This window comes from Dipodomys ordii, unplaced genomic scaffold (genome assembly GCF_000151885.1).
Source record: "Dipodomys ordii isolate 6190 unplaced genomic scaffold, Dord_2.0 Scaffold4, whole genome shotgun sequence".
In the NCBI taxonomy this organism is placed as follows: domain Eukaryota; kingdom Metazoa; phylum Chordata; class Mammalia; order Rodentia; family Heteromyidae; genus Dipodomys; species Dipodomys ordii.
The window spans coordinates 9,393,681-9,462,447 of NW_012267220.1; the positions used below are offsets into that span (position 1 = coordinate 9,393,681).

The 68,767-nt window shown below is 36.7% G+C and overlaps 2 protein-coding genes across 3 annotated transcripts in view; both read right to left on the reverse strand.

The window, feature by feature from the left end:
• Window positions 1-3,538, reverse strand: part of Spata4 (spermatogenesis associated 4) — an 8,643-nt gene extending 5,105 nt beyond the window's left edge. Inside the window, exons 1-4 of the mRNA XM_013023796.1 lie at window positions 3,336-3,538; window positions 2,284-2,413; window positions 1,765-1,883; window positions 1,445-1,665 (exon numbers count right to left, since the gene is read on the reverse strand). Coding sequence (XP_012879250.1) covers window positions 1,445-1,665; window positions 1,765-1,883; window positions 2,284-2,413; window positions 3,336-3,538 — 673 coding nt within the window. The remainder of the gene's footprint in view (window positions 1-1,444; window positions 1,666-1,764; window positions 1,884-2,283; window positions 2,414-3,335) is intronic.
• Window positions 3,539-4,973: 1,435 nt separating this feature from the next.
• Window positions 4,974-55,943, reverse strand: Asb5 (ankyrin repeat and SOCS box containing 5). Of its 2 annotated transcripts, XM_013025082.1 has the most exons (9): window positions 55,634-55,943; window positions 22,358-22,437; window positions 17,434-17,541; window positions 16,605-16,755; window positions 16,317-16,451; window positions 14,585-14,776; window positions 13,038-13,166; window positions 9,350-9,358; window positions 4,974-4,986 (listed from the first exon to the last, which is right to left on the reverse strand). In XM_013025082.1, the coding sequence occupies exons 1-7, from the start codon at window positions 55,827-55,829 to the stop codon at window positions 13,039-13,041; spliced, it is 990 nt and encodes a 329-aa protein (XP_012880536.1). In that variant the 5' UTR covers window positions 55,830-55,943; the 3' UTR covers window positions 4,974-4,986; window positions 9,350-9,358; window position 13,038. The 2 variants fall into 2 exon arrangements, with proteins under 2 accessions (XP_012880536.1, XP_012880543.1); XM_013025089.1 differs by lacking the exons at window positions 4,974-4,986; window positions 9,350-9,358 and having other exon boundaries at window positions 13,018-13,166.
• Between the last annotated feature and the right edge of the window lie 12,824 nt (window positions 55,944-68,767).

Here is a 68,767-nt window from a genome sequence, read left to right on the forward strand (position 1 = left end):
AAGTCATTTACAATACATCCTTCAAAGAATAAATATGAGGACTATGTGAAGTATAACAATTACAGAGCAACACTAAAAATGCATGGATTTTGAAGCGGAGTTCTTGTGTAGGCAAAGTTGAATAGAGAATTTGGAAAGAGACTCATATATTCAAAGGTACTTGAAACCTGAGCAGGCATACAAATCAGCGGGAAAAAGAACATACCATTCAAAAAGTGGTAATGAAGCAATTTGTCCTCCATGGAAGTTACAGATGAATTTAGATCTTAAAAGGGAAAGGTTCCACTTTATCAATTTCAGTGTAGGTGATTATAATGTCATTGTGGAAACTACGAAGTTTTAATTCTGTTTTCATTTCTAGCATAACAAATTATCATACATCTTATGATTTATGGCAATGGTCATTAAAAATAAATTTCTGTATACAAATCATCAATTTAGGTCCTGCAGTTTATTCTCACAAGACTGAATGAAATCAAAATGTTGGCAGGGCTCTGTTCCTTTCTGAGCACTCTAGACGAATTTTCCTTCAAAAACATAAGAGTTCAAAGGGGAAATAAATCCTAGGGACCTACATCTTTCTCATTTCATGAATAACTTGTATGCTACCCAAGAGTTCCCTAAGTTCCTAAGTGTGAGGTAGAGATTCTGACTCATAAGTGGGGCAGAGTGGCTGGTGGCTCAGGCCTGTAATCCTAGCTACTCAGGAAGCTGAGATCTGAGAATCATGGTTCAAGGCCAGTCCAGGCAGGAAAGTCCTTGAGACTTGTCTCCATTTAAGCACCAGAAAACCAGAAGTGGCTCTATAGCTCAAACTGGTAGAGCACTACCCTTGAACAAAAGAGCTCAGGGACAGCACCCAGGCCCTAAGTTCAAGTCCCACATCCAACCACTAATTAATCAATTAATTAAATGCTAGGAAGGAGTCAGGTAGCCCATCTGCTTGGAATTGTGAATTATGTCATTGTCCCTGTGGAAAGCTGCCATGAGTTTCTCTAATCTGTCCTTCCATCCACACAGCAATAAAGCAGAAAAGAATACTGATCATACTCTAGTACCTAGAGTGAGGCATGATAATCTGCAGGCTTTTTCTAAAAACATAAATCCTGATTGACTCAAACATTTGCATTCTTTTGGATTACTTGAGTTGATATGTAAATGCATTTCCCATAAAAGTTTACCTGAATAAATTGGCAAGCATTTTTTTCTAAAATTCAGTGTTTATGCCAGATGTTATCTTGTGCTACCATAGGAAAGAAAGAATTAAGCACTGCAAGAATAATAAAGGATTCTATTGCCAGCATAAAAATTGTCTTTTCCCATTTTAGCCAGTGACAGAAGTAGACATGGGGTCACGGCGTGGCAAGTTTTTCTTTGCTCTGTGTTAAAAAAAAAATATCACCTTGAGTTTGAAAGAACTCAGCTGCTTCCAGGGAAAACTTACCTGGATTCAACTGTCTGGTTAATTTTCTTTGCAACATTTGTAAAAGGAAGAGGAACTCTACTTTCAGCTCATTGTTGAGCATATTGGGGTGGCTTAATAATTCAGTTAGCCTAATGTTATCCTTAATAGACCGGGAAACTGTAGACCTTGGAACCAGAGGTAGGTTCATCTGGTAGCTGTAGTCTGTGAAATTCACATAGTCTTCCTGTATACTTTTCACTCTGAAAATAAGAAAAGGGTGACAGGTCACATTTCATTCACGAGTGTCATCCAAAGAAAATTCTCTTCAATTGTATTACTAGAAAAATTGAACAACTTACTCTCGATGTGTTAATAAAGTGTAAACCTCTTGTATCAATATTTCAGGTACTCCAGCTTTACAATGAATTGTCCCATGGATTAGTTCTGCAGGTAACTTAAGTTTCTTTTTTGCCATAAACTTTAATAGTAGAAATAAATATTTTCAGCATAAGCAATTATGTCATAAGCACTAATTACTAAAAATTCACTTTAATCCATCTGTTTAACACATTAGTTAATCCATGTGTTTTAACACATTAGTTATTAAAATACATATCTTTCAGTGGAGAAACAATGGTACTATACCACATTAATAGTAACAAATATGTTTGATAACAAACTAATTTCTTGTAGAACCACAGACATCTTGTGGAATGAACAGTTGCATTTTACAAGTTTGCAGTACATGGAAACAAACTGTCAACATCTTAGCATACAAAGCACTCTCTTTCTCTCTCTTCACACACACACACACACACACATACACACACACACACACACACGTGCACATTATGAGTCAATAGCAAAAGATATATTACCTTTTCGATCTGTGCCCAATTATCCAACTTGACTTTTAAAGAGCATCCATTTTCGAAGGATGTTATTTTAAGATCCCAGGGGTAATATATACAGAATATTTCTGCAATCAGGAAGCCATTTGAAAAATCCCTGATCCATAGCAACGAAGAAAGGCAATAGTGAAGTTAAACAATGTAATTTTACAATTGACATCTAGCATCTCCATCCCTATAATAAATATCTTTCAAACAAAACGTTTTCTGTGTGATTGAGAAGGATCCAAGGCATAGCATTTTGTTAGATTTGTATACACACTGAAACCTTTAGTGTACTTTAAAGGAATTCAAATTAGCAATTGTAACAACATCCCCAAGTGATTTACATACACAATGAAAACTTGGGCACATCTCTGTCAGGCATACCAAATCGAGCCCAACTAGACTCCTTCCTGTGTAAAAGACGCATGGTCTTAATTTTCTTTTATGGAATTGTTTGCATTCTCAGAGCAAATATTAACTGATATTACATTCAGGACGACTACAGTTAAGCAGCAACTTAAAAGCAACAACAACAAAATCCCTGATGATAGACGCCAGTTCCATAGGAGCATAACCTGCAAGCATGAGTTCCTATCCTACCTGAGGAAAGAGCCTTGCCCCTCTCAGATGATTTTTTTAGTCTCAAAGAATACTATATTAATTTATATTAATATTAATACTATATTAATTAATCCTATATTAATGTAATCAGTGGTTGAATAAGCAAAGGAAAGGTTTCATATTTTACTTAAGGCGGGTGTGTACTTCTGTATGTATGCCTGTGTGGGGAGTAGGCTGGGGGGGGGGGGTTGGATTGGAATATAAAGTGGGGCGCATGCAGGCGCACAAGCCCTGCAGGCAGGGAGGGGAGGGTGGGCCTTTTCGGTGGGCTAGGCCTCGGGGTGGGCCTTTCCGGGGGGCTAGGCCTCGGGGTGGGCCTTTCCGGGGGGCTAGGCCTCGGGGTGGGCCTTTCCGGGGGGGTAGGCCTCGGGGTGGGCCTTTTCGGTGGGCTAGGCCTTGGCTGGCTCCATCACCTGCTGATGTTCCTGGGAAAGAAACTGAGATCTAGGCTCTGAAGCCAGCGCAGGATGCATCGGGGCAGGCGCGAGCTCTTCGGAGGGTGCGGATACACCAAACACTTCTTTGACTTCCTTCGCAGAGTCGAAAGTGAGATTGACTTTTCTAGGGCTGCCGCCGGCTGTGGCCAACACTCCCCTTCCCGGCCAGCGGCAGCCATGGCGCTTTCTGAGTTTCTATGGTAACAGCCGCGGGGGCGTGGCCTGTGAGGGGCGTGGCCTCCCTTCTGATTGCGGTTGAGCGTTGGGAGTTAGAGGCAGGAATCTCCAGCCTGAACAGTTTCCGGGTCTGAGCAATGTGGGGAGCTTACACCTTGGGCAGAACTTCCGATCCCAGCTGTCGTTGGTCGGACTCACAGCCAATTTGGAATTTTTTCCCTTGTATTTCTTGTTACATACTGTGTTCAGCCATTCGATGAAGCATTTTAAAAGTGGTGTGGTAAAGCTGGCAGGGACAGGACAGTTTTGTTTTGTTTTCTGAAACTTAGAAGGAATAGATGTCTTTTACTATGTTGTAAGGGAAGATTTCTTTAAAATCAAACATACCTATTAGCTTTTAAATCACGTGTATAAAATCTACATTTAACTACAATTCATAGGTTACACTTTCGCTCTTGGAAAAGATGCCCTACTAGTACAGGGGTGGGGAAGGAAAAGGGGTAGACTGAGGCAGGGAAGTCATTTGGTACAGAACTGGATGGATACACTTCTCAAAGGCTCTCCACCAATAGCTGCCTGTATTGGTACTTTCGCAAGGCCCACGACTGACATTGTAAGTATCCACATGACCATTGTCTGGAAAATAAAATTCTTAAACCCTGACAGTCACCTGAAATCAAGGCCAAATCACAAATAATGAGAAAAGGAATAAAGACGTATTAATTTTGCCAGGCAAATGAAGAAATGGCTGTTGAGCTACTCTTTAATCTACTACAGTCCTGCTAGGGAGAGTGAGTCAATGAAAGCCCCACAGGTGTGCTTGGGAATGTATATGCTAACATAAGAGTCTTTGGAAGGGATTGCTTATTTCCAGGTATGCTTCTGTTAGACTCCTGAGTTACACCCCTTGCTGTCTTGGATGTTCCTTTACTGCATAGCCAACAAGATAAGGAAAGTGGCCTGATGATCTTACCTAGGCCTATAAAGGCCTCGTTGAATTCCCTTGCATGAAGAAATGGAGGGAAGGAGGAAAGCACAAGGAAAAAGATAGTAACTGAAAGGTTATTTAGTAAAATGAATTAGTTGTGCTTAGCTTGCAGTTGGGAGCATATTTGTCTATTCCCATTACACTAGTCTGCGTGATTCAACAAAAACTTATTGAGTTCTTACCATAAACCAAGACATTTTGAATTTATCAGTGAATTATAGAGAAATCTGATTACACAGTTGGCACAGAAATTATAAATTAGATATTAATGGAAGGAAAATTATAAAAGTCTTATTTTACAGTAAAAGTACACTTAATGTGGCATGCAGATTACACAAAATAAAGCAGGACAAATCTTAATGGCATGATGAAAATTTTCAAATGTTTACTCATATATGGGTTATTAATAAAGTAAATTAATGTGTATTTGTATAAGGTTAAAAACAAAAAAGAAGTGAAACTCTCCAAGTATTGTTAGTTTGCATGATGAAGCGTCTCAGCAATAATTCATTTACAAGGAGCTGTCATAAACTAGCAATGTACTAGATCAGTATAGCAGCCACTAGCCACACATGGCTGTTTTAGTGCAGTAAACTCACTGACACTATCCATGTATAACCTACTCAAGATCTATTTTGGCAGTGTTGGATAACACCAATACTGAAGTTTTAATCATACAGGAAGTTTTATACAGGGTCTGTACCCTTGAACATTAATAGGCGACAGAGAGATGCAAGTCTCTATGAACATGTCATGAACACTGAAAAATTTGGCCATGGTAAAACCTTAGGACAAGGAATGAGGCATCAATTTGATATGAGGGAGTCTAGAAAGTGTCCTCAGAGGATTTTATGAGGCAGCATTTTTAACTAATTAAAGGACTGGTTCTATTATTTGTAAAATAGGAAAATAAAGAGGATAAACCTAAAAGGGCTGTTTGGAGGTTTAAATAAACTAGTCAAATATATATAGGATCTGTGGCAATATGCAACAGTATTCCTCATTCAGTATAAATTAGATTTTGAGAAATAAGCCTAAGTAGAAAGATCAACCCAAGATTTGGGTGGTAACAAAGAGATTAAGGCTATCAACTGGGGTTTAGTTATGAACAGTTCTGCTGCAGAGTTCCACCTCCTCCATGTAATGAATGGTCCTAATGGTTAAGTGTAAATGCGCTCTTTTATGCTCTGTCATGCTGGATCTGGAACTCTGAAATGTGACTTCTTTGCTAAGGATCTGGTAACCGGTGCCAATAGCAGGAAGGAAGGAGGGATTTGCTGTTTTGCCTTCTGTTTCATGATCATTACTGTTGTCACCACAGCAACAAAGCTTCACCTGACAGTGGCAGCTGGTTCCAGCCTATCTTTTGTTTTTCTTAGCACTTAGGCCTGGTCTCTTCATATTCCTCCAGGGATTTTACCAACTCAGAAGCTGCCCCTCTGAGAAGGCTAGGATTCAGATTTGCTCTAGCATGGCTCCCATGCTTCTAAATTTCAGCACCAACTGACCACCTTCATGGATACCAAGTACTGGGTTGTTAGAAGCTCAAAATCCTCCACAGAGCTGGTAATTGCTTCTGGCAGCCTCTATTTCTGCACTCACTTAATTATTCCATTTGAGTTTTTTAGATCATCAACATCTGTTTAATCAAGTTTCCTACATTAACTTCTTGCCATTAAGTACTTAGAGAGAATGCCATTTGCCCCACAAGATACTGATGCATGTAGGAGAATCAAAGGAATTTTAGCCAGAAATATCATTCTTCCAGTAGATCCAATCTCATGTCTACCTAAATATTTAATATATAACTAAAGATAGGAAAGATTTCACTCCATAGGGAATGGTTGATAAATTTCTCAAAGCATAGAACCACTGGGAGAAATCATAGCAGCAATATAAAACAGAGGTTCAAATATCAATGATTTCTAAAGGAGTAAACAACTTCCATTATTTGTATGGCTGTCCGTGCATCTATGTATATGGATACTAACCTGTAATTGCTTGTGTGTGTGTGTCTTTGTGTATGTGTGCGTGTGTGGGGGGAGGTTATTGGGGCTTAAACTTGGGACCTTGTGCATATCAGGCAAATGCTTTTCTACTTAAGTTATATCCCCAGTCCACTTGTTTCGATGTTATTTTTAAGACAAAAATCACACCATCTCACTAGTTTTTTCTGGGCTGCCCATAAACTCTTGATCTTGCCTTCTTTCCCTCTGGAGTCCCTAGTATTACAGGTATGCAATCTACCACATCTGGCTTGGCTCTCCACACATGGCTTGTAATTTGCTTTTAATACATTAACAAGCTTTGCAACCTAGACATTTACTTAGGGACAGTAGATGATAAATACATCTATTATTTAAAAAGTGAGTGATTCAGATTACAATTTTAGGTAATATGTACAGCATACATTAACAGAGACAGAGAAATCTATCTTTCATCATGACTGTGCACCAGGAAAGGGTTCAAATTTGGATAACTTTCACTGAGAGTCATTTACTTGACTATTAGGTAAAAAGATTAAAATACAAGGTATCACTGCCAAGAAATACAAAAGGTATGAAAGTACTTCCCATGGAGACAGACTGGAAAAAGGTCTGATAGCTTCATGGATACCTGCAGAAGACAAATACTCCCAGGAGAGCCATTGTGAAGCTCCAACCTCATTTCAGGGCATGAGCTCCACCTTCTGGCCAGCTCCTCTTGCATGGCAGGTCCCGAGGGTCTCACAGGATGCTGTCAAGTGGTCCAGAGAGAAAGTTCTGACCCCATGCGTTCACCGCCAAGGATTCTTAAATTTAGGAAACTCCAGACTTTTATTCGAAACTGCCAGAAAACCCGCACAATCTTTGCCTGGGAAGAAGATTTTTACCAGGCAAACCTGTGTTCTGTCAGGAGAAAAAGTGTCTTTCATTTCTGTCTCTATGTAAACCTTCTGAAAAACACTATCAGAACCAGAAGTGTCCGTCTGGGCTCACATATATGTACAGAAACATGAGAAACCTCACATAGATGGTTCTAGAAAAACACTAGTACGTGCATTTCCATTTTCTCCATCATTCGTGTTAGGTCTAGCACTGAACTGTCTTTGTTTATGCATTTAAATTTAAGATCTTAGGGGTTCTAACAATATTAGTTTTGTAATTGTCATAGGACTGCAAATTTTCAGAATTGGTTTCACTGAAATGCTTTGGTATACTTTATAAGGTGATTATAATTTTATTGAAAAGTCACTTTTAACCATAAGACCACCTTCTAATCTTTTCAATGTTGTAAGGCATGAGAATTCAACAAACTACAAACAAATTTCAAGTGTTTATATATAAACAGGACTATAAACATAAGATCTTAATGTATCTACCTATATTACTGAATATTTTATATTCCAATGTTGGAATCAACATCTTAAAAGTAATTATAAGAAGCCAGGTGCTGGTGGCTCACATCCATAATCCTAGCTACTGAGCATGTTGAGATCTGAGAATTAGGGTTTGAAGCCAGCCCAGGCAGGAAAGTCTATGAGACTCTTATCTCCAGTTAACCACCAGAAAATTGGAAGTGGCAGTGTGACTCAAAGTGGTAGAGTACTAGCCTTAGTGAAAAAGTTCAGAGACAGTGCCCAGTTCCAGTCCCATAACAGACCAAAAATTACAAGAGTTAATCATTGACTTGGACGTTTTGATAGTTCATCTGCTAAAATTAGTTTTGACTAATTTTGAAACTAAGTAGTAGGAATATTTTACTTCCAAGTATACTGAATTGTTTCTGTACAACAAAACTCAATAAATTGTGAATTCCTGCTTAAGATAAATGGGCTTTATGAATAAGCTACTCTGTTGAAGTATTAAAGATCAAAAACATTCTTCTTTTTCTTCTTGAGATCTGAAACAAATCTGACAAGACAAAAGATAGAGGCAGTTGGAAGAACCCAAGTAAATTACGGATAAAATTATTATAAGAGAATATGGTTTGTGTTTGTGTGTGCACACCATCACTGCACCTCAGCAGCTGAAGTGTCTCCCATCGTAGGACATATGTCCAAGTGTGCTAGTGGGTCAGGACAGAGAATAGATAGGGACAAAGCCTGGGACTACTCAAAAGTATCACTTCCTCCATGTGGGAGTACAGCTCAACAATAAAAACAAAACAAAACATCCTGTCCACCTTACCATCAATGTGTGAGCAGCCACCACCTTTAGGGAAAGGAATAGATAATCAAGTTTTTCCTTTTAATAAGTAGAGGGGTATGGGGCCCTGGGGGCACAAATATAAAAAGGTTAACTCCTTTCCATAGGTGGAATTGCTAAAGTGTACTCATTCAAGGTGCCTTCTGAACAAGCAACTGAAGTTCCAGGGAGCTAAGAGGTGACAAACCATATCCAAAATGTTAGATTTGTCTATTCTAAGGAATGAACAGGATGCTACCTGGGCAAAAGAATGGGAGACGAAGGGCTGAAATCACTGCCCTCCATAGAACCAAACTGTTGCTTTTTCTCAGTTCTTTTCATAGTATTAGAGTTTGAATTCAGGACAACATATTTGCTAAGCAGAGGTATTCTGCCACTAAAGTCATCCCTCCAGCCCTTTTTACTTCTGTGACTTCTCAGATAGTCTTGAGTTTTTCACCCAGGCTGATCTCAAACCATGATCCTTGTACCTGTGCTTCCATATAGCTAGATTCATGGATGTATAACACAACATCCAGATTGTTGATTGGCATAGAAGTTCACAGGTTTTGACCAGGTTGGCCTCAAAGTGATCCTTTAGATCTCTGCCTCCTTAATGGCTGGGTTTGCAAGCCATGAGTCACTATACCTGGCCAAACATTTTTTTTCTCAAACCTTGATCTAGCTAATTCTAGCTTTTGCATATTGGTAAGAGGAGACCAGCCAACAATGTATTCTCCTTTGTCTTTATTCCTTTGGCCTAATCTAGGCATTGTCACACCATGACAAAAGAAATTAGCCTGTTATACTAAACAACTCACTCCCCAACTACTCTGGCAGAGAAGCCCTGCTTTCTCATTCCTCCTCCTATTTTAGGGCAACATTTTAGTGCCTGTGCTTGCTCTACAATGTGATCTATCTATCCTATATTGACTATTCTGACTGATGACGTTTGTCTTGAATCAATATGCAATCTCTTTACCACTCTATCTTGGTTGATATCATATGTACATTAGGAATCCAATCCTTTTTCTTGAGATTTGGGAAATCATTAGTGATTCAATAGCATGTTTTATTAATTTTCTGGCACAAAACTCTAGTAATGGATGTTTCTGGGAACTTGACCTTATCAGTTTTGCTTGTATGATGCAGAGCAAACAAATTCAGTTATAACAGCCATTTTCTTATATAGTCTCAGTCATTCAGATTCCTTGAAGCATACGGCTTCCATGGTAAAAAGTTCTCTCAGGTGTCACTCTGGGGAAAATGTTTTGTAGTGGTTTCCACTGCTGTGGCTGATATCTGGTATGAACAACTGAAAAGGAGGAAGAGTTAATTTGCCTTTGATACTTGGCTTCAGAATTTTCAGTCCATGGTCTGCTGGTTCCACTGCTCCACTGCTTTGGACCATCCACAAAATGTGGTGGTGGAAGGATGTGGAGGAGGTTACTGATGTCATGGCAGCCAAGAACAAAGAGACACGGAGAGGTGGGAGGTAGAAGCTTGAGATAAGACATAACCCCTCCCCACTAAAGACACATCCCTAGGGATCTACTTTAAATATGCAGCATCTCTGAAGATCTCAACTATCTGTCAGTAGTCCTATCACTTAATTTCATTGGTGGAATTTTTTTCCACTGATTAAGTCACAGCCCTCAAGATCCAATCATCTCTCAATTATTGGATCAGCTCTCAATAACCAGGCCTTCAATACATGAATTTCAGGGAAGCTGGTGTGGTCCCTTCACATGCAAACCATAACAGATGTCAAAAGTAAAAAAAAAAAAGTGAATATGTTGCCTTTAAAGCTATCTAATTATTCTTTCATCGCAAGAATTTTGGAGCTCTACCTTCACCAAAGTCAAAATTACATTTGTCTTGTCTCTGAGCTCATTAGAAATGATTGTAGACAGTAAAATTTGCTGGCTCACCTTAATCCATCCGTGTCAACTGCAGAGCTATTACTACGTTTTGTTCCCTGGCAGGAGCAGACAATTCACATCAAAGTACATTTTGACTGCTTAGATTTATGAATTTGCTTTAAAGATTTAACTGTTTAATTGCTTAATGCAAATTGTTCAATAAAACCTGAGAGAAGGACTGGATACAAGAACTAGCTCAACTAGTTAACTAGACCATATGAACAATGGAACAATGGCTTCCCTTTGAGCTATTCTCTTCCATATTTATGAATTCCTTTTTGCAGTTAGGATAATATGTGATTAGCATATGTAAAAATAGTCTTCCTAAAACAAAAATTTCCATAGTTGTACTTCATTCTCTAATCTTAAGTGTGGGTATTCAAAACATAATGAAGATGACCATTTATCCACTTATATTCTCTGACATTGTTTAGAGTGTACCTTAAAGAGGACTATTGATGACTTAAAGTGAGAAAGGACTTTTATATTTCTTTTTTATTTGCAGACATAATACACTCTGAACTTTTGTGTAAAAAGAATTTGAGACACAGGGTAGTTCTATTTAATTTTGTGAGAAACCACCATACTGTTTGCTAGAGTAGTTGAAAAAGCTTGTATTCCTATCAACAAGATAATAGAGTTTACTTTGGCTATTCTATCTGGTGTGAGGTAGAATCTCAGTGTGTTTTGATTTACATTTTCTTTATAGCCAGAGCATTTCTTTATGTTTCTAATGTCATTTTTACTACTTTTTCTAAGTCTCTCTTTAAGTCATTAGCCCATTTATTAATTGGGTTGTTGTTTCTTTGAGGGTTTAATTTTTGAGGATTTAATTTTTTGAGCTCTGGATATTAGGCTATTGTCTGTTGTATAGCTGGTAAAAATTTTATTCTGTTGATTTTCTATTTAGCATGATTACTCTATGACCCAGCAATTCTACTCCTGGACATTAGTCCAGTAGAACACAAACAAGGTTACAGGCAAGCCATCAAAACAACCATTTTAGCCAAGATATGGAAGCAGCCCTCCAATGCCTCTCAATGAATGGATTATATACATAAATATAGATGTGTGTGTGTATATATATATATACATTGAAATTTCACTCATCTATTAAAAAATGACATTGTACCATTTGTAAGGAGATGTAAAGACTTGGAAAAAATATTATGTGAAGTAAGCCAGACCCAAAGATTGCATTGGTTCCTTCCATTTGTGGTAGATAGAATGTACCTATAAATCTGTTCGTAAACAGGTTGGACAGTATGCAATCAGTTACAATTAAGTATTAATAGATAACAGGGTTGGGTCAAAGAAGGGTATGTATATTGGAGAAAGTGACACTGGTCAGATCAAGACATGTTGTATTCATAAACTTCTTTGTTGTATGGCACCTCCTTTGTACAACTACCTAAAGATATTTAACAAAAAAAATATGAAGCGCTGATATTTAATCTATACATAAGTAATTTTGAATGTCTCTGGTATCCAAAGCAGCACTATTCAAATTCATGACAAGACTTTTCCTTTGGGGCATATCTTTTTATTTTATTTGAAAATTCTATGACTTCAGGAGACTTGTCTTCCATTTTTAAAAGATTTGATTTAGACTGATGGTCCCTGGGCCTCTTTATCAGACATAAAGTCTGTATTCTCTTAGTTGTGATGGACAATTTCCAAAAAGAAGCCAGGAGTAAGTGTAGGAAAGCATTGAAGACAGACCTTAAGAACCTACTCTTGAGGAGAGAGGTTTAAAAATAGCCATATCAGCATATGACAGGAGAGAGGGCAAGCTAACTTTCTACCTTACTAGCTTCTGTCACAGGCCCATTTACTTCAGTGAAATGACTTTTGAGTTTCTTTGCAGGGGGGAAGGGAAATTCTCCTTTCTTTTCTTCATTTATGGATCATTAGAATGTCAAGTGTACATTCAACATAAAGAATGCTTTGAAATAGAATCATCTTTATTCAAAAAGAGCATTAACTGTCATTTCTACATTGTAATCACTTTTGTCAATATTAAAACACAGATAACCAATGACAGGAGTAAAATTTACTCTTAAACTATTACTTGGACATAGAAATCTTTTAAAATATAATACATTTGGAGTTAATAATTAAATAAAAATTTTAATCAGTAGTATTTTTTGACTTTGAATAAACACAAAATGGAGAATTTCCCAATCTTGTTTTTCCTTAATAAGAGGATGTATTAGAACAGTGATAATGTGTAGGTATTTAAACATATTATAATCAAAAAGACAGTAAAAATAAAGCAACAGTACTAACTCCTTAGGTATTTCACTGCTTCTCCATTTCATACTTTGAACTTATTTATGCTCAATTACACCTTATTATGAAGCATTCATTATGCAAATGAAGTAGGAATTCCTGATTTTCACAGAATTTTAAGTTATTTTACCACCTTATCGATACTGTAAGAAATTCTGTAGTAAGGTTGGCAGTTGCAGCTCTGATATCAGGTGCAATCTGGGTCTCCCAATGTAGTTTCGGATACACAGTCGGCAAAGTTGGCAGAGAGAACTCGGGGTAGCTACGAGAGAAGACAGGAAGGTGCTTGTTAATTCTAACCAAAACAAAGTTTTATGTCATAAGATACATGAAATATAACACTAACAACAAAAACAAAACCCTTATAATGTTTTGTTGAAAATTATTTTTATTTATTTTGGTTGGTCATGGGGCTTGAACTCTGAGCCTGGGCGCTGTCCCTCAGCTCTTCAGCTCAAGGCCAGTGATCTACCACTTGAGCTACAGCACTATTTCCACTTTCCTGGTGATTTATTGGAGATAAGAGTTTCATGGACTTTCCTGCCTGGGCTGGTTTTGAACCGAGATCCTCAGCTCTCATATCCTGAGTAGCTAGGATTACAGGTGTGAGCCACTGGTGCTCGGCATGTAGTAAACTATTATAACGAATATACTAAGGAAGTTTACCTACATACATTTGTATTGCTTTGATTTATGAGATCATACAACAAAGATGATTTCCATGCAAAATTGTTGTTGCATTAAAAAAGCCTCAGAAATGCATACTGGCATAAAAAACCACAAGTAATGTGATTCACTGCAAAAAGTAGAAAATTCAAAATTATAGCTTTTCCTCAGATACAGATTTGATATTTAATCTTAAAATTTTTTTTGTTACAGCTGGGAAGGTGGCTCAGTGGTAGAGTGCTGGCCTTGCATGCATGAGGTCCTTGGATCGATTCCTCAGCACCACATAATCAGAAAAAGCTGGAAGTGGCGCTGTGGCTCAAGTGGTAGAGTGCTAGCCTTGAGCTGAAGAGCTGAGGGACAGCACCATGGCCCAGAGTTCAAGCCCCATGACCGACAAAATTGTTATAATCTCAGGACCAAGTTTAACAAATTATACTTAAAATAGATTTTTTTTCTGAAGTGAGACCATCTTTCCTTATTACATGTCTGCAGCATTCTACAGGAAGCATACGCCCTGATAAAATGGAATGTGTTTCCCAAAATAAGTTAACAGGCTTTTATATCAGAACAAGATAACATGCAGTGTCAAAACAAGCTGAATATCCTTCACCAAAGGGATATGAGTGGTTAGATATGGTGAAAATTAAAATTATGAATTTGTCTCTTTGTGGTACTAGGTTTGAATTTATGATCTTTGTACTCTAAGTGTCATCTGCCACGCCATTTAAGCCCCAGCCCAGCCCATTTTTGCTGCTTATTGGATAGGAGAACTCACTAACTTTTTTCTCCAGACTGGATTTGAAACATGATTCTCCTGATTTCTACCACCTGAGCACCTGGATTACAGGATGATGTTATTATAGATGAAGTGCTTAGAGATAAATGTTGAAAAAGCTTCAAAATAAATCTTGCAAGTTGCATGCCATTATTTTACATGTCCAAACACAGCCTTTCACTATGTCAGGCGAATTTACGTTAGTGATTATGAATGTGCCCATCTCTCCCCCTTACCTTCGTGTTGAAGTAGTATCCTTTCCATTGCACTGTTAGCTGTAGCTACATCAATAGGCCGCAGAAGCTCTGTGTTCTTGGCATTGATATCTGCTCCAAATTCCAGCAGTAAGTTTACAACTTCTGTACTAGACTGTTGAGCAGCAGCATGTAATGGAGTGTCCCAATACTTGCCTTTCTGAACATCAGCACCTACATTTCAATAGAGAGTGAAGGAAAGAAAATTACTAGATGAATTGGTTTCCTTTGTGGGGAGGTGATAGGAAAGGCAATGAGGATAGATATGGAGGAACCTCTGTTTATAATGTTATTTGTTTTATATGCATGTGTTATGCACTCCTCACGAATATACAAGATAAATATATATAGATATATGTATAAATATTCAAACCTTATATTCAACTCTAAGGGCCTTATATATGCATATATCTAGATAAGAAAGTACACATATTTGTAATATTCTCAAATATTTCTCTGCATGCTTGAAAGAATTAAAAGGGATTTTTTATGTTAAGTAATCCCAATAGTAATCTTACTGATTGTCTAAACAGTGAATGATTCTGTTCACACACTCGTATATATTTTTCTTCATATGCAGTAGCTTTTAGTATTAATCAACAGCTTATAATTTTTATTCTTTTCATTTAGTTCAAGGAAATAGAGATCTGAAGTTCCATGGAAAACTCAAGTCAAGATATGACATATGTAGACATATATAGACATCTTGCCACCTTTCTACTCACGTAATTGATACAAATACCTGTAGAAAGGTTTGGGTATTCAAGTGGAAAAGCATATCAACAATATTTGCAAGCAAGGTAAAACTAGAAGAAATTCTTACAATTTTATTAACAGGGTCTGAAAATGTCAATCAATGATGTATAAAAGGACTTTTTGATAGTTTTGAACCCATTATAAATATTTTAGTAGAAAAATTAATATAACAGCAAAATAGTACAACAAAAACTATATTTGTTATTCCCAATTTAGAGGAGAAAATAACCTATCAACAATTACTAACCGAACTTGTGTTTAAGGCACTATATAGAACAAACATGAAGTACTCATTCTGCTTAAAAGAACAAGAATTGCGGCTTATCCAAGATAAGAGTTATATATAAAGAGATTACAGTAGAAATGCCAATCTGAATATACCAGCAATCAATTATCATAAACAGTAAATACCATGGATATAATTTGCTTAAAATATGTATATTTTAGCACCTACTACATGAGAGAAAATACTATGCTGCAAAGAAGAGATAATAGGATGAGAACACTGGGTTGAGGACATAGTTCCCACCCTAAAGGAGCAGCAGATCCCAAGACAGGGGAAAGACTGCTATGATCTCAATTAATTTGGAATATTTTTCAGTGGCATTCATCTGAACCTTGAAGAGTGAGTTATTTCATGTAACTGGAAAAAGACTTAAAGTCATTTCAGTAAAATGGAACAAGAAGTCTGGGAAAGAACTTGTATTTTATTATACAAAGCGGGGTTCCACAGTTCATTTTATAACCAAATGTGTGTAAATGTGATGTGTACAAAATATAGATTATGTATCAATGAACTTTGATGTCTTCTAATAAAGAATGAGGTTCTACTTTAGTTAGATACCAATGTGCAAAAATGTAAAACATATTTAGTAATGAGTTATGATTTCCAAAGAAGCTTAAAAAAATAACTGCTAAAATATATGGACAGAGTGAAAGACATTTTAAGGAAATATACCAGCATAAAGAAGCTTCCAGACGCAATGAAATTGCTGTGCCATACAAGCTACATAAAGAGGAGTGCCCAAATGAGGAATTTCTTGGTCAACATCTATGCCCCAGGATATCAGGATGTCTAGACATTCATGGTGACCTGCCAACACAGAGGAAAAGTGAAGTTACTTTTACTTAATATCTACCTCCACATGCATCTCAGCCACTACCATGACCCCAATAGAATGTTATTCATGCAGTGCTGCATTTCCAGGATTTTTTTCCCTTTCTCTCAATCCCACAACCAAGGTACCTTTGTTGGCAGCCTCATGTGTAGGAGATGGAAGGCTGGATTCCAGCTGGGCTTTGGCTCCATATTCCAGAAGAAGTTCTGTGCAACTTGCACTGCCTTGCGAGCACGCATTGAACAACGGAGTCACCCCATCGATGGTAACTGCATTGACCTAAGTCAAACCCAAAATCTAATTATGAGACTCATAAGTCATGAATGAATAACCAGATTTATTCATGCATTTTCAAAAATTATGTGATCCATTCATTGGAAAAAATGTGTGGGATAAATATGACAAAGTCTATTTATCCCCTACACATCCATAAAATGGTTTTAAATTTTTAAGAAAAAAAAACAGAAATATGACATGGCAGATAATTCACAGGAATTGGGTATGCTGCTAGTGAAATTCATGAGTATGAAACAAGAACTTTCAACACTGAGGTACATTTCAGGAAGACAAGAAAATGTAATAATGATGAATTTTGATGAAGCCATTTTGCTGATGGTGAGTACTTACATTGTGAAATCAGTCATTCCGTTTCTGAGAATTTAGCTAAAGAAAAAAATCTTCCCAAAGAGGAGAAAAGATTATAGGGCTAAAGGCCTTCATCTAGTGCTACTTTAGAGTCATGAAAGCAGAAAATAACCTAAATATTCCATATGCTTATGCAGCAGGTTACCAATTCATACCATCGTAGGAAATCCCTTTTAGAGTGCCCTGAGGCAACTCAAGGCTTCATTTTTATTCGAATATTTTGGAAAACAACTGAGAAAGAAAAAGGGAAAATTTTATTTGATCCTCTCAGTCAGTAGATATGAAACTATGAATGCTTGCAAAGGTGCTTACATTAGCTCCAGCTTCTAGAAGAGTTCTGGCACATGCGACATGATCTCCCAGGCAGGCTTCGTGCAATGGGGTAATGTGGTCAATGGTTACTGCATTTACATTATAACCCTAAAAGCAACACAAAGAGTTTTGAAAGGTGAGCACAAAAGTATAGCAATTCATCAGCACCAACATCATTTGGGAGTGCGATATTTTATTGTTTTATCGTAAAAGTGATATACAGAGGAGTTACTGTTGCATAAGTAAGGTTATGAGTACATTTCTTTTTGAAAAGTGTTACCTCCTCCCTCATTTTCTCCTGCTTCCCCCTCAACTTCCCTCCTGCCACAAGTTGGGAAGTTCATTTCCAACATAGTGTCTAGTGAGTATCACCCTTGTCCCACCTTTTCTGTGATTCACCTCCTCTTACACAAATCAGTTGAACAAAGGATACAGAATGGTGCTGGCAAAATTGGTTTAACACCTGTAGAACACTAAAGCTAGATCCTTATATATCACCCTGCACCAGAATCAACTTCAAATGGATAAAAGATTTCAAAGTCAAAGTAGAAACCCTGAAAACATCGCAGGAAGGAATGAGAGAAATTCTAAAACTCCTTTTCACAGGCTGAAATTTTCTTAATAAAGACCCAGCAACACAATAAATCAAAGAATGGTTGGACAAATAGGATTGCATGAAACTGCAGAGCTTCTGCATGGCAAAGGACATGCTAGCAAGATCAATAGAAAGCCCATGGATTGGGAGATCTTCACTACCCATACAATGGACAAGGGTCTCATATCTAAAATATACTTAGAACTTAAAAAATTAAATCCCCAACAACATATCTCAAAGAAACATCTGCCCTATAAATAAGTGGACCAAAGTCTTAAAGAGAAACTTCTCTGAAGAGGCAATAAAAATGGCCAATAGACACATGCTCAACTTCTTTAGCCATAAAGAAATGCATATCAAAACAATATTGAGATTCCACCTCACCCCAGTTACAATGTCTATAATCAAGAAATCTAATAACAGATGCTGGAGGGGATGTGGCCAAAGGGAACCTTACTTCATTGTTGGTAGGAGTGTAAACTTGTTCAACCCCTTTGGAAAGCAGTATGGAGGTTCCTCAAAAGACTCCACATAGAGCTCCCCTATGACCCAGCAATCCCAAATGGGATTGGGCATTTACCCAAATGATCACAAACAAGACCACACTAAAGCTATCAGCACAACTATGTTTATTGCAGCATTATTTACCATAGCTAAGTTATGAAACCAACCCAGATCCCCCTCAGTAGATGAATGGATCAAGAAAATGTTATACACACACACACACACACACACACAATGGAATTCTATGCCTCCATCAGAAAGAATGGCATTGCCCCATTTTTCAGGAAATGGAAAGACTTAGAAAAAAATTATATTAAGTGAAGTAAGCCAGGCCCAAAGAAACATAGGTCCCATGGCTTCCCTTATTTGCAATAACTAGCATATGTCTAGGACAGGCAGAAAAGGTCCAAAAACTATGTATATATGACCGTATAATATTATGTTAATCAAAATGAACCCCAAAATAGGGATACAAATATTTTTTCTTTCTTGCTATTGTTTTTAATGCATCTATAATGTTCTATGTGATTTTTTTGTTTCTTTTGTATGTTCTTCCCCAACGGTATAATCCCTGTTTTCACTGTATTTGATTTCGGTGCCCTGCACTTGTATATACATTTTTCTAATTTAGGGAAGGGGTGGGAAATAACAAAATGCTGAAATAAGGATACAGGTTGACCCATTGTAAGAATGAGATGTACAAGACACTCTGGTGAAAATGAACTTTACAACTTCAGAGGTTGGGGAGAAGAGTTGGGGAGGTGGGGAGGGAAGGGTTGGTAGGATAAAAACAAAGGAGGTAACAATGCTCAATAGGAAATGTACTACCTTACTCATGTAACCCCTCTGTACAGTATTTTTACAATAAAAACATATATAAAAACAAAAGAAATCAAAAACAGTGACAGCAGGCCATAAGCCAAAAGAAAACAGAAAGAAAAAAAGAAAGAATTGCAAATAGTACATTATAAAAACCCTTATTTCCATTTCTTAAAGAACATTTTGATAAACTTCATTTTATATGGTTATATGCACCTAGCTATTGAGCTATTGTAATCCTCTGTTCAGAATACTATAGACATATTCTAGTTATTACAAATAAGGGAAATCATGAAGCCTGTGTTTCTTTGGGTTTGGCTTGCTTTGCTTAAAAACTTTTTTCCAAGTCTTTCCATTTTCTTGCAAATGGGCGATGTCATTTTTTTCTGATGGAAGCATAAAATTCCATTGTGTATATACATCATATTTTCTTCATCCAGTCATCATCCCGGTATTTGGGGGTATATGGGTTGATTCTGTATCTTAGGTATGGTAAATAATACTGCAATGAATATGGTTGTGCTGGTAGCTTTAGTATGGTTTTGTTTGTGTTCATTTGGGTAAATGCCTACATATGGGATTGCTGGGTCATAGGGGAACTCTATGTTTAGTCTGTTGAGGAACCTCCATGCTGCTTTCCACAGTAGTTGAACACGTTTACATTCCCACCAACAGTGTAGCAGTGTTCTCTTTTGGCCATATCCCCATCAGCATTTGTTTTTATTATGGAATGCTATTTTGAAGATCACAAAACCTCATGGAAACCAGTTTCCAGTTTACCAGGAATGACCAATATAAATACTAACAAAATCAGTTGTCAAAACTCCTTTGCCTTTAACAGTTGATCTTAAAAGTCATTTGTGAACTACGATAAACTATGTGAATTGTGCACTAGCCCTTTACGACTTTTGACTGTTTTGGTTTCCATTTAATATTTTCCTTCTTTCTTTTCTTTCTTTTCTTCGAGACTCAAGCAAATGCTATTTTATATTCAGAGCCACTGCTATAAAGCATTAATTTGCATGTGGTATTTGTCTTTCTATGTCTGAATTATTTCACTTAGTATCCTCCAATTCCATACTTTTTATGAAGACTATTCCCTTGTGTTTAGAGACCACATTTTATCCATTCATGGCTAAAGGATACCCAGATTGATTCCATGTTGGTCAGTATGAATAGTGTTGCGATAGTTACAGCAATCTAAGTATTTCTTTGATACACTGATTTCATTTGTTCTGAAACTGGAAGTCTCTAGACTTAGAATAATGTTAAGGACATGAACATATTAAGTATCCTGATTTGGTCATGTCCTAATTGTATATGTATCAGAGTATCAAGAACATTCCATAAATATGTGCATAAATTTTGTTAGTAAACAATTATAAAATGGTTTAAGGAGATAGAAGCATTAACCACCTTGATTTGATCATTATACTTTGTACATATGAATTAAATAATCATGTTCTAACCCATAAATATGTAAATCTCATATAAATAATTCTGTTATTTTTTTATTCAAGTACTGTAATACCTTGGCCTAGAATGTGTTAAATATTTCGTTCAAGTAATAGTTGAGGGCATATGTTCTTTAACTTTTACTTTGTTAATTTTATTTATTGGTGAAACTAAAGACTATGTATGGTCTGAACCAGACTAAAATAAATAAACAATATTAGGATATAAGATCTTTTGCCTTCTTGATATCACTAGTAATTCATTAGTTGACAATCATCTGAAGTACTGTTACTGGAAGAATCTCAAGGCCAAATAGTCTCATGGCCAAATAGTAATCTGAAAGATTACTAATACTGGAACACACATGAAGTATCATAAAAATGAAACTCCCACAATTTTATGACGATTAAGTGGAAAATTTTAAGATCCCTTCAGTGTCTTTCTAAAAGTTTCAAGTTCTTAGTCAGTAGTCCAGTTTGGAGTGCTGCCTCTGACTGCTGCTCACTAGAGAGACCAGATGACAGGGTCAGAAGGCGCTGGGTGAGCCTCTCACTGTTTTTGGCCGGCCAGCTGGTGAAGCATGGATACACATTGAGAAATACCTTGGAACTGCTCTCCTCTCAAAGAACTGCTTGACCCTATCTGAAGGATTACCCCCTCGAAATTACTGACCTTTTTTTTTTTTTATAAGGTTTCATTTTCCCCATCATCAAGTGATGAGCCAAAGAGTCACATGGTTGTCACAGAACCGGACATTCCCATGGAGACATCTCATACCCATCTTCATTTTACAGATGAGAAAATGGAGCTCAGATAGTGCTGTTAGCTCTCTTAAATGCCAGTTCGGGGGTCCAGGTGTCTGGATTCCCAGACAGGACTGTTCAAATGACCACAAGACCATCCCTTTCTCATTCATGGAAAATTTAATTCTCATTGATACTGCAAGGTAAAAACTGTTATAACTTCCTGAACTGGGTGTACATTTGAATCAGGCTGAAACCTCAAAAACAAACTACACAGCCCAGAATATTTACAGTTTCAGGAAGGAATTGCTATATTGTTTTGTTTTTAAATCTTTTCCTCTGCTTTATCTGAAGAGCAAGTAAATTCTATTGCCCGCATTGTTTACAGATTACCATAATTTAAACATTCTTTCACCATGGGTCTGATTACCCTTCCTTTTTTTTTTGGCTATTATATAACTGAACTAAATCTTCAGTTATTTGCACACATTGTACAGAGGTATGCATATTCAAAATGCTTAATAATTAATCCCCAAATCCAATTACTAGTTGCTTAAATATGTGTATCATTGAACAAATATACTGTATGAGAAATTCAAAACACTTAGGCCAAAGATCATAACAAAATAGTCATAAAGGATATTCAAAAGCAAACCAGAAACTACTGACTTGCCTGAACTGTATTAAAATGAGAAGGCTGTAGTAAAATGCAAACAATCTTGCTATCTTTAAAGTGGTTGGTTATGACAGTGCTCCATGCTCACTGAAAAATGGGTGTGTTGTGAGCAATAACATGTAATATTTTTACCTGTGATAATAATGTCCTTAGAGCAAGAAGACGCCCTTGACTTGCAGCTTCGTGTAGTGGTGATCTATCTGCCCAGGAACCTGTCAAAATAAGAAAAAGAAAAATACGAGTCAAAGAAATCCCTCACAGGCTCAATTACTCTGTGACATACATGATTCACATGCAACATTCAATGAGATGACTGAAATACTTGAATTCCACACGCTAGGACATTTTCTTCTTACCTGAAGGCAAGGTAAGAAGGTCTGTAATGCATGTTCTAGAACTCCACTAGACTCAATGTACCCACTAAATTCCTCCAAAGAGGAGAAAGATTATGATGAACACATGGCCCCAAGTGGGGGAAACAAAACAATCATACAATCATATTTATATACAACCAGAAAAAATGTAAATTGTTTTGGCATTGATAGCAACCAAAACAGTCACTTCTCCATCTTACTGGCCTGCTCTGCTGTCTTCTCATCCCATGCCTCCATCCTAGGAGGGCACTGGTATTCAACCCCCGACCAACTGTGTTCTGGTGATTCTGGCCTCTCAGGATCCCCTCCCCCAAGTTTTCCTGCACCTCCCCCATTAGAAGAATCAGTCCTGTAACATGAAGCCCCTTTTCCTTCTCTTCCTCCGTCTTCCTTGGTGCCCAGCTACCACCAGAAGCACACAATCCTCTTCCATCTCTCACTTTACAGCCAACTGGGTGAATACAATTCTAGGTGTACAGTGATTTTTTTTCTTTCAATTCAGTATGATGGATAAAGTGAGATAGTATTCCATGTTTTAAGATGAGTAAGAAAGCAGAGCTAGATGTCTGTGGCTCATAGCTATAATCTTAGCTGCGATCTGAGGTCCTATGGTTTCCCTTATTTGCAATAAGAAACAATAATGGGCAGGAGAGTCTCTGAGACCATTATCTCTAATTAACCACCAGAAGCCAGAAGTGGAGTTGTTGCTCAAGCACTAGCCTGGTGCAAAAAAGATCTCATGGACAGCACATAAGCCCTGAAAGAAAGAGAGAGAGACAGAGGGGGGGGGGAAGGAAGGAAGGAAGGAAGAAAGGAAGGAAAGCAGACAGGCAGGCAGACTATGTTCACCAGAAAAAAATAATGTCACTTCAAGGACACGGTTAAGTAAAAATAGCCCTCACTAGAGAGAAAAATCTTCTCAATGTAATATGATAATGGTTGTCAATATCTATTTTGTCTTTGACTACTTTCTCTCTCTTTAAATAAAATAATAATGTATTTTTAAAAAAGCTGATTCTAACACAATGGAAATGAATCCACTTAGCTATTAATGAGAAACATAAGCTTCGTGAAAAGTCTGTCTCAAACTTGTTTAATAGTTTAGGAAATACAGCTGCATGAATGCTGTGTTTTAGAAACCATCTCATTAGTCCTATCTTTCCAGTCACTGGAAAGACTGTGTGTGATTTTATCTGTGATGCTATAGATGGTCTTACTAGAGTTTTCTATCACACCATGAGTGAACTGCCACTCTTAATTTTTTATGCCTAATTATACAATAGCCCTTGATTGAAAATGCAACACTAAGGGCCAGGAGGCCAGAGAATGTCTTTACCATTGATGTATGAGCAATAATTACAGTAGCTATGCTGGACAGAATTTACTTTATCCATTGTAATAGGTAAGTCCTATGTACAGGTCTATACAATTCTCGTAACAATGATATGAAGGATGTACAAATCTGAAGAAATGAAACTTAGAAAAAAAAGAAGCAACTTAGAGGAATATGTATTCCAAATGCCTAGAGTTTGCTTCTAACCACAATCCAAACAGTACTGCCTTCCTTGATTTGCTTATTGACATACATTGAGTGATATTCGGCAGAGAAGAAATTCTCCTGCCTCCAATATCTTTCTTCAAATGCTGATGGTATGAGTTTTATGGAAAAAAGTATCGGAATGTTCAGCCAATACTATGGGGGTGACAGTTAATTTCTGGGAGTATGGATCAGAAACAGCATTATTCTAAATTCTTGGAGTCTTTCTATGTCAGAAAATTAATAAGGATTACATGTGCTAAATGGATCTCCTGAACACTTCACTGATGTCCTAAACAAAGACAACTTAATAATTTTAACTTTTGCCATCTACATCTTTGGATCTAATAAGTTAGGAAACATTGTTCAGAATTCTACCCCCCTCTCCAGGGTGATTGCTTTACGATGTCTTTTCACAAGACTTTATTCAGTTCTTATTAACTGCAAGTACATTAAAAGTTCTTTCAAAGTTACTTTCTGTTTTCCAGAATTTCTTAAATCAATACAGAAAATTGGTTTCAGCCATTGAAGTTAAGATGGGTTCTATCACAGGGGTCAAATGGGTCAGTCAGAGAGGATCAACTCATAAGCCTCTCCTCCTCCCCTCCCCTCTCCTCCCCTTCCCTTCCCTCCCCTTCCCTCCCCTCCCCTCTTCTCTGCCCCCCCTTACTCTCTTCTTGCCAGAAGTTCAGAGCACTATCACAGCAAGTCTCAGCATTAAGAAAAATGAATTATTGATAAATCCAACTAAATAAAAAATGCCCTTAGTCCTCACCAGACTGGTCATAATGACTAAGTGTAAGTTTTAACCCACCCAGAGATCCTTAGAAGGAGGCACAACTATTACCCCTCAAGAGACTAAGAAATTCACCCAAGATCCAAAGTGTCTTGTTATAGATATAAAATCCAAACTGCACCCTCTTTAAGTTCAGAGACAACACCTTTAACTCTGTAATCCAGCCCCATCCCATAATATGCTGTTTTAGTAAATGTTAATAGTATACGTTTCTGTGGAAACTTTTGTTGTTTTAAGTTATTTCACTGGTCTATTTTTCTTTTAATATCTCTATAAAATAAAACCCTCTAATACAAACAGCTATCTTATTTTATTTTATCCTCAGCAAAATTTGTAGGATGCTGCTTTGATAAGAGGCTTACAGACACAGGAGATGGTAAAAATGTACAGAAAAGTCAAACCAGAGAACAAAAAGTGACAAATTATTCTACATTACTGTTAATTTGAGCTTTTTCTAATACTGGGTCTATTTCTTACATACTCAGGGAACTTTGATTCTATTCTGCCTTCATTAATCAGATCATGCAATTTTAAAATACAGCCTGCTTCATTCAAAGTCCTTTTCATTAGATTGTTTTTTCAATTTTGTAATTTCAGGAAAAAAGGCCAATGAAAATTAAGACTTATCACATCTTTATAGGAAGAAAAATAAAGTACCTCCCTAAGAATAGCCTAGAAATGGTACAATTTTTATCCACATGCTTATCATTAGTCACATAGAAATGATGATCATGTTTTTAAATTTGAAGCACTGTAAGTCTGTAATAAAGACAACTATATTTCCTTTATAGATTGATAAATACATACTTTATAAAGCATTTTTAGCTTATCTAGGAGTGTTCATTTCACTTGTTTACAAAATAGTAAATCAAATATCCACTTCTTTGATTTTTCCACTATTAGAATTTTTGTATGTTACATCTTTGTAATATGCATAGTTTTATTATATATTTAAAGGTCAATTTTAATAATGTACAGTAATAAATATTGGTGGAACAAAATTTGGTGACAAACCAATAATTTATAAGAGATTAGAACCTGATGTTTTTACTAATTAAAATGCAAAATTCACCCTTATAAACAAAATTCTCTGGGGGAAAATGATCAAGAGATGAGTTCCAGCTTCTAAGATAAAATTTGACCAAATCATCCATACTCCTTTGAAGAAACTTGAGTGTGGATTAAAACTCTAGACTCCAGAACATATGTCAATATTCATTGTAAATATTTAAGCAACAGAACAGAAAACTCATATTAGTTTTCCAAATAGTTTGCAAATGTGAAACCATGATGTTCAGCTTAATCAGCAGAGAAATGGAAAATTAGTCAAATCTTTAACAATCAATGCTCAACCATATGCTCAAATTTAAGCCATCACTTGTAATTTTCATAAATCATCTGGATCTTCCATCTTATGTGATATAATAAAATGTTGCAGTAAATTCCTTTCTGAAGAAATATGCAGGATTTTAGGGTGCTGAATCGTTTCTGCAGTCTACCTTTCCATCATCACTATCTAGCACAATAGCCAGATGGGATTGGTATTTGCCAATCACAAGCAATAGCCTTTGGGATTCATTTTGGATTCATTTTGTTCTACTATTATCTGAGGCCGCCTTATATTAGATCTTCTTATATTCCTCCCAGCCAGCTCCTCTCCTTTGCATCAAAGTGATTTCATTAGTCTTTTGAAAAATTTATCAAGTCATGTCTTACTGTTCACAGAGAGAGAGACAGACAGAGACAGAAACTAAGAGAGACAAAGAGGGATTCACAAAAATAGTTACACAAGGACCAAAATTAAGAATTGCTGGAAGAGAATGAAGAAAGTTATAACATTGATGAAGATGTACAACTACTTAAGAATAGTTTGTTTTTTTTTAACTGCTGTTATATTTTCTTCCTGCAGTAACAAGAAATAAACCAATCTTTTGAAGGAGTAATTTGTAGAAGGTGCACACTTCCAAATAAAAACAATCTTCTGTTTTGAATTCTGCTTTCTTAACTTGAACCTCACCTCATTTACTTCCGGTAATTTCTTGGAATTTTATAACTCATCTTTGTAACATGTGAGGATTAAAAGATACTAGATAATGTTCTGTTTTCTAGTTAAGGTTTTCTCCTTTCCTGTTTCTCCCAAATCAAACCTGAAATTAGCAACTACAAATGACTTTTTTAAATGTCTAACAATAAACATCTTACCTTTATGATAGCTGTTTTACATCTGATTTATAAACTTTCTTAAGATCAAACAAAATATAAATACCTCAAGATAATACACAGCTACAAGATTATGCCCCTGAACCACTGTTTAACAGCTGTGTAATCTTGTTAGAATTTGAGTATCTAGAATAAAAGCAATAAAACCACTTCTCTGAAAATACATGTTTTCAATTTAACTCATTAGAATAAATTATTCAGAGTGAAATTGTTTTACAAACTATCTAACTTTGATCATGCTGATCAAATGCGTACTGTTCCAGACTGTGCAGCTATGCAGGAGGTAACTGTGCCTATATTTAGAAACGGAACCATTTTTCCGGATATCTGGTAGATTATTTACAGGGCGAAAGCCTGCCTTGTCTTGTAAACAACACATTGCTAGAGCAAAAAGCAATTACAGTTTTATCCAGATAGATAGATAGGTAGATAGATAGATAGATAGATAAAGTTTTGTAAAGATCTGTATCATACCTAAATCGCCATCTCCCCAGGGCACTTCAAGCCAGCCACTGCTGAGATAAATCCGACTCATATCTTTTTGTTTTTTAGTCAGTGTAAGCTGGGGGGTGGGGGAACCCTCACTGGTCACTTGCTAATTCTTTTGGCCATTTTAGGAAGCCCTCTATTCCCTGTAATATGACCATTCACCTCCACAAAGAAAAGGAGCTTTTGGAAATCTGATCCACTTTCAGAATCGCCTTTAAAAAATTGATTGCTCCTATTTATTTGAAAATAGGATCATCCTCGCTTATTTTTTCTTCTTATACTCTATGCTCTATAGTGAAATAAAGACATTATAATTTGACCTATGTCTCTGGCTATGATGAGACCATTTATTATACAGAGTTTGTCTGTTCCCAATCTTAGTGCTTCAGTGAAATGAAATGTAGAAAATTCACTTAACAGTGGTGTTGAGATCCCAAAGGATCTGCTCAAACACATTTTTCTTTACTATTCTCCAAATGAGAAGTACACACAGAACTATAACGAGTTGAGAACAAGTGACATTTTCATACAACATTTTTCCTTTATTAATTCATTTAATGCATTTAAAGCTCTCCTAGATATAAAAATTTAAATCAACCATTTGCTTCAATGCAGGGCCCTTAGATTCCATAAACCCTTTGCAAGACTCTATCTAATTTTGAATCTTATTTTTTAAAAGGCTTCTCCCAAATGTGTTTTGTATCATATGAAAAAATTTAGCCCATATTTACTCACAAGTTTAAAAGTAGGTTAAGTCACCAGGCATTAACTGGATTTTGTTTATGTGCTTTCAGACAAAAGACTAAAAAACAAAGAATAACAGGAATTCTTGAGGCCAAGCCTAACAAGAGAGAAATGATATTTTGTAAAAATTCAGGGTCTTCAAGGATTGGGACTGTCCTGTCTTTTTATTCTCAACCTCTCTCTGAAAAGCTCTTCAGGATCGTGGTAGTGAAGATCTGAAACCAGAAAACCTTAAGTATATAAAACTAGTGCATGTGGGATTTTTGATGTTGTTTTGTATTTTTTGGCATTTTTTTGTGAAAAGGAAAGTTCTCTTCTCATACACTCTCTGAAGCCTATGATCTCAAGCTCAGCTTTTGCATCTATACTCACTCTTGAGATCCTTACTAGTTCCCTGGATATAAATATTATCTACATGTTGGTTTTGTATGTCAATACCAATACTCTCCTCTAAATACAAGACTTTCATTTCCACCTGGCTAGCAAATTTCTTCACTTGAACATCTAGGTAGCAATTGGATTTAACATGTCCAAAACTGAACTCTAGACTTGCTCTTTCTAAAACCTCCCTCTCAGAAAATGACAACTCAGTAAATAACAATTCATCCAGTTGTTTCAAAGTTGCTTCTTGGGACTGGGAAGGTGGCTCAGTGGTAAAGTGTTGCTTTGCATGCATGAAGCCCTGGGTTCGAATCCTCAGCACCACACAAGCAAAAAAAGCTGGAAGTGGAGCTGCTGTCTCTCAAGTGGTAGAGCGCTAGCCTTGAGCTGAAGAGCTGAGGGACAGTGCCCAGGCCCAGAGTTCAGGCCCCACAACAGACAAAAAAAAAGTTGCTTCTCTGTTTCTCACACCCCACAGGCCAACACCTGGAATCTCTTTTGCTTCAACCATTTGAACATCAGCCAAACTTTGACAATATCTCAACCACCACTGTTGATACTGTTAATACCCTGTTTTGTGTCACTGTTACTCTCACAAAAGAATCATAAGTACATTTCTATTCACGTCTTTCCAACAATATATATTAAACATGAGAGCCTGAACCAACCATTTTTATTAAAATTAGAAAGACAGTGGCCTCACTATTCACCCAGAATATGATTTTGACATTTTTTTGTAATGGTACTAGGATTCGATCTCCCAAATGTGTCCTATTTGTTACTGCTCTACCCCTTGAGCCACACCCACAGACCTCTTTTGCTTTGGATATGTTTCGGATTGGGTCTTCTTTTTTAATTTTTTTTGCCTTGGCTTGACCTCAGTGTTCAATCCTCTTGCTTATGCATCTCATGACGCTGGAATTACAAGAGATAGCATCATGCGTGGCTTTTTGTTTGAGCTGAGGATCTAAGTAACTTTTTGGCCTAGAACCATGATTCTCCTAATCGCTGCTTCAAGAGGAGCTGGGAATCACAAGCGCGTGGATCCAAGCTGAGCCTTCACTGAGGGTTTGTTTGTTTGTTTTCATGATCTACAATTGCAATGTTCTGCTATTTTTTGGACCATGCCTTCCGGATGATTTGCTGTCACCAGATTCTTCTGTTCATTCTATGCCACTGAATTAAAACTAAAATCTACAAGTTCCTGGAGTCTCAGACTGTGCCTGTGGCAGGCAGGAAGTCTACCTTACTAGATGGACATAGCCCACACAGAATTTGTGGCTGCCTCCAAAACACTGCTGAAATCTTGCCACTCTGGGGTTCCAAAACTTTAATGGCTCCCAGCGAATACAGTTTGTCACTGTTACCCTGGAGAGACTATCTGTAACACCAGTCAGATCCTCCTTTTTCTCTTTTGTTTTCTAACACTGCCTTACAGATTCTTTTGAAAACTGAAAGTGGACTCAGTCACACATTTCCCACCAAAAACTGCTCTTTCCTGGTTACATTCAATTCTTTTCCTCATGCTACACAGTAATTTGTTGAGGCATCTCTGTGATTGTGGTTCTCAAGCAGTGTCTTGAAGATGGCTTAAGTCAAGAGGGAGGCTCCAGGTAGGGGGAAGGTACATTAGTAGGGTGAGAAGAAGCTACAAAGTGTGAATAAGTCAAATGAAAATGATGAGCGATGAGAGAAAAGACAGTTGGGGAGAAAAGGAAGGAAGGTAGACATCCACTAATATAGACTTTTCATATTGGTCCTGAGGATCAGGAAGAAGCTGAGGTCTAAGGCAACTCTACTCCCATCCCTAAAAAGTATGAAGAGCTTGTAAGACCTTAAGGAACAAGGTAGACATTGGTCTGTTTTGTCTCATTTAGGACAATCACATGCAACAAATGGACTTACACAGTGGGTTTACCAGAAGGAAATCTGAGGAATGAGGCCTGCTGTGTTTCCTAGTATACCAGTATTCAGTGTCAGCCTTTGCAAAAGCCCTGGTGGAGATAGGAGAAGGCCTAAGCGAAAGGAACCCCAAGATAGGGTTTTTTTTTCCCTTCTTGCTGTTGTTTTTAACATATTTATAATGTACCATGTGATGTTTTTGTTTCTTTGTATGTTCCTCCCCAACGGTATAACGCCTATATTTCATGTCGGTGCCTTGCATCTTGTATATACACTTTTTTAAATAAGTTTTTTATTGTGAAAATATTGTATCTAGGGATTACAATTTGGGGGGGATGGGAGGGAGGGTAGGGTTGAGGAGGTGGGAGGAGCAGGATGGTAGGGGAAAACCAAAGGAGGAGGCAACAATGCTGGATACACTTTTCTAATTTGGGGAAGGGAAGAGAAAAAAACAAAAAACAAGCAAAAGATAAAAATCTTAGTCAGCCTGATGGACTAGAGATTGAATGCATGGACAGGGGCGGCTGGGGATGTTGCTAATTGGTAGAGCACTTGCCTATTATGCTACCTAGCATGCCGTGGTTTTGATGCTCAGTTGTGGGGGAAAAAAGATAGTAAATAAATCCATCTATTTTTTTTTCTTTTCTTTCTGTGCTGAAGGTTGAATGTGGAGCCATGGACATGCTAAACAAATATTCTACCACCTATACTTTGACCAGGTCAACTTGCAGAATTATCTCCCACCAGATTATTTTTGTTCTGATCTCCATCGTCACCATGTTTCAAAAGCTTCCTCCTCTAAAACACCTTGTAATAGTTTCAATAAAAGAGTTCCCTTCTCTTATAGGCCTTAACTCTCTTATTGTGTAGGCACTTTAAGAGTGAAGCCTTTCCATGTCACAAATACAAAGGCTGAAACCTCTTGGAATTAAAAAATATATATATTTGGTTGTGTATACATTGTGGTTTTTCCTCCCTCCCTTCCTTCCTTCTTTCCTTCCTTCCTTCTCTTCCCTTCCCTTCCTTCCTTGCTTCCTTCCTTTCCTTCATATTCTTTCTCCCCCATCCTTCTTTGTTCTTCTCCTTTTCCTTTCCCTTCTTTTTCTCCTTTACTTTCCCTCTCCTTATCTTTCTTTTTGTGGCACAGAGGAAATAAACTAAGGCTGAGAAAAGGCTATGATGCCTCTCAGAATATCACAAGATCCAAACTCTGGTGCAATCTCATGGATGATCATACAAAGCCTCATATTATCTGAGGGCACTGCAGATTGCTATGTAGTAAAGCTTTGGATAAAGGTGCATTTAGACAGGGCTGTATCACAGATTTGCTGTCGTAACTTGCTAAGTTTTTCATAATTGCTAAATCTCATGCCACATCTACAAAATAGCAGTATTAATATGATTACATTTTCTAGTAGTGGCAGGAGTTAAAATGAGTAAGGATAAAAGTCTAACAAAAAGCATAGTCTTAATAAATTCATTTTCCTTGTATTGAGCTTTAGAGAGATTAAATCACTTGACAAAGTTATCACTAACAAAAGCAGAAAGCCAATTTAGTTCTTCTGAATACAAGTTTCATGATATAATAGTCTCATTTTAACCCGTAACTCACAGTAGACTGCTTATCTCTAATGGAGCCATGATAAATGTACCAAAGACAGGATAAACAAGTGAAAAAGTTGCCTCCTAAAGAAAAAGAATCGTGGAATATTATTTTCTAAAAGTTCATATAACAACATATATACTTGAAAACTTAAAATAGTGTAAGATCTGCATTACTGTATAGACACGACTTGATTTTTGCATCAAATAACTAGTAAAACAAAATTTCATAATAAGTATTTTCAAATAGAACCACTCAAAATATTTTAGCATATATTCTTTCCAACTTTATCATAAACATTTCTTTTTCATTTGCATTCTTTTTTTTAATGTGTTGGTCCTGGGCTTGAACTCAGACCTGGACACTGTCTCTGAGCTTTTCTGGTCAAAGCTAGCATTCTACCACTTGAGACGTAGCTCCACTTCTGGCTTTTTGGAGTTAATCGCAGTTAAGAGTTTCATGGACTTTACTGGCCAGGATTGCTTTGAACCACAGTCCTCAGCTCTTAGCCTCCTGAGTAGCTAGGTTTACGGGAGTGGATCACCAATGTCTGGTTAACAAACATTTTAAATCAAGATGAGAACATACTACTCCTATCACTTTTAATGTTTTGCTTTCATTAAATGGTATCTCTGTGACAAAGTATAATTTTGTAATATTTTCAATGATCACTTTATGATATACTTCATTGTATACCATCATTTATATGGTTATCACCTATAAATAATGTTTAAGTATCTTTTAGTTTTAGGAAATCAATATAATGTTTATCTCTATAAATGTAAATAGTTATGTGCTAAAGATAAAATCATCAAATTATCGTTGACAGAACTGGGGGCATTTACATTCATATTAACAGTACAAGGAAATGTTGAAATAAAAATTTGCTAAGATATCTTTTATTTTAATGAAGGGACATAACATTCACCATTACTGTCATTTCAATATATTTAAACTCTAACCATGAAGAAGATAGCAAAATGGAATTTTAATTTATAATTTTATGGTTTTATTTTTCTCCAAAGTCTCTATCTACTTTGAAAATAAATGAGCACCATCTAAGTAAATGTCTTCTCTTTCCTTTTATTTGTTTCCCTGCCACACAAACTAATTCTTGGTAACTTCTTTATTTAAGAAATGATATGGTTCACTTTATTTCTACAATTTGTCTGCATTTATCCAGGATATTAAAGACCTTGAATGGTATACAACAGCCTATTGATGTTTCCCAGCCTCTAGCACAGTGCTTAACACATAGTAAATAAGCAAACAATATTTGTCCAATTATTTGTTTCTATATAATCATCTATGTTCATTTATGCTTGTGCATTCTAATTTACTGTTAATTACATTGTTAAAACATAATAAAAAGGAAATGTATTTGTGAGGAAAGGAAACAATCCAGTTGCTTTTTACAATCTTTTAACGAATTGATTGCTGGCCCTAGCAAATATAGTATTGAAAAACAGATTAATTTAATAAATAATTATCTTCAAATTCCAGCTGTTAGAATACTGACATAGTGTGATGATAAGCAGCTCGTTTATTTTACTTCTTAGCCTGCAGGTCCAACCTTTATATCTTCCATGGATCACATTGGTGTCCGAGTAAAAGTTATACTAGTTGTAGGTGTTTAATTAATTTCCTCACATACCTCCTTTGCAGTATTGTGCATATTCTTCCTACCTCATCATTTTCTATTATTAAAACTAATAGCTATGTGTCAGAGCATTTTAAGGAAATTGTTCGGTTCATTTTGTAGCCCAAATCAGCCTCTTTGTTGATGGCCTAATTTACATGATTTAAAATTTCCATATTTCCCATAAATAGTCCTCTCTGGCTTAATCAATTGCCTGTTTTTGTTTCCATACTGACTTAGAAGAACCTGCTGCAACAGAAAGACAGGCAAGCAACAACAAAGAAGTTCAAAGTTGATCATCATTTTTAGTGTCCCATCATAAGAATGAACCAACAAATGCAGTTTTGATATGCTAAACGGTGAAAACATAGTGCAATCCTTTGCCATGCTGCACATTTGCATTCTAGAAAGTAGCCACAGGTCAAAGTTAGTATATGCAAACTAACAGCTCAAGACACCAACAATTTGCAATGGCTGCTCTACTAACCTTGACTGGTCAGAATACCCCAGCTAGCTTTGCCTTTGGAAAAACTTTCCTCTCTACTTGCTAGCCTTCTTTTCATGAGGATCTGCTTAATGCAATTGCCTTCAAGAGCAGTATCTGCAGACATAGTTAGGTGAACAGTTTGGTCTTTGAAAACCAAGTGTTTCTAGATATAAGGGCATTAGCAAGAAGAAGTAATAGCATCTGGTTTTCTACCTGCTTTTCCCTTCCCTTCAGACTTTCACAAAGGTATCTAAGTGCTGACTGCAGAATGCCTTCCACATTGAACTCTATTTAGAAACACTAAGTGCCAAGTTGGTAGCTGTCTTGTGGAGGATGGGCTAGAAATACGGTAGCATTTTCTATTTTTAAAGTGAAGACACACTGTTGCCAGAAGTTTTTAACTATTTGTATGATGTAAAAGGTAAAGATCCATGGGTTAGGATGATTTTCTTTTTTTGGGGGGGGGGTCTGGTTGTGGGGCCTGAACTCTGGGCCTGGGCGCTGTCCCTCAGCTCTTCAGCTCGAGGCTAACGCTCTACCACTTGAGCCACAGTGCCACTTCCAGCTTTTTTCTTTTTGCTTATGTGGTGCTGAGGAATTGAACCCAGGGCCTCAGGCATGCAAGGCAAGCGCTCTACCACTGAGCCACCTTCCCAGCCCAGAATGATTTTCTTGATTGAAATAGAATGTAGATAAGCATTGTCTTCAAAATATGAAAGCCTATGTAAAGAATGTACACATGAATCAAATATGAAATTATCCATAGATAATGACTGCAGACCAAATATTGCAAATGGAAAGTTCAGTAGTGGCCGGTAATTAGGTAGCCTTTTCTCCCCTATTTATCTTCAGAAAGAAATATTATGTGTGCATTAGGGTCAGTTGGGAGCCAGCTCATATTTTAATTCTGTAAGAATCTAAATTTAGAATTGGCTTCAGAGCAAAACTCACAGACCTCTAATTTATATAGACACAGCTCATGATTATGATTCTTTATGTAGGTCACTTCTAAACCAAAAGACATCAGCAGACAATTTAAGTCCAGCATGAGCTTTTTCACCCTAAAATGCAAAGAGACAGGATAGGGGGAGGGGGAATACATGTTCCTGTTATTTATTTATTTATTTTTACTGGCATGTACCATTGAAGAAGGCACACAGTCCCTAATGGAGTCAGAAGCAGGAATTTACTGTGATGTGCTCCAAGGATTAACTGAGCTGGTGATCACCTTACAGGGTATTAACATATTGAGATCTGTCTGGATAAAAGTTGGTGACAGATTCTGTTATCTACATTTATCTTTCAAACACTATTTCTAAGGCTCTAATTGTTGTTGGAAACAAAACAAAACATTGTAACAAGAAATTTAGGGAGAAAAGAAACTATCCCACAAAGGAGATGAGTCACTACGTGTTGTCTTGTTAGTGCTTGCTGTGACATACATTACATTGCTGAAGTTTACCATGAGTAAATCACCAAATACAAAAGATTTCCCCTGTCTTGAATTATGATCAAACCCCATTATTTATATGAGCCAGGGCAAGTCATTTAATGATGTTTTTGCTTTATTTCCTAGAAAAATGATACATGTTGATAGTCTTTTTTTTATTCAATTTTTATGACTAACTAGATGAAAATAGTATATGAGCTTTAGATATTTTATATTTCCCTACAGAAGCTAAATATCCAACCCCCCTCAAAGCCAGCTCAGCTCAGGCAATTTGTCTAACCCTACTTAGTTCAGTGTATACATTTGAGCCAACTAATTACTGTCTCTTTTTCTCCTAATTTCTACATATAAAATTTGTGTATATAAAAGTGTGATAATTTGCAGATGCCACAAAATGAAAAATAATTTTTGGTCTAAAATGAATAGGCTTACTCAGAAGAAAATTTAATTCGTTTATGATTTCTAAACTTTATGTTTTTGCTATCAGAAATAAATACAGGGAACTTTACGTACTGAGATTATTTTTGTTCTCAATATAATTTTAGATCTAATAATGACATTTCTATCTCTATTTTTCTCATTTGACTAAGTACTTTGATTGTACAGTCTGAATCTATATATCTGTTCACATGTGTACTTCTTCCATCGTAGACACCCCAAAGAGAACCATTTTAAAAAGTAATTTACATTGGCATTTAAGAAGGCTTTCTCTATAGTCTTTGGTAATATAAGTAAAAATCTAAAGTGATGGGGAAATGAAGCCATGTGAGCGTAACTGCATAATTAAGATGTGCACTACTCTGCAGGTAAGCTAAGTTGGACATTTTCCCATTTCAAAAAATTTAGAGAAAAAGCATGATTACTTAAAAAAAGACCCCAGAGAACTGAAGAAAACTATGGTTTGGATAATTCCCTAGAAAGCAAGAAAAGAAAAGGGACTGAAGATTGAAAATACCCAATGAGCTCTTACACATTGAATATGATTTAAATTTTCATAAAGAATGATGCCCAATGTGAATGTTTGGGGCTAGAAATCTTCAAATGTGAGTAACTATATTCATAATATGTACATGGAATTTTTAGAAGCATGGCAGAATTGGACATAATTCCTAATATAAATGCAAACCTCAAAGCAGATAAATTACAGAGCATTATAAGGTCCTACTGATAGGCAGAAGTTTTGACCCACCATTATCTATAAAAATAAAAATTGTATCCATTAGGAAATATTGGACTCTGAATTATGTTTTAGAGAAAGTATGTAAGATATGTTTTAGACACTTTATGGGTGGTCTTATGATATTGCTACAAAGGCTAAAATAATGTTAAGTATTTTCAGAAGGATATTAGATACAAAAGAGGTTATTTTATTCCAAGGATACATGTTTGTCTGAAAACTTGGCAGGGGGCCATGTTTGATCTTGTCACCAATCTTCCATGAGAAAGTGATGCTGAAAATGGAAACGTTTCAAAAAGGAGCATTGGAAACCAGAGAAGAAACAAAACAACTTCTGCAAAACAGAAATTTTCACTTCCACACATTCAGCTCGGAAACTAAAATCTAAGAAGAATATAGACAGAAATCTCCACAATCATGTTAGGGGTGAACAAATTTAGGAAGTGGGATGATCTTCTGACAATTTCAAAACCATCCTGAGACACAAATTTAATTTCTTTAGTTGTTATAATCAATCACAAACTTGGGTCATTGTCTCCAAAATATAGTCTCTAGGTAAGTTAATAAATTTGTGATCTACAGATTAAAATTTGAGAATCTTCCCTCCCTCCCTTCCTCCCTCCCTCCCTCCCTCTCTCTCTTCCCTCCTTCCTTCCTTCCTTCCTTCCTTCCTTCCTTTCTTCCTTCCTTCCTTCCTTCCTTCTTTCCTTCCTTCCTTCCTTCCTTCCTTCCTTCCTTCCTTCCTTCCTTCTCTCCTCTTCCTTTGTTGTGAGGTATTTAGTACTTAGACAGACTGGCTCTAATAGCTCCACCATTTTAGCCACTCCTCAACTCCTTCAAGGGTATTTCTGAGTAATAAACATTTGAACCTTAAGCTACTGACAGAAAAAGACAGTTAAGGTAAGGGCATTCCTTCTAGTCAGGGTTGGCACTTTCCCCTGTGTTTAACTATTGAATATTTCAAACATATCTGTGTATCTATCATTCACTTTCAACAAATGTTACCTCACAGCTTATCTTGCATCATCTAAAATTTAACCACTCTCCCACAAATACCTATAGGATTATTTTGAAGCAAATATCAATATGCCATTTCATCTACACATATTTCAGTATCTCCATACAAGATGAGAAGCCTTCATTATTTTCATTCCAGTATCTCAACCAATCAAAAACAGTGATTCCATAGTGTCAACAAATACAGACTGCATTTTTTAAAAAATGTCCTATGGTTATTTCCTATGGATATATGTAAGTACCAAAATTCATCAAACTATTAACCTAAAGTGTACATATGCTATTGTTTGCAAATTATACCACAATAAAATGATTTCCCAAAGGAAAAAAGAGCAGTTCCATTGATCAACTTCCTTCTAAAATAATGTCTGAATTGAGTTAGCTTTTAAATCCTTTGTTTTGAAGGAACAGCCTAATCTCTCCATTTTGGACAACTTTTTTTTGAAATGTTAGATTCTTATCCTTATTTTTTTTGAATTTTCTTTAAATTACTAAAGGCTCACCAACTACAAAACAGAATCTTCAGTTGAAGACATCACAAAGGACGCTAATGTTCTCTTTTACCTGGAAGTGACAAATTCCCACCCTTGTAGTGTAGCATCTGGAATGGCCATAATTCACTCTCAAAGGCCCCCGGGGCACTTCAGGCTTCTTTACCAGGCAGGCAGTCAAGGCAACTCTTAGAACTAACTTCTGAGCCCCGTTCTTGTTCCATTTTGTTCTTTACTCCATTTTAGTTAAACATGATTACTGAAATTTGTTGGTACAGTGATAATGAATGAGGGCAGACAGGGTCTGAAGGCAAGCCCAACACAAGCATCTTAGTAAAAATATAGAGTAATTATTATCCAACAGTACCCTTTGTGCTTTCACTGCTTGTATATGACCATTCACTTCTTACATAAAGGTGGCTGGGAAACCTAAAAACTTTGTGGTGCACCGTATTTCCTCTCATATCTATAATTGTGTGATCAGGAAAGGCCATAGGGGACCGAATGAATCACAATGACAGAAAATATGGATAGAATGACTTCAAAACCACACATATACCAGCAAGGCCCAGAGACTATAGGTATATTTGTTTACCATGTGTACACAAGGATTTGTAAAGAAATGTATTTGGTCTTTTCAGATTTAGTATCTGGTAGAATTTGAAAACCTACAGGCATAATGTAAAACTCCAGTAAATATAGTTTAAGTTAACAACATATGGTTTCAACAAAAGGATTTTCATTATATATCCTGAAGCAAAAGGTAAAGACCTTCTTCTACTAAGGAATGTGTACTTGTCCCATGTTGAGGAAGCTTCAATAAGGAAGCCTAATTTTCCTTTAGCTGTCATTTTACCATACTCAGGTGTTTAATACTGAGACCTAAAAAGATTCTCAAAATAATGAAAAAACCTTGTTTTCACTGTATTTCATGTCAGTATAATTTGGGGAGGGGAAGGGAAAAAATGTTTAAATAGGGATACAGGTTGACACATTGTAACAATGAGATGTACAAGACACTATGTTGAAAAATGAACTTTACAATTTAGGCAGGGAGGGGGGGAAGGGGGAGTGAAGTTGTGGAGGTGGGAGGGAAGGGAGGGTAGGGGAAAAACAAAGGAGGAGGCAACAATACTTGATAAGAAATGTACTCATTACCTTGCCCATGTAATTGTAACCACTCTATAAGGTATTTTCACAATAAAAAAATGTACTCATTACCTTGCTCATGTAACTGTAACACCTCTGTACAGTATTTCACAATAAAAACTTATTAAAAATAATGAAAATATCTTTCATGATTTATCCAAGGAAAATATGCACTCAAGTGAAGAGTATTTTAAACTATTCTGAAAAGCAGTAGTGTCTTGTAAACAACACAATAATCCCTACATCCACAAGGACAACAATGAAACTCAATTTTAATTTTCAAGGCTTAAAATATATAGCATTACCTTAACTCTAACCATTGAGACATATTAATTTTCCATTACATAATGAATGGATAGGTGGTAAAATAATATTGATTAATTTACTTATTTAATATTTATTATATAACTACCAGTTGCTATGTTTTGGGAACATAAAGACAGTTGTTGCCTACTACAGTAGGTCTTTTAAAAGCATTTTAAAACTGCATCAACCTTAGTAATTGTAAGATGCCTTAAATCTGAAAGTCAAAGATTCTAAAAGTCATAAGAAGCTCAGAAATTCAGTATATTACAGAAACATATTTAACAACTAATTTCTCATAACATACCTGATTTACAAATACTTTCTATGATTTTTTGATTGTTTTGTTCATGGGGCCTGAACAGGTCTTGGGCACTGTCCCTGTTCTCTTTTTGCTCAAGGCTAGTGTTCTACCACTTTGAGCCAAAGCTCCACTTGATTTAGGGATGGTTAGAGATAAGAATCTCATGGACTTTTCTGACTATGCTGGCTTCAAATCATGATCCTCAGAGCTCAGCCACCTGAGTAGCTAGGATTATAAGCATGAGCCACTAGCACTCAGACAACTTTTTATGAATCTTGAATAAATTGTTCAGTGGTGCTCTGAAACAGTGGTGTCTATATTCTTAAATGAGAGAATGCGATGCTATTATAGACAGAACATATCTATTGCTAAGATTTTTGTAAAATGCAAAATAATTTAGTAGAAAATTAAGAAGAAAAGCATCTTTTACTATTGTTATTCTTCACACAACATTGATTGGTGACGTGCCAACACCATGGTACCTGATGCTCTAATACCAAACATCACAGAATAAACCTGGAAGCATCTTCAAAGTACAATTCAAACCACACACACACACACTAACATCTTCTGGTCAGTTTCTACACAGAAGAACACAGGAAAGCAAAGCGGTTCTGCCATTACTACCTGGTCACAGCACAAGAAGATCCTAGTCCAAAAAAAAATGTTTATTTTAAAATAAAGGGAGAAGCTAACAGGAAATGGAGAAGAAAGAGTTGACTCTACTTTCCCTGATGCCCTTTATTCCATGCTGAGGATTATTGAGGTTCCCTGCTCTCCCTGACTGCTCAGATCTTCTGAGAGCAGCAACAAACTGTAGTTCTCCCATTTGTGTTAAGAAGTTACCCTTCATCTTTACAGAACAGTGGACCAGTGGAGTGAAGAGAGCATGGGAAGATGGGAAATTACTCCCCGAGTGCCAAGGAGCAAAACTGCCCACAGTGTATTGTCAAGTGATCCTTGAGGGGTAAGTAAACCAAAGATTCCCTGCAAGACCACAGGAAGTACTATGAAATAACAGCCAGTGCACGTTACTTGGTGACTCAAAGCAGCTGTTCTGGGCAGATCAGTGGAGTACATTTTCCACATTCTGCACTAGGGTGGCTGAAGTCATAGTTGTGATAAAGTCACAAAAGGTAAGTTAGGCTGTCTGGGTTAAAAGCTCCTCTAGTACAAAAATAATTCACCAGAAGGCAAAAGAACATGAAAGAAACACAACATTCTCAAGCTAGAAGTGAACGTAGGTATCATTTACTAGTGATGAACAGATCATTTCAAAGGGCCTTACTAGTTTAAGAGAGCTCTCTCAAAATATGCTGACACTGTTGGGGGCTCTGTCTTTAAACAGAGCTGTTTCCACACCAGGAGCTTATCAACTGAGATTCCAGGTGGCTGAAAACAAAGTGTCAATATCTGGAGGAAAGGAAACACACACACACACACACACACACACAGAAATTAAAATCTCACTGGCTCTACCTTACTTTATATATAAAACAAACTTGGACTGAAGGTTAGGAGCTATGAAACAAGTGGTAGAAGAGATACCTAGCAAACCTGAAGTTCTGAGTTCTAATCTAGAACAGAGAGAGAGAGAGAGAGAGAGAGAGAGAGAAGAAACTAAGGAAAAAAACTAAGAAGAAAAGAAACTAAGATTAAAAGAGGTCAGACAATGTTAGCAATAGCCTCATAGTCATCCACAGGATCAACAAGGAAGTAACACCCAAACCAAGAATGTGTGCTTTAAAAAACAAAAAGTAAAAATAAAAAATAAAACATGTGCTCTCTTTTGTTTTTTGTTTTTCTTGTCAGTCCAGGCACTAGAATTCTGTGGCTGGGCACTATTCTTGAGCTTTTCTTTTCTTTCTTAAGTTTTTGGGGTTTTTTAGTGCTCAAGGCTAGTGCTCTACCACTTGAGGCACAGCTCCACATCTGGCTTTTTAGAGTCTTCTGTACTTTTTTTGCCTGACCTGGATTTGAACCATGATTCTTAGAACTCAAGCCTCCTGAGTAGCCTAGGATTACAGACATGAGCCACCAATGCCTAGTACCTGGTGCTCTTTCTAATCTACTACTTCGCTACCTAACACCATAGATAAGCAAATCTAATCCAGTGAATATAAAATAAGGGAGGGAAAAACATATCTAATCATCAACAACTTATATATCCTAAGGTCTGTGTCAGAATGAAGTGAGTTTACAAGAGCATGTTTAATAAACCCTAGACTTTATGTCAGAACATGGTGTTTGCTGTTCTCATAATATGATCCTTCCTAGTCCTTTTTCTGTTCTCACTTTGTTCACACACTATTCTCTCTCTACAAACCACAAACTTGACATTTTAAAAGGGACATAAAGTCATACAAGGATTGAAATTGGCCAAATCTTCTGTTTTCTGGGGGAGAAGGCAGCTGCAGAGTGAGGGTCTGGACGCAACATGGATTAGAACTTAATGCAAGAACAATTTTACACACACCTTTCTCCTCCCCATAGTTTTGGCACTTCTAGTTTTGTCACCAATAATCAACCACCATGTTCAGGGGAGGAGTTTGGGTGCTGATAGCAGTTCAGGTAATTTAGGTTTATCTATTTTCCATAACTTTTGCATATTTGTTAAAGTACTTGTTTTAGGTATACTTTTAAGCATAGAAAATTAAGACTCCCAGGTACTCTGTCCTCAACTCCAAGGTTACATGTCACACTGGCATTCCATTCTAGGCCTAGGTGTTCTGCGGGCCTCTTTGCCACTGTCACAGTCATGCTGCTCTCTCCCTCTTTCCATGTTGATATGCTGAGAATAGGCGGCTAGAGGTCCAAACACTAGAGACAGAGAGCTTTCCTGCCACTGAAATCCTTTACAATCCAATTGGGAAAATTGGGGAAATGAAGACTTGTAAAATTTTGCGTGTTCACTTATCATTCTGACTACATTGCTAACAGAAACAAATCCTAGATTTTGCGTCAAAGACACAACACTCATAGTGACATATGCAAAATGTCTGGACAGAGTTGATTTTCTGCTGTTTGTTCATTTTGAGATTAATTTCCAGAGTCACTATCTTTTAAGATTGGCTTGAGTATACCTAAGCGCACAACTGTGGGACCAACATGGCTAGAATAAGCAGCACTCTATATGGAAAGTGGTTAGAAAATTCACTGATTCACATTGGAATACCTTCACTTTCTCGATTCCTCATTTGCTTCTGTCTCTATTCCTTCTCACCTTGATTGTTCATAAAGTACCTGCTTTATGCTAGGAAGTTTAAATAGTCTCGGTCTTAATTAGTACCACACAGCATAGCTTGATAGTTTAGCAGATGCTGAATTTAGTTAGACTATCAAAAAAATAACAAAGCCAATTTCATAAATGATAAAGAGGAGCAAGAGCAAAGCAATTTAGTAAGATCCAGATTCACATTTCCACACTTCTCTAAGTAAAACAATAATGCTGAGCCAACTCTCCTATATTTTTAATTGTCTACTTTTTTGTCTCTGTAGAAGAAGTATAATAACATGGTTTTAGGTGGTGACAGGTACAAAAATGGAAAGGGGTAGCATGTGGAAAAGCATTGTGAAATACAATTAAAGCAGTGTATTATCCACAGAAAGTGTGAGGTAGGGCAGGCCAAGTCAAAGCTTTGAACAGAAAATGTCAGGTTTCTGGGGAATCGCACTGGTAGTGCCAATTATTGGGAAATTGAAGATGTGTATTCCTTGCGCTTCCTCATTTTCTCCTCTGTCTACAAGGCTCACACTTTTACTGGAAAGGCAACATACGAAGTACCTCACCCCATCAACAGAAAATGGAGTGTTCAAAGATTTATTTTTAAGCCACACGTGATGTGACATAGCTGGCATCTAAGCACTGGTAAGACAGAGGCAGGAAGATGGATAATTTACAAATAGTTGAGGCCGGGTGCCAGTGGCTCACACATGTAATCCTAGCTACCAAGGAGGCTGAGTTAGGAGAAATTGAGGTTCAAAGCCAGCCCGGGCAGGAAAGTTCATGAGATTCTTATCTCCAATTAACCACCAGAAAACCAGAAGTGGGGCAGTGGCTCAAGTGGTAGGGTGCTCACCTTCAGCTGAAGAGCTCAAGAACAGCACCCAGTTATAGAGTTCAAGCCCCATGGCCGACAGAAAGAATAAAAAAAAAAAAAACCAGATACACTTCACAAGGTGCTGTCTTTAAAACACCAGAAAACAAAGGTAGTTTTATAAAATTAGTCAATTGTTTATTTCTAAAAGGACTCTCTTAATAAGTGTACATGGAATGACAAAAATTCAGTAATTTACTCTAAGTGATTTTAGCTACAACTTATAAAGCACAGCTGAATACCTCTTCTGGTATACAATAGACTGGTGGTAGATAGATAAATAGATGGATAGATGCTAGATTTCACTCATACTTTACCAAATTGCGTACATATTATGTATGTTTATATATACATGTATATATAAATACTTATATATAATAGTAAAGATGATGTACAGAGGGGTTGTAGTTACATAAGTCAGGTAATGAGTATATTTCTTTTTTTAAATATATTTCTTTTTGAACAATGTTACTTCCTCCCTTGTTTTCTCCAGCTTCCCTCCCCTCACCCCCAAGTTGTAAAGTTCATTTGTACCATAGTGTCTACTGAGTATTGCTGTTGCATTTGTTTATCTTTTGTCCTGCAGTTTCTGTGAATCCCCTACCTTACCCCAAAGCAGATAAACTTATATAAAAGACAAAATGTACAGAAATGTGCTTTAGTGGTAGAGTGCTTGCCTAGCATGTATGAGGCCCTGGGTTTGATTCCTTGGTACAACATAAACACAATAAATAAATAAAATTATAAACAAAGAGTCAAATGTATTTTAAAGCACTTAAGATTTACCTATTTTTATCATTGTTATTTTGCTAGAATATTTTTTAAAATTAGGATGTTCCTATTTTAATGTCACCTATTGTCAGATTTGAGAAGTCATAAGACGGTCCACTTGGATGAAGTTCTTGATTTTCCATAATACTCCATCCACACTTTCTGTCGTGAAAACTCTTTATTCTTTATCACTTAATGGACTCATATTAAAGAGAGAAGACAGAAATCTATCTGTTTATCTGTCCATTCATCCATCTATCTATCTGTCCATCTATCTATTTTATTTATTTTTATTATAGAGGTGATATACACAGGGGTTACAATGATATGTCACTGTGATGAGTATATTTCTTTATGAACAGTGTTACCTCTACCCTCATTTTTCCCCAGTTTTTTTTCTTCTCAATCCCCTCCAACCCCCACAAGTTGTATAGTTCATTTCCAATATATAGTCTAGTTAGGAAGACATTTTCTGATTAGAGACTTAGCCACTTTCAGATAGACTTCTTCAGTGGTCTGATAAAGCACTAAGTGGTTCTGGAAATCACAACACTTGAAAAGACACTTTGCAAATTCATTGTAGAGCCCTCAGTAATTTAAACATGATTAGAAATTGAAGTATTTTTATGAACATCTGAAATGATTCTGTATCCTTATGCCCATATATAACCTACAGTTTTGAAAGATTATTTCTTGTCTTCTTGTTACTTTTCAGTTTCTAGTCAAATACTTGACAAGAATTACATTTGCCTCATGAGTATTAAGTTAATTACCAAATATTCTTTTTCTTCTTATTAAATATATCATCTTCAAAAAATAGAAAACTAGGGCTGGAAGGTGGGTTAGTGGTAAAGTGTTTGCTTTGCATTCATGAGGCTCTGGGTTCAAGTCCTCAGCACCACATAAGCAAAAAAGAAAAATAACGGAAGTGGCGCTGTGGCTCAAGTGGTAGAGCGATAGCCTTGAGCTGAAGAGCTGAGAGACAGTGACCAGGCCCAGAGTTCAGGTCCCACAACCGACAAAAAAAAGAAAGAAAAGAAAATTAGTAATCATGTTTCTTTTTAAAAGGTTAAGGCAATTTTTAGACTTAAATTAACAACCAGTTAAACTTTAAAAACTAGCATTTAGATAACATATATAGATATAAAGTAGTTATATAAAATTTCTATTATGTGTTCCACAGTCTAACTTTTTTTGGGGGGTCGGTTGTGGGGCTTGAACTCTGGACTTGGGCCCTGTCCCTGAGTTCTTCAGCTCAAGGCTAATGCTCTACCACGTAAGCCACAGGACCACTTCTGGTTTTCTGGTGGTTAATTGGAGATAAGAGCCTCAATGGACTTTCCTGCTGTGGCTGGTTTTGAACCGTGATCCTCCGATCTCAACCTCCTGAGTAGCTAGGATTACATGTGTGAGCCACTGGCACCCAACTCAGTCTTTTACTTTAAAACTTAAAGGGTATACTTCTTTAATATTAGCCGTATTTCTTATAATCCTACAGAACTATATCTCAGATAATTTATACATTCTTTTCAAAATTAAGGGTGAAACATGTGGCTTGAATAATTTTTTAAAATCTGTATATTTGAAGCAAGTTAATCTTTATGAATAAAAAATATAAAAATAACATCAGTTCTCCTAGACCCTCAATACTAAGTTTACTTAAATAGACTTCCATTTCCCTCATATTTTTGGAATATTATACCAATGAAGCATGTAACTATTGTTTTAGTAGTTAACATTCAGAAAGAGCTTTTTCTAACTCAAACTCGTCTTATTTTGTTGTTGTTATCATTGTTGTTGAATATTAAATAGTCATGAAGCTTTGCTTCTACATAGCTTTTATTAGATGAGCAAGCTCATCACAGATAATTACAAATGTTCAAATTTTCAATCAGTGAGTTTACGTATTCAACAATGTATTTGGTGTATCACTTCATCCTAAAAATTCCTTTTGTATTTTCTTGATGGATGTTAGAAATGATCATTTTCCAGGAACTTGGAAACCGAAAGTGCTCTTATGTCTCAGTAGTTAAAAAAATATGCTTAGTTGTTACTCAGGAGTTGAGTCATGGTGTCAACACTGCCTGCTTCTGTAGGAATGATTTAGCTCTGACTCTAGTGTGTTGAAACCTTTTTAGAAGAACGATGGCTTCCTCTCACCCATTGGTGGAGGATTCACCCAATTCTCTTTAAGAAGGAGAGGGCCAGCATGTTGATATTAAGGGGAGAACTTTCACTTTAATGTTACCATTGTCAGTTTTCAATTAAATCAAGCTGCACGCTGGATGATTATGGTGAGCCCACACTTCTATGGAGGAACATATGTGTCATTTCGGTATTAAATTTCTGCTTATTTATACTCTGCCCATAATTCATACTCTACTTCTGAGAGTAGTAGATGAATTTCTGAAGGCTTTTCTTTACTCAGTAGATAATGGTGACGTGGAAATATTAGCTAGCTTAGAGAAGAAAGAATGCCTCCATGCCATTTCACAGAGTCATGTGCATTCCTGGCAGGCCTAGAATGTGAATTATTCTAATTTCTAGCTTATCGAAAGTCAGTATTGTATATGGAAAAGGGTGTGAAGTGATGATGCATTCAGTGTGGGATCCATAATGATGCGCATACATAAATAATATTTAAATAACTGGGGCACAGTTTAGTTTAAAACATTATTTATCCCTCGCTTTGAGGAAAATTTGTCCTAATGTTCCACTTAAGAAGATTTGGGGAAATAGAGTCACTCTGTTCAAGAGGAGAAGGAGGTCCATGGAAACAGTGTTCTCCCATACCCTCCTATTGTAGAAAACCCCTAAATATACTTAGAGAATAGATTTTCTATCTAGTCTCAGAGAGACCCATGAGGCCTTGCAGGACTGATACAGCATCATTCTAACATATATTAGCTTTAGCCTAAACTTTTAGTTACACCTTTCGTTTATTCCTCCTAACTTGATATCATTTGAGCATTTCCAGTCTAAGAAGCCCATCACCTGCAGCTAGCATTGCTGGGGTGTGGTGGGGGGCGGGGAGGGAGGCTGGAAGGAGTGAATGCTTGCTCCCTGTGCATCTGCCAAAGAAGAAATAACGAAAGTTCCACATAGTCCCAAGCCAGCTCTTTCCTTCCTTCCCTCCTTTGACTTTCCTTCCCCCGCCCCCTCTTCTTTTCTCTCATTCCTACTTCTCTGTCCTCCTTCTCTCTCTCCCCTTCCCCGATCTAATTCTGTCTGCTTGAAGGTAGCTCTGGCGGGAAAGCTATTCTAAATACACGGCCTGCTTCCAATGACAGGTCGGTGGAATAATTTTCCTCCAGTTTAGAAAATGAGCTTAATGTGCTAATAATCCTTCAGAAAGGAGCTGTTATGGGACCACCCTGGGAACGTGCAAAGTTAGCCACCGTCGAGAAAGCATTCCATCATCTCTGACAGGAAGTTCAGGAAATTCATGTCATGACATATTAACTCATTACACCGAAGATTGTATGAGATTCTTAACGGTGGTAATGACTCCCATCACTAGCTAACGACATTTTAATACGTGCTGGATGCAGTAAGGGTATTAGGAAACTCTTAATAGAACTATGTGTTTTGGCATGCATGATTTTAAGATCAAAAATCCTTTGGCACCAGCTTAGCTGCCTTTTCTCTAACGTTTATTACATTTTGTTCTAGTTCAAGCCAGGCATATTTGCTTCCATATTCTAAACTCTCCCCTTCCCTCTCCCTTGTTTTATTTATATTCAGCTTGGCTTCATCTCCACTTCTGTGGAACCAAATATATTCTGACTTAAATTGTTCTTTCTCTGCAAAATGCTTTATACTCTTGGCTGACCTCAATTCCTTTCCCTCCTGAATACTAACATAGTAAGTTTTATAAAACCTCACTCTTGTTTTTATTCTTTTGGAGAAGTGGATGTTGGGATTTAAACCTGGGGTTATGATTGCTAAGCAGGTGTTCTACTCTTTGAGCTAGGCTCCATCCTTTTCTCTCTCTTTAACTTCAAGGTGGAAAAAATAAATTTAAGGTGGGGTCTTGTTCTTTTTTTTCTTAGACAGGACTGAATTGAGAATCTATTTATACTTTGTACTATTGTTAGTTTAAAGATCATGTATGTATCACGCTTCTCTCTTGAGAGTAAGTCTTATGAATGCTTCACCCAAGCTGGCCTCAAACTCTGAGCCTCCCATTTCTGGTTTCCTAAGTATATACCCACTTATAATTTTCTATTTGATGGATGTATAATTTTTATATATACATAGTTTAGCTCATTTTTCTAAGCATTCTCTTTTTATTAAAAATGTTATATATTATATGTAGCATATATATGTACATGAAGCACAAAACACTATGTGAGAAATAGGATGCTATCTAAGAATTATTTTAACTGAGTTAAATTCAGATATATATTAATAATGCAACATTTTTAAATAAAAGCATTTTTTATAATAAATAATACAAGAAACAGACATATAAGATCTATTTTTCACTGATTTGCCATCCTTACTATATAAGAACTTCATAAACTTTGTCAGTGTCAACTATCAAACTCTACAAATCATTTTGAATATTTTTCATCAACAGTCATTGATTTTCCCCCCAAAAAAGTAATGAATAATCAATAAACAATGTGCTTTTCCTAAAAATAATTTTGTCAAAAAAGTTGGTCTATTTTTGGCAAGGGATATATGATTTAGAAATAACAGGTGGCCAGCCACCTGTGCCTCATATCTGTAACCTTAGCTAGTTAAGAGGCTAAGAGCCAGAGGATCATGGTTCAAGGCCAACCAGGGCAAATAAGTCTGTGGAGACTCAATTTCCAAAATAGCAAAATAAAGAACCAGAGACATGATTTAAGTGGGTGAGTGTCAGCAAAGTAAACAAGTTGAAAGGCAAGACCCTGCGTTTAAATCACAGTACTGAAAAATACAGAAAAGAAAAGCAAAAGAGATAGGAATAAGAAAGGATGAACATAAGAAAAGAAAGAGCAGACTGAGAAGTGAACATGTTTTTAAGGAGAACTAGAAAGTGTATGATAAGAACATATTGTGGAAAATAGGAATACAAGGTAGAAAAATATGTATTATCTTAGTAGTACAGATTTGATCTAACAATATCTCAGGTAGGACTCTTTCCATCTCTCATAGCATTTTAGCTTTATGAGATACCATTTATCATATTTTAAAATTACTTCATTATTTTCTCTCTCCTACAAATTTGTGCTTTGGGAAATACTCTATTCTTAATGCCAAGCACAGAGCTTTGAAATTGTACATACACAAATTAACACTGTGTAAGCTGTAATAAATAAATGACTGTTTGAATACCTAAAGGAAGAAAAATAGGAACAAAATTCATAAAAGGAGCTAGGCACTGGTGGCTCACTCCTATAATCCTAGCTACTCAGGAGGCTGAGATGTGAGAATCACGGTTCAAAGCCAGCCCAGGCAGGAAAGTCCATGAGACTCTTATTTCCAATAAACCACTAGAAAACCGGAAGTGGCACTGTGGCTCAAGTGGTAGAGGGCTCACCTTGAGCTGAAGAGCACAAGGACAACGCCCAGGCCCAGAGTTCAAGCCCCACGATGGACAAAAAAAAAAGAAAGAAAGAAAGAAAAAAATTATAAAAGGAATATTTCTACAAAAACCTGATTCCTCCCAAGCTACCACCAGCTATGTCAAGTTCTTTATCTCCAAGAATCAAAGAAGAAAAATACACATACATCAAAAGTTGACAGTCATTTCTAAACTTGGAACTTTGTCCCCCAACCTCACTTCTATTTTAGGATTACAAAAAAAATGTTCAGGCATGGAAGATAATAATAGAGCTTGTACAAAATAGAACCACTTTAAAAAAATAATGGTAGCACTTTCAAATATAATGCGATATCCTTTATCTTTTAAGAATAATTGTTATTTCTAATGTTCCTACATAGAGCTATTTGACTTAAGTACAGAAAATATGGCCAAAATGTGTTCAGGGTATTTTTTATACATTTATATAACAAACACTGTTTAAAGAAGTTATCTGACAAATTTACTTCCTGAACATTTTCATTGTGAAGATTTTGAGAAATGTTCCTCACATACCCAATCTCATTCACAGTGAACACAACAGCAATACAACTTCACAAAACAAATTGTTCCTGAGAAATAGGTAACAACAACAACAACAACAACAAGTAATTGCCGCCACTGATGGCATGTGCTCATGAAGAAACAAATGATGTAACATTATGTCAAACTTTAGTTGCTTGGCCCCCTAGGTTGTACTGTTCTCTGAAAGGACAAGTTATTTTGCCAATTGACTTGAGGTAGCATATTTATAGTGTATCCTATTTTCAGGTTCCAAGCCTAGTTGTGATGAAAATAATTGCTTGTTGAATGGCAACCTTAAAACAAAACTTATGAAATCACAAGCATAAATCCTCTAGCAGATGATTTTGCATACATTCTATGTTCTGTGTTCTCAGCCAGGAAACCCGAGGAAGGCCAAATGTCAGCTGTCTGTTTCTCAAGTCACAATCCACCGAGACTCATCACCTTGAGGGATTTTCTACAATCCAAAATTGTGTTCATGGCCTTGCACTCTCAGAAACCTGATATATCAGCAAAGCTGGAGCAAATCCAAATCTCTGAAGTGGATTTACAATCCAAAGAACACAAACTACTGATTTATCTGAGGGTGTGAATATATTAATTTACAACCAGCAGTAAAATCTCAGGGGGACTAAAACGCTCTGGTTTGCAAGCTGGCACGTTTTCTTTAATTGAGGAGCCAAATCATAATCAGGAGGCTAGTGATTTAAAAAGTGGAGGAGCCCCCTCCCTACCAAAAAAATACACAAACCACACAATGCAAGACTAGAATTGAGATTCTAGTAGTTTCTACTTTTATGGGAACAAAAGGTTGGTGACATACCAGATTCATCAAGCATTTAATGGTTTATCTTCCCAGGATGCACATTGGCTTCTGTGGCTTCTGATTGATACACTAATATCTAATGGTAAGACCATGGTTTACCTCAAGGCAATAACTGTTTCTTCTGGCTCTTCTATTTAAAGGCATCACCAGATTTATTCTTTCTTCTTTTCTTTACTCCTTCTGTATTCTTACCAGCACCTCTAGTCTAGGGCTCATCTTATAGTGAGGTTTCAACTGGTTTATGGATCCTATTGTACAATTCCAGAGTTCCCATACCTGTATATCTACTACATTATGGTTTTGTAATGTCTTTTCAAATTTATTAATACTGAAACTCTCAATGAGTCTTAGTGCCTTCAAAGTTAAGTATAAATTGCTTAGCTGCTATTCAAATTCTTTCCTATTGAGGCTCAGTTTATCATTGCTATTCTACAACATAAACACTCCACCAGACAGATCTACCTCCTAATAGTCCAAATTTATCCCTAAATCCATGTCTCTGCTCCCAGGGTCAATTGAACATCTACTACTTCTTTGCATATACCTGTAAAGGTCCAAACATGAATTTGACCCTTTCAATCTTGAGATTCATTTGTTATTTAGTATATCTGAAAGAGAATGTAAACACATTTGTCATTTTTGTGTCTCGTATCTTCATTGTCTTAAAGTCAAGGGTGATCATACACGAAACCCTGCATACTTGGAGATAGGTCTATTGAATTCTTTCAGCCTAAGATTGAGCTTGAAAAGAATTGCCTTTTATAGGCAGGAAGAGCTGGCTCTTGATAAACCCGTGGTCTATTAGTAGTTCACATCTTGAAAGTTGCAATGACTTCACCAAGTTAATGCTCTCCTCCATATTCTCATTTGTTCTCTTCACTGTTACAGTTATATTACAGCTGAAAGTACTTTTAATAATACAGCTGAAAACATCTTGAATATTATAACTGAAAACATCTTTCCATTTTTGTTAGTTTCACCATCAGTCTTAAAGTATAGTGCTACCTTTAAAAATAGATTTGACTTCTGAAATACAGAGGTTTTAACCAGTACATTTAATGGGAAGAATAATACTGAATAGCATAATAAAGAATAGGTCCCTTCAATATGATGGTGGTTTAACCATCTTCCAAGATGAAAAAGTAGGTATGTAAATTTTATTTGAGTTGTAAATGGATCAAGAAGGTAATGTTTTAAACTATTGTAGCTGCTACTTAGCTTCTCAGCCCTCTTGTGTGTAATCATGCATTAGTCTCAAGTCTGATGAAACAGTGTCTAAAAAAACAGACAAAATACCATCCAAGAATCTGATACAATGAGCTTCTGTACAATAGTACAGATTCGTTCATTGTATATCAAAGTACTATTTACAACAGGGTCATCTATAATTAGGAAAGATGTGAAAAATACACACAATGCTCTTACTTCATGGAATTTGGAAAATTACACACACACACACACAAAGTGTCAAGGAACAATCTGGCTCAGCCTTATAAGCAGGAATAAGAAACGTAAGTCAAAGTGGAACGAAGGTGATAATACTTCCAAGGAAGGAGGAAATTGCTGGATTAAACAGCAATAGTTACGCCTGATCAATCAATCTAAAGATAAGATACAAACAAAATTAAAATGCTTTAACTAGTTTTGAAAAAAGAAATACAGAAAAATAGTAAATTCCTCAGCAAGGAAGATTTCTCTATTAGTAGGAAGACAATAAAAGTTTCCTGACTTATTTTCTTAATTCTATTGTAAAATTAGACATTATAATCATGATTGAACTGAATAAAAATCGCAATGCATATCTGTTGCTGAGTACTTGAAGACTAATGTATGATTTCAAAGAGTTTTGTTAAATAAATTTAACATTAAAAATGATACAAAGCTTTCTAGAATTTTGTTTCCATTTTATATTTCCAGGAAATGTGTTTTCTGTTAAGGAATACTAATTAATACCTTTCATCCCATCTTGGAGTAAAATCCTAGAATGTTAAGATTCAATCCTAAGGTAGAATGTTGAATGAAAGCCGAAAGAACATGGAAGCCATTTTATACAGCCTGTGCCTTCTGTGCTAAAATACACTCAAGTCAGTCTAAAGATAGGAAGACTGTCTCTTTTTATTTGTAAATATGTACAAAAAAGGAGTATCCATTGCCTTGTATGAACAGATAAACATACTACTTCTATATTACATTGCTTTATGTAAGGTAATTCTTATAGCACACAAGATTTGACTATGAGGTAATGAGCTATAGGCTATTCTACTATCTTATGATCTCCTGATTGGTTCAACCTTGTATCTAGAAATAAGGGTTTTGTTTTAAAACCTAGTTTTCTATGTTTGATTTTTTTATTATTTTCTATTGGACTACATAGTAAGGATTTTACCTTTAAATAGTTAAGCCTGTTGTGCAGTAAGGCTGGCAGATAAAGGAATGAATATTGCTAAATCCTCAAAATTTCACTTTCCTCATCAGAGCTTTCCATAGTATTTAGAGTTTTGTCACATTCAGTTAGTATATAAATTCCTTACTTTTCCCAAGAGCAATTTTTTTCTCAGAAAATATGCTCTTGTCTATCTCAGTACCACAAAAGATTTTGCATTTTCATTCAACTTTCCACATACCAATAAGGTAACCTAGATTTTAAAGTGAGTTATATCAAAAATTGAAGAATGTAGAAAACTCAATTTTAAGAAAGAAAGCTTAAAGTGCTCTTCCTAATTGTGTGATTCTACGTTTCAACGCTTTATATTTTCATTGCCTTGGAGATATGTTCATGCATGGCTGATTCATTTCAAATCAGGAATTCATTGAAATGTTATCAGCAATTAAAATGACCATTTAAATCCTATCCTCTCGATAATTTTTACTTCAACTGGTTTTCCAAAATTTTGAAGTCTGTTATCATTTTCATTTCACCCATATTTCAATTTATTTTAAGAAAACACAGATGTACTTGACTGCACACATATGAAATTTGTTAATTCATGTTCCTATCTTTTAACAATCACTTTTTCACCAACTGAGCAAAAGCAATAGCAATCCCTTGAGGAAGCCACATTCCATAAATATTCATATTGGTAATTCAATTTGAATCAAATTATAAAATTGTGTAAAATAAAATCTTAACTGCTCTCCCTTTAAAAACCATGGTCATCTATAGAGCTAAATATTTCATTTAAATGCTGTCAAAATGTTAAAATGTTGGCTCATGTTACATAATCATTGAAATATAATCAGTTACCTTTAAAATTCATCTCTCAAACCATGACTTGGCAAATGCAGTGTTTAAGTTTTTTAATGTTTCTCAAGAGAAAAGAGATATTTTAATAGTGTGCCTGCATTTATCTTCTTTCAATGGTGCCTTTATTTTAGCCTGAACATTAAGACAGATAAAACAATTTTGTTTTTCATGAAGCTATGGAGTGAGTTACAAGAATTTTCCTTCACAGTGTACAGAATCTTCCATAAAGAAAACATGTGATGTTTTCTTGGAGTGCAGATTAAATGCCAGTTCAACTCTACTTGAAACAGGAGAGTAGTCATAAACTTACCTTGTCCTTGAGTTACTCCATAAAATTCAGCTGCTATCCTTGCCGCTTCCTTGCGGTTGCCTTTCACAATGTAGAAATGACTGAGGATAGCCAGGCTGATTTTCACAAAAAGCTTAAAACAGAAAAGTGAGAGTATTGTGAAGTAGACATTGGATAACTGTTGAGCAAATGGTCGGCTTTCTTCTAACACCGACATTGCTGCAGAAGAATCTGCGCCGGTCTTTAGTTAGATCCAAGCCTCAACTGTGTCTGGCTCAGGTCCGAGATGCTCTTGAACAGCTGGTCCTGAGGAAAGAAAATATCAGCTGGTAGTGATGCCTACGGCTCAAAATATTTATACTGTCCATAAAAGCTCTTCACAATCTCCTATTGGTCTGACAATATATCATGAAAGCAACTGCATCACGTTTCATAAGACTCCTGACTTTCCATTCGCAATATAAAACGATACCACACCTCTTTTCTCTGAATATCAAGATCCAGACTCTGAAATATAAATATCACTAGTATTTTCTTTTTAGTATCTAATTACCAAAAACATTTTCAATACTTTGTATATGAAATGCCCATGAGTGAATGCAAATAATATTCAAAATATTGAGAAAAATTAAGCCTTTTAAAATACTCAGAGAAAGTGAAATCATTATATATAGTCACTGACTTGAATTGTCATGATGTTATTTGTCAAATTAGACAATGATGTTGTTTTATTGTTTTTAGATGAAAACTTTTTTCTTATAAGTGATTATAATTGGAATGTCATTGATTAATAGTTTTAGCTTGAATGTAATAATAAGTAATAGCTTTACTCTCCAAGTGAATCTTTTGAAGTATCAGTTATGTGCCAAGCATTTTTTTTTTCCTAGATGCTGAGAAAATAAACATGAATACAAGGTCCTTAGAAACAAATATCTCATAGTCTTTTCAAGGAAACAGACAGGAAATCAGGTAACAAAGTAGGGTAGGATAGAGTATCATGAGGGTACAAAGGGGAAGAGCCAAATGCTGGTAAGGAAAGCAGAAAAATCTTCCTGGAAAAAGCTGATACAGACTTACTGAGTAAAACAATAGATGTTTTAGCACTATTCATGATTGAAATGAAATGAGTAGATTGGTAGGGTATCATATACATATATATATGGTATTCTAGTCATACCTATATTTACACCATGGTTTAAAAAGGAAAATAAGATAAATTATTATGACAAATAATGTAAAGTAACAGTATTTTGGCATTTAAGTATAAAAAAGACATGCCAATGTAAAAAACATAATGTGTAATGAGGAGTTTGTTTATTTGTTTATATCAAGATATGTTGTCTGTTGTTATATTGTTTCTAAGTTCTTTAGCAAATGCTAAGTATCAAAGTCACAAATAAAAGTAGATATAAGGAAACAGCAGTGATTCTTCTCAGGAAATGGAGTAAATTTATGATTGGTCATACTAGGAAATGGTTTACTTACCTCCGTCTACATTTTTATGCTATATATATTAACTAATAAGGTTTACATGAAGCATTCGGATAAGGGAGAAATGGCCCTTAAATAAATGGGCCAAATGAAGCAGGTTCTTCCTTTCTTCAGTGAATGGATAGCTCCCAGAAACATAAAATTAGATGAATAAATTTGAAAGGAATTACAAAGCTCTTTATGCAATTAGACTTCGGTGTCATTTTCAGAGCCAACACATAAGTTGAAACACTATAATTGGACCAAGTGTCCAACTCACGTGTGCTTTGGGAAACTGTGAGTGCTAAGTAGAAAACGTGGAAGAGGAATTAACTGTGTGTTCCTGGCTGAGCCATGATGATTGCACTGCAATGAGTCTTCTGCCTTGACCACAGGCGGGAGAGAGGCTCACACCCCATTGCAATGCTCTGAGTCACCATGCGAATTCCACTCCAGTGCAATCAGAAACAGACCCGCCTGAGTCACATCTAAGTGCCTCCCGTTACCAGTAAGTGCTCTACATCAGCCTGGATTCTTTGGCGTTAGGACACATTTCTATTTAATAAGGCTGCTGTCATTAATGCGATGAGCTTAAATCCTTCTGGTTTTACTAGTACAAAAGAAATACACTACTGCATAATATTTAAGATATCCTATCAAGCTATCAGGTTTCATTTTCATAAATTCTTTATTTCCATTTCTATTTTTTGGATTCCTCCTCCTAAGAAAATTTGCACCGGTCAATCTGTTAATTACTTAATTAAAATCAAAGTCCAATAAAATAACTCACAGGAAATAAACACACCAAAGACAGATCAGAAGCTACCTTTTTCATATTCAAAAACCCAACATGGAATCTTTTTTCTGACTTTAGCATTTCCTTGACTCATTAGTAATTTAAGTAATTTTTTGAGATGAGTGCTCTTGTAGTTTACTATGTTGCAAGGAGTATTGATTAGCTTAGACATCCAAACTTTCTTAATATCATTAGATCTAATTTAACAAAAATGTGGAAATTGAGTTCAACATTGTGTTACTAAAAAACAGGAAAAAAACATGATTGCAGGTCACTTTTGCTATGTGAACACATATACACACAGCCATACACAGTATTATTTGTTATTGTATTACATAACAGGAGACTGTATCTTTATTTACTTTGTTTGAACCCAGGCCTTTCCTACGCTAGGGAGACATGGTAACTGTTGAGCAATACCTCCAGTCCTATTCTCTATAGCTATTTGGGAGGAAAGATCTCATGATTTTGCCTGAGTTGACCTAGATTATGAGCCACATATTTAAGCCCCCCATGTGTATATGATGATGATGGTGAACCAGCACACTTAGCTTTATTGGTTGAGATGAAGTCTCACTAACTATTTGCCTGGGCTGGTGTCTGATGGTGATTTTTTTCATTTACATCTATCCAAGTAGCTGGGATTACAGGTATCATTACAATATATTACTGTACCTGGCATATATGTATACGTGCATAAATATATGCTTGATCTTTCTGTGCTAGGTTTCCCAATAATTAGTATAACTAATGAGACACATTGCTCTCAGGTTTTCATTAAGATGGTGTCCTGAAAATACTTCATACTTGGGTTGGCCTTGCACCATGAGCTCAACCATCTCAGGCTTCCAAATAGCTAGGATGATAGACATGAACCACCAGTGTCTGGGTTATGGGTGTTAGCAAAAAGAGAAGTTGATCTCAGAGAGCTGTACTGACCTGCAAAGGTTAATTATGAGCAACAGCATAATTTGAACACAGTTTGGACTAAAATTTCATGTTGCCTCTAACACTTCATTTTTAAGTACTTACAATCTTAATAGAGAAAATGACATTCATGCTCATGGAGATGTCACCCAGGATACACACACACACACACACACACACACACACACACACATGATCTATACAATAGCCGGGTGCCCGTGGCTCATACCTGTAAACCTAGTTACTCAGGAGGCTGAGATCTGAGGATCGCGGTTCAAAGCCAGCCCACAAGAAAGTCCATGAAACTCTTATTGCCAGTAAACCACCGGAAAATCAGGAGTGGCGCTGTAGTTCAGGTGGTAGAGTGCTAGCCTTGAGCTGAAGAGCTGAGGGATCGCTCTCAGGCCCAGAGTTCCAGCCCCATGACCAACAACAACAAAAAAAGATCTATACAATATTTCATTTAATCCGGTACTTAAACTAGTGAGATAAGCCATGATCATTAAATAGCATGAAACCTGTGTTCAACAAATGAAATGATGGAAAGAGGAGTATTTCATGAAATATCAGATTCCTTTGGATCATTCATGAGTTGGCAAACCATTAGAGAAGGAACAGAATAAGGTTCTCAAAGGTCAGCACATCAAACAAAATAGAAGTAAGCTCAATTGAATGAGTGGGAACTACAAGAATGGGAATAAAGGAAGGGATACATAGCCTGACTAGAAGGAATTCACAATTAGGTCAATATTCTAATAAGAGAATTCAGTGAGAATTAAGGCATCAACATTAAGAGCATTAGCCTTTATAGAAAGATCCAAAGAAAAAGATTACATGGCTATGGTCTCCATTTGAGTTCCTATCTTTGTCTCTCATTACGACATAGATGTTACAAAAGTTACTAAGAGGAAAATAACTGGGTCTCTGACCCTTTCTTCTTTCAAGTCTCTTTAAGTCTCTTATTCCCCTTTAGTATCCCAGGATAGTATATGATTTATCTTTTTGTCAGACTTTTGAAACTGACATATGATGATGATTGTAAAAGAATTTCTAGATTAATTTAAATTGTTGTAAAGAATTTCATTTCCAGAGATTTTTAGGCTAACTTTTTTTTCATTTAGCTACCATATCATTCCAAGTTATTAGCTGAAAATGTCACTGAGATATTATAAAAATTATCTGTCCTTAGTGCTTTGTTGATAAATCTTTCCATAAGTCAAATATAGTGACCCTACTAAAAATTTCCATTTGCTTCTTTCTTCGTGTGTGTGTGTGTGTGTGTGTGAGTCGTGGGGCCTGAATTCTTGGCCTGGGCGCTGTCCCTCAGCTCTTCAGCTCAAGGCTAGAACTCTACCACTTGAGTCACAGTACCACCTCCAGCTTTTTCTGCTTATGTGGTGTTGAGGAATCAAACCCAGGGCCTCATGCATTTAAGACAAGCGCTCCACCACTGAGCCACCTTCCCAGCCCTCTTTCTTCTCTCACTCTCCCCCCTCTCTCCTGTTCTCTCTCTCCCTCTCTCCTTCTCCTTCTCTCTTCTTCTTTCTCCCTCTCTCTCCCTCTCTCCCTCTCCCTCTTTCTCTCTGTCTCTCTCTCTGTCTGGCTCTGTCTCTCTCTGTGTCTCTGTGTGTCTCTCTGTCTCTGTCTCTCTCTCCCTCTCTCTCTTCCTCTCTCTATCTCTCTCTCTCTACCTCTCTCTGTCTCTCCCTCTCTCTCTTTCTCTCTCTCTCTCTGTCTTTTTTTAGAAATATGGTAGTACTAGGTGCTAATGGCTCATGCCTAGAATCTTAGCTACTTAGGATACCAAGATTAGAAGCGTCACCATTCAGGCAAAAAGTTGCCAGCTCAAGCAAAACATTCATGGGGGAGTGGGGGAGGTGGGGTAGGGAAAGGATAGTAGGAGGGGGTAATAATGCCCTATAAGAAATGTACTCATAGGCGGGCACCTGTGGCTCACGCCTGTAGCTACTCAGGAGGCTGAGATCTGAGGATCATGGTTCAAAGCCAGCCCGGGCGTCAAAGTCCGTGAGACTCTTATCTCCAATAAACCACTAGAAAACTGGAAGTGGCACTGTAGCTCAAGCGGTAGAGTGCTTGCCTTGAGCTGAAGAGCTGAGGGATAGCACCCAAACCCAGAGTTCAAGCCTCATGACTGACCAAAAAACAAAAAGACATGTACTCATTACCTTACTCATGTAACTATAACCTCTCAGTACAGCATCTTTAAAATAAAAAAGAAATAAAAAAAATTCATAAGATGCCTTCAGTTTTTATTTTATGAAATCTGATAAGAAATAATGACACATGAAATATTTAGATATTGAGAATACTCTAGAACCTTACGGTGTTTAGGATGCATGAGAATATTCAATAAAAAAAGTATTCAATAAAAGCAAAAGCATTTATACTTCATGTTGAAATTTTTTTGGGGGGTCTGGTCGTGGGGCCTGAACTCTGGGCCTGGGCACTATCCCTGAGCTCTTCAGCTCAAGGCTAGCGCTCTACCACCTGAGCCACAGTGCCACTTCCGGCTTTTTTTTCTTTTTGCTTATGTGGTGCTGAGGAATCGAACCCAGGGCCTCAGGCATGCAAGGCAAGCGCTCTACCACTGAGCCACCTTCCCAGCCCTCATGTTGAAATTTTTTAAGGAAATTATTATTAAATTATCTTACCTCTGTTTAGTATATTCTGTTTAAATTTCACTTACCCAAAAGCATACTTATAGAAATAGATACTTCATAAAGCTGAACCAGAGCACATTGTCAAAATCCTTGGCATCATTTTAGATATTATAATACAATCTTCCGGTCATATCAAATGCAGTCTCAATAGAACTCTAAGAATTAGTATCTCAGATTTTTATCTGATAAAGGCTATAGTCTCATAGTGATTATAATTATAATTTTATTTATATTGTTGGTGGGGAGAGTTTGAATACGAACTACTCTATTACTTGGCTCAGCTTTGTGCTGGGGAATAGATATTCATGCTTGATTATCCTTTCTGTCAAACAGATTAAAAAAGAAAGAGAGAATCCCCCAAAAGATAAGCAATTTGCAAGATATTACACATCTTGAAATGTAAATACAGGGATTCCAAGCCCAACTGTTCTCACTGCGGTTCTTCTCTGTATTGTGCCAGTATGCGTACCACAACTTTCCTGTTGTGTACTTTTACCCATGGGTGCCTGAGGGCCACACCCTGTGACTCATGGCACACAATAGTGCCAGGAGCAGGGTATAAATAGCTTTGACTAAACATTTGTGTGTTTTAGTAGGCTGAAGCTAACAGACTCCATTCAGACCTTTGCAATTAGGAACTTGTTCTAACCATTTCATATTCCAGAAAAGGAACCCTTTCTCTCTAAAGCGAGGGAGCATATGGAAAGTAGAATGACATCATGGAGATCCTCAGGCCCAGGGAAGACACATGGTTTCCCTTATATGTAGAAGCTAGATTTAGCCACTTTGAGAAGTAGGCAAGTGTAGACAAACATATGAACTGAAATAGGGTAGATTCAAGGAAGAATTCAAACAGTGTAATTCCTTAGAAAGGCAAAGTCAGAGCTCAAGCAAAATGAAAACCGTGAAACAGATAGTTGAAAGAGGTGGGGTGGGGTCAAGGCAAAAGAGGTAGGAGAATGAGGAGAAGTCGAGTGTCAAGAATTCAATGTATACCCTACTACCTAAACAAGAGTGAGGGAAAGACAATGCAGAGGGGAATGGGGCGGGGCGGGGGAAGGAGTTGAAAGGACTGACATGGATTAAGATGCAGCGTATTCATGAACCACCTTGTTACATGGTAACCCCTTTGTACAACTACTTTAAGAGTTGTTTTTTAATCATTAAAAAAAGAAAATTCAGGGGCTGCGAAGGTGGCTCAGTGGTAGAGTGCTTGCCTTGCATGCATGAGGCTCTGGGTTTGATTCCTCAGCACCACATAAGCCGGAAAAAGCCAGAAGTGGTGCTGTGGCTCAAGTGGTAAAGCGCTAGACTTGAGCTGAAGAGTTCAGGGATAGCACCCAGGCCCAGAGTTCAGGTCCCACCACTGACAAAAAAGAAAAAAAGAAACAAAAAAAGAAAATTCAGCAATATTATTGGAGCAATATTATTTTGCTAAGGGAATAAAACATTATCATTTACCCTGGAATGTGACTAATAATGTGTCTAATAAAGTTGAGGTCAGTGAATGACCTACTTTCAGATCTTAGGAGTATATTTTCTTTGACAACAGATGTACTACCTTGAATGCTCAAATTTCAAATTTATTTTTAACTCTATGAATTTTTAGAGAAAAAAATCATCATTAAAGTCTATTTTTTTAGACTTAAGATCTCAGACTCTTTATGTGTATACTTTTATGCATATACTAGTCTCCAAATGCCCTTTTCTTTTTTCTTTTTTTTGGTCGGTCGTGGGCCTTGAACTCTGGGCTTGAGCGCTGTCCCTGCGCTCTTCAGCTCAAGGCGAGCGCTCTACCGCTTGAGCCACAGCACCACTTCCTAAATGCCCTTTTCTAAAGGATTATTTAAAAACTCTTTGTCTCCTTTTTTGTTGTTAGTTTTTTATTAGTGTATGTTAATTAGACAAAATGGCATGGTATGACACTTTCACACATGTACATAATATACTTTGAACATGTTAATCCCAATAAACTCTTTTTTTTAAATATGTCATTTCTTACCACTCTCCAATACCAGAGAAAATGAGCGAAAAGTACCCTTAGAACAGTCCACCATTCAGTTCCCAACTGGTCCCTGCTAGTCACTGAGCCCTGACCTGGAAGTATGTAGACACTCAAAGACCACATTATAAGTATTAATGGATAGTGTTTGAATAGCAAGTATCATAAAGTGGGCCTGAGTATATGTCAGATGTCTGAAATGAACTTTATCTGGTGGATTCCCCTTTCCTTCATTCCTGCACTCAAGTGAGAAATGGGCAACCTACTTAGAGAAGAGAAAGTGAACTGACTTTGTTTTTAACTTTTAAGCTTAATAAAATAGATGATGTGTGCAAACAACACTAATGTCTACTTTTCCTCTGATACATGGTATATATACATATGTATATATACACATATACACATGTATGTACATATGTGCATATATAGAGATAATTCAGTTTTTACATAATAGTATTTTTCTCCAAAGTTTGCAATTTATTTTGGCATTTTTTTAATGCTCAGTATCTCAACCAAAAAAATGAGAGAGGCCTTCATTTGACCATTTGCCTCAACATGAAGCTAGCCTTTACATTTTCGTTTTATCTTCCTTACTTGGTGTTTGAGCAGTTCTCAACCCTGGATATTTTCTTCCACTTACAGTTGACTTCACTTTTTACTTCGGTTGGTCAAAGTTCTTCTCAGGAGATCCATCGAGAGCTCCCCCACCTGGCCTTTGTCTGTAATAACACCAAAAGTGATGGAAAGCTTGACAATGTTCAGTAGACCGACAGGTGCTACAGAGAGGTCAATGATCCTTACATCCCATTACTCTTGTAAATGTCAAGAAATGCAGATGCTGAGAGAACACTGAGGGCACTGTCAAGAAAAGAGCATCTGTCATCCTCGCACATGGAAACTTGTACACTCACTGTTTCAATGGGGGAACATTGGCCAGGAATTCATTGTGGACTATAGATATTCGCTTCCTTCCATCTTTGCCTTGTGGCAATTCTCTTTTGTGTAGTAACATTGCTATGAAAAGAAAGTGCATTTCATAGTTGTTCAGTTTCATACAGTAATTTACAACAACAGATATCTCCGGCTTATGTAATGGGCCTTGCATGAGGGCAAGATGGAGGCTCTTCCTGTTTTAGATATAAGCACTTCCAGATAGTCAACATGGCCTCTAGAACCAGACAATCTTACTCTCCCAGTATTACAAATTAGCTGACTTGGGTCCTCCTGTTCTACCCAGGTAGAAATCACAGGTAGGTGAGAAGCAGCCCGCGATTTCCTGCCCTTGCTGGATATCTGCCTTGGACGGCAGCAGGCAGCAGAATACTGCATCCTCTAACATAGCAGCTTCATTTCCTCTATGGTCACTCCCATGCCTCAGGGTCAGTTGAAGGCATTTTACAGCTCTCAGCAAGGGTAGGTGTTACAATGTTCAGTGGCCACGGAGGTCACTTCTCTAGTGGTTTTCCCCACTGGCCAGCTGCTCCTATCAGTTTTATTCTTGGGAAACTTCAGCTACCTGGACACTGCTTTACCTCTGCCACTGGGGCACTAAGCAAGCCCCGCCCTTGCTACAGTGTCCGGCTGCTGACAGGGGGAGACACCCCCATGGGCAACCTGTTGGCCCTGCTGCTGTCTTCACTGCCCTGCCATTGCTGTCATCTCTGTCACATCTTCATTTCTTTTCATGTGACCATCTCAGACATGCTATTTCTTGAGAGAAGTCTTTATTGGGCATGTAGTTGTAACATAGGGAGCAGTGTAGAAGGGCATATCCTGGCTGCTTAGAAAGTGAGCGGAGCAACATTATTTATATAGCTAGAAAGGAGGAAGTGACCAAGCTGTCTACAGCAACCACAGCAGTCCCTTCATGCAAATGAGGAATTGCATGGGGACCAATCATGGCTCGGGTCATCACCATTCATACAGTCCCTTAGGCTGATAAAATACTGACTTTGTACCAGTCATAGGTACTTGGCCCTTGAGGGCCACCTGGGAAAAGAAGTGATTCCCCTCTGGCCTCCGTGGAAGTAGCTGCGGGATGTTCTAGAATTTACTGTGGCTTGTAGAGGCAACAATCCAGTGCAGGCTGCTTAATGGGGCCTTGTTGGTTAGTTTTTTAGCTAGGGTCATGCTTTGGGTTCAAAGTAGCTCTTACTAGCAGGAGAGCAGTTGGGATGCCCAGCTGACAATTTATTGCTCCAGACAATTGCCCCTGGGAAGTAACTAACAGCTAGCATTAGGCCATTCATCTCTCCTGGCCCCAACGTCTCAGCACTTGAAAAGAAAAGATCAAAATGGAGCTTTTGAGGAACTAAGCTTTAACCATATTTCATAGGGTTTTAACACTGGTTAAGTCCTGACCCATTGCCCCAGGGAGTGGTAGAGAGTTACCTCGAGACCTATAACCTCAGAAAGTTAGACTTCTTCAGCCTTTTCAAACTTTTCAACTTCTTCACTTGTGAAATGTGAATACCAATAAATCATATGCCAATGACTTTTGGAAATAATTAAGTAGGTTAGGTTCATATTTAAAAGTAGGTCAGGCTAATATCTAAAAGTATTTTGGATAGTTCTAGTGTTCTATAAAAATTTGCTAAATAAATAAACCTTTAAATAAAAAGATATAAAATAAAAGATAATTGTTGATGGCCAAGAGAATTGAGCTTGGTGTTAAAAACTTGTTGTCAAAATGCAGCTTGGTGTAGAAAACTCCAATATGACAGCTATGTAAACATGAATTTCCCCTCATTTCCCTTCTGAAATTTAAATTCAAAAGCATAGTCTGGAGAATGTTCATAAATGATACACAGTAGGCCCATTTTATTTGTAGATGTATTACATGTGGTTTAGACCAAGCACAGCCAAAATAACATTTTTTTAAGTCAAAATAAATTTCAGGACACAAAAATTTGAATTTTTACATGGGCGTTACAGAGCTCAGTTGATGAAGAGCAGGTCTTTGTCCTTCATCGGGGCTATCTATTGTGGTTAAATGCTTCTGTGACCTGCTGAGTATTTTCCTGACCTAAATAGTGTAAAAAAATATACCTCACATAAAACAAATGGTGCAAAATAGCAAAGTAAAAGTTAATTGCTTGATTTAATTGATAGAGTGAGAATTTTTAATTTATGGAAAGGCAGCCTGTGTTTACTAGAAATTGGGTGTCACTTTGAGGGAAAAAAATCAACCAAACAGCAGTGCAGTATTTAACTCTGCACATCTTGAACACATGCAGTTTTTCTTCAACAATAGTCACCTTGGAAACATGTACTCATGGATACCCAGGATTTGCTGTAATTATCTAGACTCAAGTTGGAAACAATTCAAATGTGTCTCAACAAGAATTCGATAAATAGATTTGTGAGAGAAATCAACTATAGAATGAGGATCTGTACATATTAATCCATGCAAATTACAGTGCCATTAAATGGAAACTACATTGAGAAAAGCTGAGTATGCTCATGTATGACTATAGTCCAAGAACATAAGAAGGCTTAAATAGAAGAATCACAGCTCCAACTTTCCAATCTAGCCTAGATTACATAGCAAGACCATGCTTCTCTATCTATCTATCTACCTATCTATCTATCTAATATTATATATTATTCCTAGTAGAATCAATAAGTTATGAATCCAGTAAAAGATTAAAATTCAGAAAAGAGAACATGAAACAGTGGACTACCTTCTCCCTAGGAATATTTTACCAATCATTAACAAATCATTACCAATCATTAACAAATAGAGAGATTAAACAATACGTCTAATTCTGTCAGGAAAGGGGAAAATAAAAGCTGAAGGTTTACCAAGATTGGACACCTTAGTAGCATATGGTACTACTACACAATTCCTCATAGTAATAATACCTTGCAGTAAAAACATTAAGCTAGTGCTTAATGACTGCAGTATAGATACTCCAGAAAACTTCATTTCCAGATACTGAATTAATGTGATTCAAGATTGCTAGTACCTTGAGGCACCTCTTTTGTTGATATTGTTGTTGTTGGTGGTGGTGGTGATCATGGGGCTTGAACTCTGGGCCTGGGTGCTGTCCCTGAGCATTTCAGCTCAAGGCAAGCACTTTACCACTTGAGCCACAGCACCACTTCCAAGTACCTCTTTTTTTAATATGTATTTTTTATTGTTCTTATAACGGTGGTGGCATCTTTTGGAAAAAGGCCTTGCTCTTGTACATATAAGTACAAGGAAACATGTAAAAAATATCTAGTAGACCTTGGTTCATGGTTCCATGGAGAATGCTATTGAAATATTCTGAATGGCCAGAATCTATAGAGTTAAGCATTCTGGCAATTTTTCATGAATGAGTCATATTGCCACCCAACTTCTGCTAAATAGATGCCACCTTTCACCAAATCTGAACTTTTGTCACATCACCTAACTCTGGAGGCACCATTTGCTTTTAGGGAGGCATCAGACTGTGTTGAAGCGTTTCATCCATTTGAGTCTTATATCTACTGGTAAGAATTACAGGCTTCTTCTATTACAGGAACAGACTATTATATGAGTCAGAGAAGGGCTTTTATCCAGAGGAGCAAAAGTGACTTCTTCCTCTCCAGTGAGATGCTAGTACCAACAATTAGGAAATATAATAGAGAATCTGAGGTATATCTGCATAGTTCTCCCAATATTTTTTAACCAGATGAGTTACTTTAATCCTGCCTTAGGAAAGCCAGAAGATACTTTCCCCAAGAAGATGTCAAGTGAGAGTGTAAGGATGTTCAGACTCTCTCAAAGGGTTAATGAGCTAGGAGAAGAATTATTCTCAATATTATTTTGGCTTTTAAAGTATATTATATTAGCATAAGAATGCAGGAAAGAAGGTATTGTCACATATTCAGTAAACCAATAGTAATAGACATGTTATGACTAAATATATTGAAAGGAAGGTGGGTAAAAACATTTGAACTATTTTGTTCAGTAAACATGATAGAAGAATAAGCATTAATTCTTGACAGTTAGATTGACAGTTAAAGAATACATGAAAATTAAGAAAATCATTCTTTTAACTTGAGTTTCTTTAGCTAGACTGTACTAAAAATAAACAAACTTGGAGGAAAGATTTGAATGAATTGTCTTTTGTTGTTATGGAAAGATCCCCTATTCTCAAATAGTTGTGGTGTTCATTCTTAAATTTAAAAAAAATTCATAAGTGCTCTCTGTGATTTAACTCTGCAATCAGTGATTTAAAAAAAAAAAGTCTTGGGCTGGGAAGTTGGCTCAGTGGTAGAGTGCTTGCCTTGCATGCATGAGGCCCTGGGTT

What these genes read in the sequence shown, in the direction of transcription:
- Asb5 (XM_013025082.1), bottom strand. Translation starts at nt 55,829, where the DNA reads ATGTCGGTGTTAGAAGAAAGCCGACCATTTGCTCAACAGTTATCCAAT. An exon ending in TTCTAGAAGCTGGAGCTAAT is followed by an intron (nt 16,756 to 17,433) that starts GTAAGCACCTTT and finishes GGTTTGACTTAG; the next exon opens with GTCAATGCAGTTACCATCGA. An exon ending in ACATGAGGCTGCCAACAAAG is followed by an intron (nt 16,452 to 16,604) that starts GTACCTTGGTTG and finishes CTGTGTTGGCAG; the next exon opens with GTCACCATGAATGTCTAGAC.